Here is a 60,948-nt window from a genome sequence, read left to right as displayed (position 1 = left end):
AGCTAAATTGCCATAAATGTTTAATGCTTTTCAACCTGTCCCCAAATGAATATAGTTGGTTCAGAGTTTGTTTTGATATTTCAACCTAGCTGTCCTTATCGCGTCTGGTGTGGATGGAGAAAATCATCATACTGGCAATGCACGTGCGGTCTAGTCAGCATGTTAGGGCTTACATAAAGCTGTCCAAACAGCAGTCCCAACCCCTTACCACTGCTACACCTGGCTATCAGTGGAGCCGTGTCTGGCAGCGAAACAGTTCATGCAGCCTCATTTACTACCTTTAAAAAAACATAGCTCATATGGCTGACTTGCTTCAACAAATGTGGTTTCTACTGACAATTGAGATGTATAAACTATGGCATGAGAAGACGACAAGTGGATAAGAGGCAATCCATTTCGATTAAGACAATGAGCGAGCTAGGACAGACGTAGTCAATATAACTATTTGTCAGCCCTTTTGAAATGTACAGCGACAGAAGTCAGGTCATGGGTCGTTCTTACAGTGTTCTCCCTGTACACCAAGTCAGACTCATAGGATAAATAAAGGGGGCATATAAGCAGACAATGGAAAGCTCTTACAATATTTGATGATTACATTTCTCTAAAACAGGTTATAGGCTACATGTGCACCACCAAGTCAGAACAGTAGGCAAAATTAACAGGGGAAAATATACCAAATTATTAGGGTGAGGCACATGGGCTACCATTTTTTTCATGAGCATGGCCTTATTTATATTACAGCGTATTAGATGACTCTCATTCATATTCTATTCACCCAGTTCAATGTTACAGCAAAAGGTTTAGGCTACTACACGATACTCAAATTTTCCCTATACCCATCATGAGGTTGCTACAACCTAGCCTATAAATGAAAGTTTACAACATAGATGCACACAGGTCAAGAGACAAATTTGAGGTGACAGACAGTGACATTCAATACAGAGAGTTTCTATTGAACAAAATCAGGTATGTTTATCCCCGTTTTATTCTGTTTGCTTCCGTTTAAAAAATGTTTTTCAACAGAGTCGGCAGAATGAATATACCCCTGATCACACGTTAACAGAGTTCACTCTCATAACAGCCACGTTGTATTCCTTCTCTTCCCTTTGCTGGTGGACTTCAATGCACAACAAATCTGCTGCATATGAAGTTTGTGGAAAACACATTCCATGCCAAACCTCTACACACAGCCTACATCACTGTCATCATATTAGCTAAAGTAACGTCATAGTCAGCATAGCTAATAGAACTAGTAGACCCGCAACAGTCATGCAGTAACATTAGTGTACAGTCAGTTAGCAGTTACACCGGCGGGCTCCGGTGGCAATAAATTAGTAATACCAAAACTTGACTTGGAAGAGTTCCAGTGTTGTGTTGGAAAGTTATAGTCAGCTAGCTAACATAGCATCCCTCTGTTTCAGCAGGGCGTTTCAGTAGGCTAAACTAGCTAGCTAAGTAAGTTACAGTGAAAAAAAATGACAACCTCTCTCTCTATTTCTCTCTTGCTTCTCTGTCTTTTTGGAAAAAATAAATTTGTTCAAAACTGATCAACTATTGTCTTTCTCCCTCTTTTAGAGAGAAAGATACCACTCACCACATTTTATGCACTGCAGTGCTAGCAAGCTGTATCTTTGATTGGGTGGAGGATGTCCTGCGGAAGTTGTCATAATTACTGTATAAGTCTATGGAAGGGGGTGAGAACAATGAGCCTCCTAGGTTTTGTATTGAAGTCAGTGTACCCAGAGAAGGACGGAAGCTAGCTGTCCTCCGGCTACAGCATTGTGCTACCCTACAGAGTGCTGTTGAGCCTACTGTAGACCTTTGCCAAATAATATATTTTAATCAGTATAGTTTTACCTAAAAAGGATAACTTTTTTAATGTTTTACAATTTATATTTTTATGAAATTCACTGAGGAGTATGGTCCTCCCTTTCTTTCTCTGAGGAGCCTCCACTGATGGGCTACTAACAGCTTACTACACAACATACACTTAGTATTACTTTCTTAGATATAGTAGACATATCTCCCTGGCATTTTACATAATTTATGCAGCAGCATACAAGACATTTTTGGACTCACCTTGTTGTGCTGTGCTCACTTGAACAGGAAGGTGGTGTGGCGGTCCTTCATGGGCAAATTTTATTGTCAAACTTTGTAATCAAAGTCTGTCATTCTCTGGATTTATGGTTCTTTCAAGACAACTGGGAACTCTGAAAAAAACAAGGTTGAATCATGATGACGTCAGTGATCTTCAGGTCGTAGCTCTAGAAAGAGGCCCAAGTTCTCAATGTACAATTCAAATCAAATCAAATTTTATTTGTCACATACACATGGTTAGCAGATGTTAATCCGAGTGTAGCGAAATGCTTGTGCTTCTAGTTCCGACAATGCAGTAATAACCAACGAGTAATCTAACCTAACAATTTCACAACAACTACCTTATACACACAAGTGTAAAGGGATGAAGAATATGTACATAAAAATATATGAATGAGTGATGGTACAGAACGGCATAGGCAAGATGCAGTAGATGGTATAGAGTACAGTATATACATATGAGATGAGTAATGTAGGGTATGTAAACATATAAAAGTGGCATTGTTTAAAGTGGCTAGTGATACATCTATTACATAAAGATGGCAAGATGCAGTAGGTGGTATAGAGTACAGTATATACATATGAGATGAGTAATGTAGGGTATGTAAACATTATATTAAGTGGCATTGTTTAAAGTGGCTAGTGATACATTTTTTACATGCATTTTCCATTATTAAAGTGGTTGGAGTTGAGTCAGTATGTTGGCAGCAGCCACTCAATGTTAGTGGTGGTTGTTTAACAGTCTGGTGGCCTTGAGATAGAAGCTTTTTTTCAGTCTCTCGGTCCCTGCTTTGATGCACCTGTACTGACCTCGCCTTCTGGATGATAGTGGGGTGAACAGGCAGTGGCTCGGGTGGTTGAATGACCGTTCAAAACGTTTATTGCAATGCTTGCAGTTAGCCACTGATTCCTTTTAAACCACTCATTGTTAAATTTTGTGATTTACAACTTGTTGTGTAATGTTTATGTCCAATGGCAGATGAGCACCGATACATTTTCTCTATAATTTCTCTTCATTATTTCTCTTCATATGAAAAGGTTAAAAATGGATTTGCCAGTAGATTGTCGACTTGATTCATGATGATGACTGCTAGCTAAGCTTTTGAAAGTATGATGTTGACATGATCAGTCCAATCAAAGCCACTGTAGATATAACGTGATTTGATGTAATTTTATCTGTGGCCAATGACCTTGAGCCTTCTTGGATGGGCACTTCTATTGTAACTCAATGGCAGCACCCAAGCGGCTTGAATTTCCGAGCTCTACCCTTAGATTGGGTGGTGACATAGTGTCCCCATGATAGACAGAACACTGAGCCAATCACGGCGCAACTAGAGAACATTACCAACCCCTACATTCTGTATTTTCTGCTGGCTACCCCCACCACCACAGAAAGCACTGAGCTTGGCTGAAACACTTGCACATTGGAGCTGCCTTACTCAAGAAAGCAGAAAAGAGACCATGTTTGTATGCGGCTTTTTAACTCTGATTTTTATTCTATATTTGTTTTACATTGTTGACATCACTGATATGTGATGCATATTAAATGCCAAAATAACATGCAAAACAGGCAACCCCCCACCCACAATTGTTTTTGCAAAAAATTTGGGACTCAAAACAGGTGGGGCCTTGCCTCACCTGACCTGAATGACAGGTCGCCACTGGTTATAATACAGTTAGCATACCATTGCCGTTGATATGGCCTGTTAGTGAATTTGCCACATGAAATGTAAACAAACGAACAGGCAAACAGCCTGGGCTACAAGCGCATTCAGCACCAAAGACAGTGATTGGAATTCCCGGAAAAACAATAACCAGTCTATTGTAATAATTTGATGTTCCTGAACAGACTTCCTACAGTCACTGACACCTTTCATTCAATGGGCATCGGACATATTGGCCTAATGAGTCCAAACCTTTTACAGAAGCTGCATGGACAAAAATGTTCAATGTAAAGAAAATACGGGAATGTCTGTTGATTGTTATGCTGCTAGTGATATTTTAATAAAACATTGGTTATAGGCTACTGATTAGGCTACACACAAAAAAATGAAGGTTCCTCGTGGGTTTTTGAAAGGTGATGGTTCTATGTGAAACCATACTGACCCTTTCAGTTCTTTGCAGTTCAAAAAAAGGGTTCTTCCTCTTTTAGTGGTAATTAAACTGTAGGGGCAGCGGCTCATTCTTTATATTTTGGTGCTTGGTTTGTGCAACCTTAAGTGAGAGTGTCATTCCAGTTGATCTAATCTGTTGTATTATGCTATTACAGTATACATGTATATGACTATGGTCAATGATGGTGTCCTGTGAAAAAGTCATGTACGGCCTTGTGTCAAATTAAAATGTTTGACTAAGTCTTTAGTTCTCAAATCTCTCCTCGGGGCCCCCAGCTGTTCCAGAGCTAGCACAGCTGATTCAACTTGTTAATAAACACAATAATAAAACCTATGGTATTTTAACAATATAGTATGGCTATTAAACCAGAATCTTCAAAGAAACTTTTGAGATTGAGGAAGGTTCTTTAGAGAACCATTCTCCATAAAGGTTATATAAAATAATAAAAGGGTTCTATATAACCATTAAAAGCATTGTAACCATAGCAGAATCCTTTGTTGGTGCTATACATAATATTTTTTTCACGGTTCTTTATAGAACCATAGAAACGTTTTTTTTTATAGCACTGTACAGGTTCCATTTAGAACCATATGAGCATGGTTCTTTATAGAGCCTTCTAAAAAAGGTTCCATATACAGTGCATTCGGAAAGTATTCAGACCCCCAAAGATAAACACGGAAATATCACCTTTACATAAGTTTTCAGACCCTATACTCAGTACTTTGTTGAAGCACCTTTGGCACGATTACAGCCGCAAGTCTTCTTGAGTATGACACTGCAAGATTGGCACATCTGTATTTGGGGAGTTTCTCCCATTATTCTCTGCAGATCCTCTCAAACTCTGTCAGATTGGGCTGGGAGTGTCGCTGCAGAGCTATTTTCAAGTCTCTCCAGAGATGTTTGATTGGGTAGAAGTCCGGGTTTTGGCCGGGCCTCTCAAGGACATTCGGAAAGTATTCAGACACCTTCACTTTTTCCACATTTTGTTACGTGTATTAAATTAAAAATGTTGCTCATCAATCTATACACAATACCTCATACTGATAAAGTTAAGACAGGTTTTTAGAATTGTTTGCACGTTTATAAAATAATTAAATAAAGAGATTGAAAACGGGTTAGCATAACTCTAGCCGAAAAAAAAAAAAAAATCGAAATATTAGCTAGATGGCTAGTATTTATGAGGCCAGCAAACACCTTCCTCACACTCTAGGAACGTATTTCCTCCAACGGTATAATGATAAGGTGCCTCTCAGTCCCAAAACACAAGTTTTCTGGAGATTTGTGGAAGAAGTGCTGATGACGTCGCCCACTGTATGCGCTTTCGGTAACCTGACTGAGAAGAAATCCGGACACAATACATCCCTGACCACCACTTGAAGTGTTCAGCCAGATCTGAACTCAAGCAGACCACAATGCGACTTTTGTGCATCTAGACCCGTATTTCCAATGCGATCTTCGTATTCTGTTCGCAGAAGTCGAATGTGCAGAACAGCATCTCGGAATGCACAACTTGTCTGTCGTTGTCACTGGATGGGCTATTGCATCAGATGACCACACCGGGTTCCACTCCTATCAGCTAAAATTAAGAAGAAGCGGCTCCAGTGGGCACGCGATCACCAACCCTGGACAATTGAGGTGTGGAAAAATATTGCCTGGTCCGACGAATCCCGGTTCCGGTTGCGTCATGCTCATGGCAGAGTTAGGATTTGGCGTAAGCAGCATGAGTCCGTGGCCCCATCCTGCCTGGTGTCAACGGTACAGGCTTGTGACAGTGGTGTAATGGTGTGGGGAATGTTTTCCTGGCACACATAGTTCCTTGATACCAATTGAGCAATATTTGAACGCCACACCTTGTAGAATCCATGCCCTGAAGAGTTCAGGCTTTTCTGGAGGAAAATGGGCATCCAATCTGATACTAGATGGGTGTGCCTAATTAACTGGCAACTGAGTGTATGTCATAACTGTTTCCAATGCTTCAAATGAGACTCTTGTAGTTTGGCATTCAGTGACATTTTATTATGACATTTGGGACACATTTCAGGCATATTACATTATTTAGACACTGTTATATATAAAGTTTTACCATATTTTTGATATCCGTGATTTACTTCTTACCAAGACTGTTGAGCAATCTAGACAATTTTAAGAGCACGTGTACTAAAATTGAGGACATACTACTTGATATTAGTGCCAAAAAAAAATGTAATTTTGCTGTCTATGCACACATGATCCATTACATGAACTTGATAATCTATTAGATATGCATATGGTAGATATGGTCATTTTACCCCAGAGCATTGTTCATAAAACACACTGATGACAGTCCCAAATCGCTCATTCAGGTACATCTCCAACGTATCCAGAGGCATACGCCTTACATCGTAACCCCAGAAACATTTGTGACTGCTTTTGTCAATGGGCACAATCTCTTCTGTGCTGTTTGGGTCATTGCGTCCAATTGCAGCATACGTGGGGAAAACCTTGCTAAGATTAACCTTGTTAAGTAGACTCTTGTTGTACTTAGGGCAACAGTAGGCTGACCACATGTACTCCGGCACTGCCACTCGATGACCCTTGATCCAGTGCTTGTTGTCCAGGTAGGGAATAACCCCCGTCACAACGTAGGCCACACCGAGGCAGTAGGAGCCGAGAGTGTGGTTGACCTGGTTCTCCAGTGTCTCCCAGGGCCCGTTGTTGGAGCCAACCTTCTGAGGGACCACGTTGGTCAGGGTGAAGGTGGACAAGCGGTCCTCCTGGGTCCGGTGGTGAAGGCTGGGGTTGAGGTGCCCCCGAGTGTAGGAGGAGTTGGTATAGTCCAGCTGGACGGCCTGGCTGTTCACCACATTCGGGTCCAGCTCACCTAGTGGGAAGGGGGTCATGTTGCCATCCGCTGTGGCGTTGGCTAACTGGAAAGGGGAAATGTTGAGGGTCAACAAAGTGTTAAGGGTTAGAAAATGGGAGTTTTTTAAGAAGCTATCTTGTGTTGAATGTTGCAGTAAGTGGGGGCTTTCCCAACAAGACAAACCATGGCACAGTACATTTTGGCTTCAGTGAACTGAGAAACATAATTGTCTGCAGATGATGAGGCTCTGTGCCAACCACAAATGTGTCTGTTCTCGTTTTTTGAAATGAGCATTTCCTCTTTTTAAATCTAGTACAGAACACTCCAGTCATGCTTGTTATTTACAAATAGCATAACAATTTCTTATTTTCAAAATTCAGTGTCATGTATAAACCAGTAGATTGTAATGGCTGTTTAATCACCCGCTGAATCCCAATTTCGTTCAAGGGATATTACACTCTAAAATCAAATTTTGTCAGAAGTTTTTATAACTCCAAAATAGTCTAATGTAAATATGAGAAAATCTGGAAATTATCTGGTGTTTACCTGTTAAATTAATTTTATATTATAGAGTATAGCTGGATCTACAAAACAGATGGCTTGGGACGTGGATTCATCTTGTCAATAGAATACTTTGTAGTCTGAAAACCTATAACAAAGTTTGATTTTGGGGTGTAATGTCCCTTCAAAGGTGAAGTTCAGAATTTTACAATTTAAAGGGATACTTGGGATTTTGGCAATCAGGCCATTTATGTACTTTGCTAGAGTCAGATGAACTTGTGGATACCATTTTATGTGTCTGTGTCCATTATGAAGGAAGTTAGAGGTAGTTTTGCGAGCCAATATGAACTAGCGCAGTGACTGGAAGTCAGATATGGTAGCAGATGCCCATACACTTCCAGTCATTGCTCTAACGCTAGTTAGCATTGGCGTGCAAAACTATCTCTTAACTTTCTTCATACTGGACACAGAGACATACAAATGGTATTCACGAGTTTATCTGACTCTGGGGGAATAAATAAAGGGCCTCATTGACAAAATCCTGGAGTATCCCTTTAACTTTCAACAGCCACTACAAACATCAGCGAACTTTTGGCACTGCTAGCTAAAAATCAATAGGAGTGATAGGAGCAACCGTGTATTTTCCAAAATGCCATGGCCAAATCAAATGATATCTGCTCAATTATTTGGTTTTACATACTTAACAGTGATAGACTACTTTCAGGGTAAGGAAACATCTAACATTAAGTTTTAAAATACTTAACTTTCCCTTTAAGTCATTTGTTACCTGTGGCTCAAACATCCAGTTTGCTGGGGGCCTTTTCCCTTCCGGCGGGCTGAACATGTAGGCAGAGAACCTTGGTGAGCGTTGTGGGCGGCTGTACAGCGAGGCGAAGTGGTACTGGTTCCCATAGCGCTGACAGATGGGGGTCCCTGACAGACCCTTGGGGGGCCACGACCTGTAGAAGAAGTTCAGACATGGGGCGAAGTCCCCCACATCAGCCGCACAAGGGGACAACCAGCCTGCCAGAGCTAGAAGGGCCAAACCCACAGCATGAAGATATGCCATTCTGGGTAACATGCTGGAGCTGTTGCTGTAGTCTTCCAAAACTGTAAAAGATAGCAACACCCCAAAACAGGACTACAACTAGATGTATTCTTTCCAGTTCATGGTGCCCTGTTATTCAAAGTTGATGCGTTTCAATACAAAGGTCTTTCTTACAGCTTCAGAGAAACGTGATCAGAAACTGTCCGCAAAGCCACAGAAAAACAACTAGAGAGGAGACATACGTATCTGCTATAGGTTCTCATTGCGGCACCCCTGTCTCATGCTGTCACACACTCGTGATACTTGGGGATTGGGAGGTTAGGGGTGGATTCATGGTTGACTAAGCGTTTGACTATTAACACTTATGCAAGGAGAGCGAGGGGGTGTTACGAAAGCAGCTTCCTTATTAATGGCACATGAGTCTCACTGAAACAGGAAGGATGCCTGGCCGCCTGGCCTCTTATGCACTATGTCTCTTACTAGAGAACAAGAAGAGCTGAACCAGCAAAGAGTGAAAAAAATGTTTTGTATGCACTCACATCCCCAAAGTGAGTCTGCTAAATGGAATATATTATTCATATTTTGTCAATTTAGATTATGTTGATTTCATCTAGGATTCAATCAAAGGAGTATTGTCGACAGTGGGTCTTTAAAGGGAATTTCCCTGTTGTTCTTGGATCACATTCTTGGTAAACTCTACGTGTGCTGGCTCAAACGCAAATGACCTTTAGAAATCAAGTACAATGTCGACAATGCTTCTTTAACTGAATCACAGGCCTAAGTTAACACAGGTGTTAATCATTGGACAAAAGTTGAGGTCATTGCAGAACTGCGTTGTTGTCGAAGGTAAATCCACAGTAGCATGTTATCTCATGGTTAAACATTGGCTTGCACTTTTGAGTTGGTTTAAAGTCCAGTGCAGTCAAAAAACGGATTTTCTTGTGATTTATATACACTGGGTGTATAAACATTAAGAACACCTGCTCTTTCCATGACATAGACTGACCAGGTAAATCCAGGTGAAAGCTATGATCCCTTATTGACGTCACTTGTTAAATCCACTTCAGTCGGTGTAGATGAAGGGGAGAAGACAGGTTGAATAAGGATTTTCAAGCCTTGAGATAATTGAGACATTGATTGTGCATGTGTGCAAATCAGAGGGTGAATGGGCAAGACAAAATATTTAAGGTCCTTTGAACAGTGTATGGTAGTAGGTGCCAGGTGCACTGGTTTGAGTGTGTCAAGATCTGCAACGCTGCTGGGTTTTTCACGCTCAACAGTTTCCCGTCTGTATAAAGAATGGTCCACCACCCAAAGGCCATCCAGCCAATTTGACAAAACAGTCAACATGGGCCAGCATCCCTGTGGAATGATTTTGACACCTTGTAGAGTCCATGCCCCAATGAATTGAGGCTGTTCTGATGGCAAAAGGGGGTGCAACTCAATATTAGGAAGGTGTTCCTAATGTTTTGTTCACGCAGTATATATCTTCACATTATGAGGTTGAAATAATACTGTGAAATTATGAAAAATGTTAATAATGCCCTTTTATTGTAAGAGCTGATTAAAAAGGCCACCTGAAATTACAACCTATTTAGGTAGTATGGCGTTTTGGCCTGCCTGGTTACATCACAGGGCAGTAAACTAGTTAAAAGACCAATAAGAAAGAGAGTTCCAAACTTCTCTGACAATAACAGTTTTCATTTCCCCCTTCCCACTGGGCACAATTGGGTAACATTTTAGTGAGGGCAATTTGATTGATCTTGAGTGCTTTTTCAGTGACACGCAACACTAGTATTTTTTTTTTTTACAATTCTGATTTAATTAACCAAGATTACAGTGTTCACACACAATATTACATAATGAGACACTTAAGCATGCACGCACGTGAGTTAAAGGGCTTTCACACCAAATTGGCTTAGAGTGGTTTTTCCTATGTCTGGCACATTTTCCCCTTAGTTTAGTTAATTTGGACTGGTGTGAACACTGTGGGCACTCGGGAGCGTACTAAACAACGCACCACGGTTCGCTCAAAAAGACTGGTCTTGGTCCGATTCCATGGTGCGGTTCAATGCAGATGAGAACGCAGTCCAGACCAAACACAGGAAAGAACCAGAGGCGCGCAATATTATTAGTTGTTTGACGGCGAGCATTTGATGAAGTACACACTTACCATAACTTTATATCTCTGATACATTATGTGAGTAGTAGCATATTTATGAGCGCATCCGAGATGTGGGAGATGTGGGCTATTCTGGGTATACAGAATAGCTTACTGAATATAGGCTCTTCACGTTGCAGTTAGAGCGGCTATTGATCTGTTTCCTCCCGCATGTTATTCGAAGACCAAAACCAAACAAAAATAAAGTTTGGGACACACAAGTGATGCTTCATGATAATCATAGATGGATTAAATGTGAACATTTTTTTCCAGTAAACAAATTACTTGCATGGACATGTGGTTTTGTTTAGGCATTTTAGTTCGTGTGACATTGTGAAACCAAGCGGGCCAAATAAAAATAGAATACAACTCTGATTCTAACTATTGATGAGAACTACAGTGCATTCAGAAATGATTCAGTCCCCTTCCCCTTTTCCACATTTTCTTATGTTACAGCCTTATTCTAAAATTGATTAAATACATTTTTTCCCTCATCAATCTACACACAATACCCCATAATTTCAAGGCGAAAACAGTTTTTAGAAATTTTGGCAAATGTATTAAATATAGAAAACAGAAATTCCTTGTTTACATAGGTATTCAGACCCTTTGCTATGAGACTCGAAATTCAGCTCAGGTGCATCTTGTTTCCATTGATCATCCTTGAGATGTTTCTACAACTTGATTGGAGCCCATGTGGTAAGTTCAATTGATTGGACAGGATTTGGAAAGGCACACACCTGTCTATATAGGGTCTCACAGTTGACAGTGCATGTCAGAGCAAAAATCAAGCCATGGAGTCGAAGGAAATGTCCATAGAGCTCCGAGAAAGGATTGAGTAGAGGCACAGATCTGTGGAAGGGTACCAAAACATTTCTGCAGTAGTGAAGGTCCCAAAGAACACAGCGGCCTTCATCATTCTTAAATGGAAGAAGTTTGGAACCACCAAGACTCTTCCTAGAGCTGGCTGCCCGGCCAAACTGAGAAATCAGGGGAGAAGGGCCTTGGTCAGGGAGGTAACCAAGAACCAAATGATCACTCTGACAGAGCTCCAGAGTTCCTCTGTGGAGATGGGAGAACCTTCCAGAAGGACAACCATCTCTGCAGCAATCCACCGATCAGGCCTTTATGTTAGAGTGGCCAGACGGAAGCAACTCCTCAGTAAAAGGCATGTGACAGCCTGCTTGGACTCTACCAAAAGGCACCTAAAGGACAAGATTCAAAAAAAGATTCTCTGGTTTGATGAAACCAAGATTGAACTACTTGGCCTGAATGCCAAGCGTCACGTCTGGAGGAAACCTGGCACCATCCATACGGTGAAGCATAGTGGTGGCAGCTACATGTTGTGGGGATGTTTTTCAGCAGCTGGGACTGGGAGACTAGTCAGGATCGAGGGAAAGATGAACGGAGCAAAGTACAGAGAGATCTTTGATGAAAACCTGCTCCAGAGAGCTCAGGACCTCCGACTGGGGCGAAGGTTCACCTTCCAGCAGGAAAATGACCCTAAGCACACAGCCAAGACAATGCAGGAGTGGCTTCGAGACAAGTCTCTGAATGTCCTTGAGTGACCCAGCTACAGCCCGGACTTGAACCCGATCGAACATCTCTGGAGAGACCTGAAAATAGCTCTGCAGCAACACTGCCCATCCAACCTGACAGTGCTTGGGAGGATCTGCAGAGAAGAATGGGAGAAACTCCCCAAATACAGGTGTGCCAAGCTTATAGCGTCATACCCAAGAATACTCGAGGCTGTCATCACTGGCAAAGGTACTTCAACAAAGTACTGAGTAAACGGTCTGGATACTTATGTAAATGTGACATTTCAGTTGTTGTTTTTTACATCAATTTGCAAACATTTCTAAAAACCTACTTTTGCTTTGTCATTATTGGGTATTGTGTGTAGGTGAGGGGAAAAAACAAATGTAATACATTTTAGAATAAGGCTGTAATGTAACAAAACTGGGAAAAAGTCAAGGTGTCTGAATACTTTCGAATGCACTGTATGTGTGAAAACACCCTTTAGTGGGGCCTATTGATTGATCTTGAGTTTTTTTCAGTGACACACAAGTGTGTTAGTATTTTTCTGATCTCTGATCTGTGCATTTGTGTATCTGTGTATGTCCTTTGTGAAATGTTGTAGTCTTGGTTGATTCAATCAGATCAGAGTTGAGAAAAATACTAAACACTTGTTTTGTGTCACTGAAAAAGCACTCTAGATCAATCAATTGCCCTCACTAAAATTCTTAAAGGTTCAATGCAGCCCTTAACTCAATACCAAATCATTTCTGGGTAACACTTAAGTAACTTACTGTGATTGTTTTAATTTAAAATGGTAAAAAAGGAACAAAAATGGCTTCTTAGCAAAGAGGAATTTCTCTAGCAAGAATTTAGCTAGGACTGTCGAGAGTGCAAGCCAATCTTTAAAGGGATACTTTTATTGCGTTAGCGTTAGCACAATATAGACTTCCAGTCATTGCGCTAATGCTAGTTAGCATTGGCTCGTGAAACTATCTCTAACTTCCTTCATACTGGACATAGTGTCACACCCTGACCTTAGAGAGCCGTTTTAGTTCTCTATTTGGTTAGGTCAGGGTGTGATGTGGGGTGGGAATTTCTGTTTTATTTTCTGTGTTTCTTTATTTCTATGTTTTGGCCGGGTATGGTTCTCAATCAGGGAAAGCTGTCTATCGTTGTCTCTGATTGCAAATCCTACTTAGGTAGCCCTTTTTCCCTCCTTTCAGTGTGGGTACTTATCTTTGTTAGTGGCACTTAGCCCTGTAAGGTTCACGGTTGTTTCTTTGTTTGTTGTTTTGTTGGCGACATTTAAGAAATAAAAGGAAAATGTACGCTCACCACGCTGCACTTTGGTCCACTTCTTACGACGGCCGTGACACACACATAAAATGGAATCCGTTCATCTGTCTCTGGGGAAGTAGAGTTGCCAAAATCCCTAAGTATCCATGAGATGACATGCTATTGTGGATTTACCGTCGACAACAATGCATCTCTGCAATTTCAACATTTGTCCAATGATAAACTCCTGTGCTAACTAAGGCCGCGATTAAATTAAATAAGCATTTTTGACACTGTATGCCCACACAAACACAGACACACACCCAATGCACCAGCTTGTGTAAATAAAGATTCTTAGTACAAGGGTTATTCCTGATGTGTGTAAAATACAGTGGGGAGATTTGGGAGATTTGATAAACCTGCAAAATCGGCAGTGTTCCTACTTACAAAGCATGTAGAGGTCTGTAATTTTTATCATAGGTACACTTCAACTGTGAGAGATGGAATCGAAAACAAAAATCCAGAAAATCCATTGTATGATTTTTAAGTAATTAATTTGCATTTTATTGCATGACATAAGTATTTGATACATCAGAAAAGCATAACTTAATATTTGGTACAGAAACCTTTGTTTGCAATTACAGAGATCATACGTTTCCTGTAGTTCTTGACCAGGTTTGCACACACTGCAGCAGGGATTTTGGCCAACTCCTCCATACAGACCTTCTCCAGATCCTTCAGGTTTCGGGGCTGTCGCTGGGCAATATGGACTTTCAGCTCCCTACAAAGATTTTCTATTGGGTTCAGGTCTGTAGACTGGCTAGGCCACTCCAGGACCTTGAGATGCTTCTTACAGAGCCACTCCTTAGTTGCCCAGGCTGTGTGGTTCGGGTCGTTGTCATGCTGGAAGACCCAGCCACGACCCATCTTCAATGCTCTTACTGAGGGAATGAGGTTGTTGGCCAAGATCTTGCAATACATGGCCCCATCCATCCTCCCCTCAATACGGTGCAGTCGTCCTGTCCCCTTTGCAGAAAAGCATCCCCAAAGAATGATGTTTCCACCTCCATGCTTCACGGTTGGAATGATGTTTTCGGGGATTGTACTCATCCTTCTTCTTCCTCCAAACACGGTGAGTGGAGTTTAGACCAAAAAGCTCTATTTTTGTCTCATCAGACCACATGACCTTTTCCCATTCCTCCTCTGGATCATCCATATGGTAATTGGCAAACTTCAGACGGGCCTGGACATGCCCTGGCTTCAGCAGGGGGACCTTGCGTGTGCTGCATGATTTTTATCCATGACGGCGTAGTGTGTTACTAATGGTTTTCTTTGACACTGTGGTCCCAGCTCTCTTCAGGTCATTGACCACGTCCTGTAGTTCTGGGCTGAACGCTCACCTTCCTCATGATCATTGATGCCCCACGAGGTTAGATCTTGCATGAAACCCCAGACCGAGGGTGATTGACCGTCATCTTGAACTTCTTCCATTTTCTAATAATTGCGCCAACAGTTGTTGCCTTCTCACCAAGCTGCTTGCCTTTTGTCCTGTAGCCCATCCCAGCCTTGTGCAGGTCCACAATTTAACCCTGATGTCCTTACACAGCTCTCTCGTCTTGGCCATTGTCGAGAGGTTGGAGTCTGTTTGATTGAGTGTGTGGACAGGTGTCTTTTATACAGGTAACGAGTTCAAATAGGTGCAGTTAATACAGGTAATGAGTGGAGAACAGGATGGCTTCTTAAAGAAAAACTAACACCTTGGGGACCATGCTCGTGTATGCACATGATGGTGTTAAGTCACCCCTCTGTGAGACCCGGAATTCTTACTGGTTGGTAGGTGATCAAATACTTATGTCATGCAATAAAATGCAAATGAATTACTTAAAAATCATACAATGTGATTTTCTGGATTTTTGTTTTAGATTCCGTCTCTCACAGTTGAAGTGTACCTATGATAAAAATGACAGACCTCTACATGCTTTGTAAGTAGGAAAACCTGCAAAAATCGGCAGTGTATCAAATACTTGTTCTCCCCACTGTATGTCTCTTTATTATGTTTAGCAATTCTTTCTATTGCTTTGTTATAGAATGTTGTTTCCCTGAGAATGCCTGTTAGCAGTTTATCTCAGTCACAGCAGGCTATGTTTTTTATATACCTTGAGGTGGGAAACATTGTTCAGTGCATGGAAGGAAATTGAGGGGGTGGAGTCAGGAAGGGATGGAAATGTTGTTGCAGTGGGGAAGAGAGGCTGCCTAGTTGTCCCCCCCACTCTCTCTCTCGCTCGCTCTCTCCCACACACACACACAAATCTGCAGTCCCTTGTGAATAGACATTCTTTTCTCCCCTCACTTTAACCTCTCCCACATTATACCACATACCAAGACTGCCAGCTCCAGTAAGGATCAGAAGGGGCTCAAAGTACGCTGCTGCTCAGAGCTTGTGAAATAAGGTAGGCTACAATGTTCTCTTCCTTCTCTTATCTTGACAATAACTTAATATCTTTGCATACGATATTTGATATAGCCACTGGAACACTTAGATATTTTTAATTCCTATTTGTGGACTGTTGGATTGTCTCTTCTTTATACATTTACTGTATTATTTTAATGTGCTACAGGACCATTTGAATAGGTAGTGTTGTCTTTTAAATGCATAGTTCTCTGAGTTAAATGTTGAGGTTTACCCCTTTCACCCCATGGGACTTTGGTGAAAAGGATATGTGCTCGACCATATTGGTCACTTGGGGACCATGCTCTTGTATGCACATGCTGGTGTTAAGTCCCCCCTCTGCTACAGTGTATGCCCTAGAGAATAGTGAATGTGTGGTTGTATAGGAGATTAGCCACAATATGCATTTCATCAGGACTTTAAACTCAGTTCATCTCTTGACAAAAGTACATAGCCTACTAAGGCTGAAATGTGTAATCCACAGTTCCAGTATTTTGCTTAGTTGCGTAAGACGAGAACATCACTAAGTGCAACATTCTCTGCCAGTTACCTTTTTTCCCCCTTCTATTTCTTTTCTTTTTACAAGAAAGAGTCATGTTTTTCCCCCAATCTGAGCATTGTAGCTTTACCATCAGCAGTATAAGGATTACTTATGGACCATGACTGTGTCATGAAATGAAATAATAATTTCTGCACTTAAAAGCCTGCTATATTAAATGAAGTGCCCTTTAATATAGACCACATGTAAAATTCAATAAATCAGATTTTTTAACATGAATAAAGATTTGCTAAAGTGCCAAAGTTCAACATTTTGGCATGTCCCTCTGTGCCCCCCCCCCCCCCATGACTTTATACTTATTTTGTTGCTTTGACATAGTGATTATTTTTAAGGTAAAAAAACAAAAACCTGTCCCTCATTTGAAGGTCAACACTGTTATGTGAACTTTACTTTTTCGATAATATGGTGAAACTATTCCTTTTTCCCCAAAACAAATTTCAAAACAAACATTGCACATCCACTATGAAAATCATAGAGTAAAAGCAGGTCAGCTGGTTCTATTCTTTTGTCCATTTTCTGGTGTTTTGTGGTGGAAACTGAGCGGGTCGAGCACAACACGTCAACTTTGTTACCCAAAGATAGACAAGCTAGATATGTTGTAAGATAATTATTTGGGTGAAGCTTGCATTCAATTGCCCCTCCTTGTTGCATACAACAATCCTCCATTCCTCCTGGCTGATTATGGCTGATTTAAAAGTACATCGTCAACCCTGTTACTTTCTTTGGAACTTAACAGAAACTTACTATAGTTTTTATTTTTTAAGATGTGAAAAGTTTTTTTCATTAAGTTGAACATGTGCTCTTTCTGACAGAATGTTAAAATTAGGTTAAATAAAAAGTATACTTTTTTTCACAAAGTTGTACTACCCAAAAGGGTCTAATTTCATGCAATGAACCTAATACATTCTGACATCATTCCCCTCATTCTTCCCAGAGTAGAACAATGAGTGGCCTGAACGGAGTGACCGGTTTCGTCCTTGCGGTTTCGGTGGCCTTCCTCGGTGGCCCTCCAGGGGCTCTTGGGGGCAACATCCTCATCTTCCCCGTGGATGGCAGCCACTGGGTCAACATGAACCTCCTGATCGAGGGACTTCACGCCCGGGGTCACCAAGTCACTGTGGTGCGCTCGGCCAGTAGTTGGTACATCAAGGAGTCGTCGCCCCACTACCGCTCTATCTCTATCACTGTGCCTGGGGGCATGGACATTGAAAAACAAGACTTCTTTGCATCCTTCCTCGTCAAAATGCTGCAGATCCAAAGGGAAGGCGCATCGCCTTTGGCTTTTGTGTCCTTCTACTCGTACATGCTGTCGGCGTTGTCAGGAATGCACCAGCAGGCCAGTCAGTTTGTGGTGGAGATGTTTGAGAACAAGGCTTTGATGCAGAGCCTGAGGGATAGCCAGTACGACGTGGTACTCTTGGACCCGGGGCTGCCCGTCGGGGTCCTGGTCGCCCATAAGCTTGGGCTACCCACTGTCTTCAATGTTCGCTGGATCACCAGCGGAGAGGGGCATTCCGTGGTGGCCCCCTCGCCCATGTCCTATGTCCCCACCGCTGGTTATGCCACTTCGGACAAAATGACCTTCAGCCAGAGAGTTGGGAATGTGTTCATCTACCTCCTCAACATGATCATTGATATGTGCGTGATCAGCCCACACTACGATAGGCTGGTGAAGAATTACTTTGAGCCGGGTACAAACTTCTACCACCTTCTGCAGGGGACGGACCTCTGGCTCATGCGGGTGGACTTTGTGTTCGAGTTCCCCCGGCCCACCATGCCCAACATTGTCTACATTGGAGGCTTCCAATGTAAACCCTCTAAACCTCTACCGACAGAGCTGGAGGAGTTTGTCCAGAGCTCGGGAGAACACGGGGTTATCTTGATGTCACTGGGAACTCTTGTCAAAGGCTTGCCCGTGGAGATAACCTCGGAGATCGCCACCGCTTTTGCCCAACTTCCCCAGAAGGTCATCTGGAGGCACATGGGCAAGCAACCCATCGGCCTGGGCAACAACACCCTGCTGGTCAATTGGTTGCCCCAGAACGACCTCCTGGGCCACCCCAAGGTCAAGGCCTTTGTGGCCCACGGTGGCACCAATGGCATTTACGAAGCCATGTACCACGGGGTGCCGGTGTTGGGGCTTCCGCTGCTCTTCGACCAGTTCGAGAACGTCTTACGCCTGGAGGTGCGTGGAGCGGCCAAGGTGCTTGAAGTCACCAAGATCTCCAGCCAGAGCTTCTTGGAGGCTGTACAGGAAGTCCTCCACAATCCGTCCTACAGGACCAGTATGGAGCGGCTCTCAAGCCTGCACCGGGACAAGCCCATGCATCCTCTGGACACCGCCCTCTTCTGGATTGAATTCGTCATGAGACACAAAGGGGCCGCCCACCTGCGAACAGAGTCTTACAGGATGCCCTGGTACTCCTATCATTCACTGGATGTGATTGGATTCCTACTGGCTGTTTTGTTTGTGCTGGTAGCCATTACTGTGGGTTCAATCTACTTCCTTTGCCTCAGACTATGCAGGAAGCGTAAACCCAAACAGGAGTAACGATTGGCTCTTGAATACAACAGGAAGTGACTTCACTTCTTACCATATGACTGTGAACAAATAAGTTCCCCTTTTTCCTCTCAAACATGTCTGTTGGTACGCAACAAGATAACAACAGGATATCTTCATAAAGTACCAGTGTTTTCTTTTTTATTACACTGTATAGGTTTACATGTATAAAGAGAGCTCACTTGGATTTTTAGCATATATTTTGCATTACCATTGTGCTTTAGCCTTATAACTTTTAAACTCCTATGGTGACTGGGATGACTATGAGCACTAGAGTTTGATTCTTTATGATGAAATAAAATGGTTATAAATAACGTTATCTGTCACCTTTATTGTGGTCTACCATTTGCTGGGAGATTTTAAGTCACTGGTGTCTTAGACCTAGGACAGAACCAATCCTAACCTGAGATATACACATATGATATCAATGCATGATTTATGAAAAGTTTTCAAGTTCAAGAATCCAGCCTATTTGGAATAGCAGTAAAAAAACATGCACATGGATGCAATGCAAAGGCTAGACTAATGGCTGTGTCAAAATAGTTGAAAATATTGGTGGGATATTTACATTAGGGTGAAATTGGAGACTGTATAAAAGTTAGTGGGAGTTTTTTTTAAATAGTCACATGATCCATCCTGCCAAGAGTTAAGCTCTCTCTCTCTCTATGGTGTCAATGTGTCCACAATCCTCCCCAAAAGGGTTGTCTAACTTCCAGTAATCTGGCTCTCTTCCTCCCCCAGGTTTGCTCAAACAGTATGTACCTATAGGAGTTGATGATACAATTCAGTTATTTGGTAACACTTTATAGTGACTCTCATAAATAAGCTTTAACCGTAGGATGTATTGTAAACATGGCGCCCCAAGAATTCATATGCCGGGTCAAAATGACCCGATAATGTAATATCTGTGTTTTATTTATATGGGTCTAAAATATTATCCATTTTGTAGAACATAATTATTTTGAGTGATGATTCGCACCTTTCAATAATTATTTTATTGTTTGACATTTTGTTGTCACACTTCAACAGTTTGATATACATTAAAATGATAACATATTATGAAAATTCATAACTATTTAAAATATTAGCATATTTTTCTTCAACCTTTTCACACGTTTCACATTCAACCTTTTAGTGTGAAGAACTAAAGAAAACCACCTTTGATTTATTATATTTCCAAAAATGTATTTGAAAATCCAAAGTTCATCATCAATATAAACGACAACATTAACAATTGTGAATTTAGAAAACATGAACACTAAAAGGAACAAAGTGTGCGTGTGTGTGTGATGCTTACTTATGCTGTGTTGTTGTAGCATTTGCTGTCATTAAATGTGAAGGACTGTATGTTATCAAATCAATTCTCTATTTGTAATTGAATTATGCGATTAAACTAATCATGTAACTTTAATTAACTAGGAAGTTGGAGCACCACGGGAAAATGTTTAAAGAGTCTCTATTTCCCAAATTCACTTTTCAGATATTTTCATATCTTATCGATTTACAGTCACTTATTAATGTATTATTACCTCATCTGTCATATTCTGAATGTCACAAACCCATGGATCTCTGCACGAACCCTAGCATAGATCATGAATCAGCGATATACAAATTGGCTTAATTATTTATTTACTAACTTAATCAATCTCAGAATTACATAACCACACACACACAATAGGTCATACATTGGTTACTATATTATACAAATAAAAAGTCCCTAGTGGACGAAACCGATATGATGGCTTGGTAGAAAAGGGAAAGGGGTGGGGACAGCTCAAGTGCGGGAAACTCAGAGCTGGTAACTACACTCATAGAAATTGCTAATACTTTGAACATGAACAACCACTCATTCGAAAAGAAATTGCAATTGACATGTTTACGAGTGTATGACTTTGCTGTCCCTCTCTGCGATCGCCGGTCCGTCTGCTGGATAGTCAGTCGACAGAAAGCCTCTGGTTTGTCCACCAGAGATCAAAGTCTGTTGTAGGTTGTTATAATGGATACTTCAGAGTACCATTCGGAAATGTTCTTAGGACGGATGCGTTTACCAGACTAAAGTATTTAAACAGCTGCAGCCTGAATAATTGGTCTTTAGTTTGTAGAATTCTTCACTATTTCAGAATGGGGATGACCTCCGTTCTCTGATCTTGTCCTTTGGTAGAGTTGCCAAGCATTTCAACATGTAGCGACAGCTACAGGTTTTCTGATCTAATGTCATTTTTGTTGAGAGTCCTTTATAAGCACTCGCCTTGGAGGGCGGTTCCATGACATTTGGGAGCTGACTTCCGGTGCCGACAGAGATGGCCGCCTCGCTTCGCGTTCCTAGGAAACTATGCAGTTTTGTTTTTGTGTGTTATTTCTTACATTAGTACCCCAGGTCATCTTAGGTTTCATTACATACAGTCGAGAAGAACTACTGAATATAAGATCAGCGTCAACTCACCATCAGTACGACCAAGAATATGACTTTCGCGAAGCGGATCATGTGTTCTGCCTTTCACCCAGGACAACGGAATGGATCCCAGCCGGCGGCCCAAAAAAACGACTTCGTAAAAGAGGGAAACGAGGCGGTCTTCTGGTCAGACTCCAGAGACGGGCACATCGTGCACCACTCCCTAGCATTCTTTTCGCCAATGTCCAGTCTCTTGACAACAAGGTTGATGAAATCCGAGCAAGGGTAGCATTCCAGAGGGACATCAGAGACTGTAACGTTCTTTGCTTCACGGAAACATGGCTGGAGAGACGCTATCGGAGTCGGTGCAGCCAGCTGGTTTCTCCAAGCATCGCGCCGACAGAAACAAACATCTTTCTGGTAAGAAGAGGGGCGGGGGCGTATGCCTTATGGCTAACGAGACGTGGTGTGATCACAAAAAGATACAGGAACTCAAATCCTTCTGTTCACCTGTTACGCCTTGGTCTTAGTATTTTGTGTTTTCGTTAATTAGTTGGTCAGGCCAGGGTGTGACATGGGTTTATGTTGTTGTATTTCGTAGTGGGGTTTTTTAGTTATTGGGATTGCGGCTGAGTTGGGGTGTTGCATAGGTTTGGCTGCCTGAGGCGGTTCTCAATCAGAGTCAGGTGATTCTCGTTGTCTCTGATTGGGAACCGTATTTAGGTAGCCTGGGTTTCACTTTGTATTTCGTGGGTGATTGTTCCTGTCTCTGTGTAGTTTCACCAGATAGGCTGTAATTTGGTTTCACGTTCCGTTTTGTTGTTTTGTATTTATTAGTTATTTCATGTATAGTTCCGTTTTTTCTTCATTAAAAACATGAGTAACCAACACGCTGCATTTCGGTCCGACTCTCTTTCAACTAACGAAGAACGCCGTTACAGAATCACCCACCACACACGGACCGAGCAGCGTGTTAACAGGCAGGAGCCACAGGAGAGGCAACAGAAGCAGCTTCAGTGGGAGAGGCTGCACCACTTGAAGAATTGGACATGGGAGGAAGAACTGGACGGAAAAGGACCCTGGGCTCAGCCTGGTGAATATCGCCGGCCCAAGGAGGAACTAGAGGCGGCTAAAGCGGAGAGGAGGAGGAGGCAGCACGGCGACGTGGATGGAAGCCCGGGAATCAGCCCCAAAAATTTCTTGGGGGGGGCTTTCAGGGAGTATGGCTACGCCAGGTAGGAGACCTGTGCAAACTCCCTGTGCTTACCGGGGGGCTAGAGAGACCGGGCAGGCACCGTGTTATGCAGTGGTGCGCACGGTGTCCCCAGTGCGGGTGCATAGCCCGGTGCGGTATATTTCAGCTCCGCGTATCGGCCGGGCTAGATTGAGCGTCGAGCCAAATGCCATGAAGCCGGCTCTACGCATCTGGTCCCCAGTGCGTCTCCTTGGGCCGGCTTACATGGCACCAGCCTTGCGCTCGGTGCCTCCGGTTCGCCTACATAGCCCAGTGCGGGCTATTCCACCTCGCCGCACTGGCAGGGCGACCGAGAGTATTCAACTGGGTAAGGTTGGGCAGGCTCGGTGCTCAAGAGCTCCTGTGCGCCTGCATGTTCCGGTCTATCCAGTACCACCTCCACACCCCAGCCCTCCGGTAGCAGCTCCCCGCACCAGGCTTCCTGTGCATGTCCTCGGCCCAATACCACCAGTGCCAGCACCACGCATCAAGCCTACAGTGCGCCTCACCTCTCCTGCGCTGTCGGAGCTTTTCTCCTCTCCTGCGCTGTCGGAGTCTCCCGCCTGTTCAGCGCTCCTAGAGCCTTCCTCCTCTACAGCGCTGTCGGAGCCTCCTGCCTGTTCGGAGCAGCCTGAGCTGCCAGTCTGCATGGAGCAGCCAGAGCTGCCAGTCTGCATGGAGCAGCCAGAGCTGTCAGTCTGCATGGAGCAGCCAGAGCTGCCAGTCTGCATGGAGCAGCCAGAGCTGCCAGTCTGCATGGAGCTGCCAGTCTGCATGGAGCTGCCAGTCTGCAAGGAGCTGCCAGTCTGCATGGAGCTGCCAGTCTGCAAGGAGCTGCCAGTCTGCAAGGAGCTGCCAGTCTGCAAGGAGCTGCCAGAGCTGTTAGTCTGCATGGAGCAGCCAGAGCTGTCAGTCTGTAAGAAGCCGCCAGAGCTGTCAATCATGGAGCATGATGGAGCAGCCAGCCAGCATGAAGCAGCCAAAGCCGTCAGTCTGCCAGGATCCGCAGCAGTCAGCCAGACTCTTCCAGATCTGCCAGTCAGCCAGACTCTTCCAGATCTGCCAGTCAGCCAGACTCTTCCAGATCTGCCAGTCTGCCAGACTCTTCCAGATCTGCCAGTCAGCCAGACTCTTCCAGATCTGCCAGTCAGCCAGGATCTTCCAGATCTGCCAGTCAGCCAGACTCTTCCAGATCTGCCAGTCAACCAGACTCTTCCAGATCTGCTCGTCAACCAGACTCTTCCAGATCCGCTAGTCAACCAGACTCTTCCAGATCCGCTAGTCAACCAGACCCTTCCAGATCCGCCAGTCAGCCAGGATCTGCCGGATTCAACTGCCTGGCTGGGCTTCATATCAGTACTGGGCTTCCTCTCAGTACTGGGCTTCCTCTCAGTGCTGGGCTTTCTCTCAGTACTGGGCTGCCCCTCAGTCCCTGCCCCTCAGTCCCGAGCTGCCCCTCAGTCCCGAGCTGCCCCTCAGTCCCGAGCTGTCCCCCCTCAGTCCCGAGCTGCCCCTCAGTCCCGAGCTGCCCCTCAGTCCCGAGCTGCCCCTCAGTCCCGAGCTGCCCCAGTCCCGAGCCCCGTCCCGAGCTGCCCCTCAGTCCCGAGCCCCCTCAGCCCCGAGCTGCCCCTCAGTCCCGAGCTGCCCCTCAGTCCCGTCCCAGTCCCGAGCTGCCCCTCAGTCACGAGCTGCTCCTCAGTTCAGTGGGGTTCTGGGTGAGGACTATTCGGCCATGGTCGGCAGCGAGGGTGGATCATCCCAGGACGCGAAGGGGAGGAACTATGACATTTATGGAGTGGGGTCCACGTCCCGAGCCGGAACCGCCACCATGGACAGACGCCCACCCGGTCCCTCCATATGGTTTTGAGGTGCGTCCGGGAGTCCGCAACTTAGGGGGGGGGGGTTCTGTCACGCCTTGGTCTTAGTCTTTTGTGTTTTCGTTAATTAGTTGGTCAGGCCAGGGTGTGACATGGGTTTATGTTGTCGTATTTTGTAGTGGGGTTTTTTAGTTATTGGGATTGCGGCTGAGTTGGGGTGTTGCATAGGTTTGGCTGCCTGAGGTGGTTCTCAATCAGAGTCAGGTGATTCTCGTTGTCTCTGATTGGGAATCGTATTTAGGTAGCCTGGGTTTCACTTTGTATTTCGTGGGTGATTGTTCCTGTCTCTGTGTAGTCTCACCAGATAGGCTGTAATTTGGTTTCACGTTCCGTTTTGTTGTTTTGTATTGATTAGTTATTTAATGTATAGTTCCGTTTTTTCTTCATTAAAAACATGAGTAACCAACACGCTGCATTTCGGTCCGACTCTCTTTCAACTAACGAAGAACGCCATTACATCACCTGATTTAGAATTCCTCACAATCAAATGTCGACCGCATTATCTACCAAGAGAATTCTCTTCGATTATAATCACAGCCGTATATATTCCCCCCCAAGCAGACACATCGATGGCTCTGAACGAACTTTATTTGACTCTTTGCAAACTGGAATCCATACATCGTGAGGCTGCATTCATTGTAGCTGGGGATTTTAACAAGGCTAATCTGAAAACAAGACTCCCTAAATTGTATCAACATGTCGATTGCGCAACCAGGGCTGGCAAAACCTTGGATCATTGTTATTCTAACTTCCGCAACGCATATAAGGCCCTGCCCCGCCCTCCTTTCGGAAAAGCTGACCACGACTCAATTTTGTTGATCCCTGCCTACAGACAGAAACTAAAACAAGAAGCTCCCACGCTGAGGTCTGTCCAACGCTGGTCCGACCAATCTGATTCCACACTCCAAGACTGCTTCCATCACGTGGACTGGGATATGTTTCGTATTGCGTCAGACAACAACATTGACGAATACGCTGATTCGGTGTGCGAGTTCATTAGAACGTGCGTTGAAGATGTCGTTCCCATAGAAACGATTAAAACATTCCCAAACCAGAAACGTGGATTGATGGCAGCATTTGCGTGAAACTGAAAGCGCGAACCACTGCTTTTAATCAGGGCAAGGTGACTGGAAACATGACCGAATACGAACAGTGCAGCTATTCCCTCCGCAAGGCAATCAAACAAGCTAAGCGTCAGTATAGAGACAAAGTAGAATCTCAATTCAACGGCTCAGACACAAGAGGTATGTGGCAGGGTCTACAGTCAATCATGGATTACAAAAAGAAAACCAGCCCCGCCACGGACCAGGATGTCTTGCTCCCAGGCAGACTAAATAACTTTTTTGCCTGCTTTGAGGACAATACAGTGCCACTGACACGGCCTGCAACGAAAACATGCGGACTCTCCTTCACTGCAGACGAGGTGAGTAAAACATTTAAACGTGTTAACCCTCGCAAGGCTGCAGGCCCAGACGGCATCCACAGCCGTGCCCTCAGAGCATGCGCAGACCAGCTGGCTGGTGTGTTTACAGACATATTCAATCAATCCCTATCTCAGTCTGCTGTTCCCACATGCTTCAAGAGGGCCACCATTGTTCCTGTTCCCAAGAAAGCTAAGGTAACTGAGCTAAACGACTACCGCCCCGTAGCACTCACTTCCGTCATCATGAAGTGCTTTGAGAGACTAGTCAAGGACCATATCACCTCCACCCTACCTTACACCCTAGACCCACTCCAATTGCTTACCGCCCAAATAGGTCCACAGACGATGCAATCTCAACCACACTGCACACTGCCCTAACCCATCTGGACAAGAGGAATACCTATGTGAGAATGCTGTTCATCGACTACAGCTCGGCATTTAACACCATAGTACCCTCCAAGCTCGTCATCAAGCTCGAGACCCTGGGTCTCGACCCCGCCCTGTGCAACTGGGTACTGGACTTCATGACGGGCCGCCCCCAGGTGGTGAGGGTAGGCAACAACATCTCCACCCCGCTGATCCTCAATACTGGGGCCCCACAAGGGTGCGTTCTGAGCCCTCTCCTGTACTCCCTGTTCACCCACGACTGCGTGGCCACGCACGCCTCCAACTCAATCATCAAGTTTGCGGACGACACAACAGTGGTAGGCTTGATTACCAACAACGACGAGACGGCCTACAGGGAGGAGGTGAGGGCCCTTGGAGTGTGGTATCAGGAAAATAACCTCACACTCAACGTCAACAAAACTAAGGAGATGATTGTGGACTTCAGGAAACAGCAGAGGGAACACCCCCCTATCCACATCGATGGAACAGTAGTGGAGAGGGTAGTAAGTTTTAAGTTCCTGGGCATACACATCACAGACAAACTGAATTGGTCCTCCCACACAGACAGCATCGTGAAGAAGGCGCAGCAGCGCCTCTTCAACCTCAGGGGGCTGAAGAAATTCGGCTTGTCACCAAAAGCACTCACAAACTTCTACAGATGCACAATCGAGAGCATCGAGAGCACCGCCTGGTACGGCAACTGCTCCGCCCCCAACCGTAAGGCTCTCCAGAGGGTAGTGAGGTCTGCACAACGCATCACCGGGGGCAAACTACCTGCCCTCCAGGACACCTGCACCACCCGATGTTACAGGAAGGCCATAAAGATCATCAAGGACAACAACCACCTGAGCCACTGCCTGTTCACCCCGCTATCATCCAGAAGGCGAAGTCAGTACAGGGGCATTAAAGCTGGGACCGAGAGACTGAAAAACAGCTTCTATCTCAAGGCCATCAGACTGTTAAACAGCAACCACTAACATTAAGTGGCTGCTGCCTACATAAAGACTTGAAATCATTGGCCACTTTAAAAAAAATGGATGCCCCGGTGATGCATTGTGCAGACCGCACCACCCTCTGGAGAGCCTTGGGGTTGTGGGCGGTGCAGTTTCCGTACCAGGTTGTAATACAGTCCGACAGGATGCTCTCAATTGTGCATCTGTAAAAGTTTGTGAGGGTTTTAGGTGACAAGCCACATTTCTTCAGGCTCCTGAGGTTGAAGAGGCTGTTTGTGTGGGTTGTCACGCTGGTATAAAGGATTTGGAGATAGGCGCAGGAATACACAACAGGGGTATACAAAACTCAAACACGTATACAAAACACTGGGCTGTACCCAAACAAAAGAGTGAGGGTAAACCTTGTTGAACGACACGGGACGATACCACTTTATTTTAAGAATGTTAAATGTCAGAATAATGGTAGAGAGAATCTTTTATTTCAGCTTTTATTTCTTTCATCACATTCCCAGTGGGTCAGAAGTTAACATACACTCAATTAGTATTTGGTAGCATTGCCTTTAAATTGTTTAACTTGGGTCAAATGTTAAGGGTAGCCTTCCACAAGCTTCCCACAAGTTGGGTGAATTTTGGCCCATTCCTCCTGACAGAGCTGGTGTAACTGAGTCAGGTTTGTAGGCCTCCTTCCTCGCACATGCTTTTTCAGTATATAATTGAGGTCAGGGCATTGTGATGGCCACTCCAATACTTTACTTTGTCGTTAAGCCATTTGGCCACAACTTTGGAAGTATGCTTGGGGTCATTGTCCATTTGGAAGACCCAAGCTTTAACTTCCTGACTGATGTCTGTTAGATGTTGCTTCAACGTATCTACATAAATGTCCTTTCCTCATGATGCCATCTATTTTGTGAAGTGCACCAGTCCCTCCTGCAGCAAAAAATATGTATTAAATATATTTAATACATATTTTATGAAGTACTTTGATTTTATTGTTGTAGCAATAGAAAGGTGAGTTTGACGAGTGCAACGCAGTGAATTCCATAGGAAATACATACGGGTCATATTTTGCCCACATATGAAAACTTGGGGTAGTGATACAGCAAAAAATGCTGCCACCCCCGTGCTTCACGGTTGGGATGGTGTTCTTCGGCTTGCAAGCATCCCCCTTTTTCCTCTGAACATAATAATGGTCATTATGGCCAAACAGTTCTATTTTTGTTTTATCAGACTAGAGGACATTTCTACAAAAAGTACGATCTTTGTCCCCATGTGAAGTTATCTGTCTTTTTTATGGCATTTTTGGAGCAGTGGCTTCTTTCTTGCTGAGTGGCCTTTCAAGTTATGTCGATATAAGACTTGTTTTACTGTGGATATATATACTTCTGTTTCCTCCAGCATCTTCACAAGGTATTTTGCTGTTGTTCTGGGATTGATTTGCCGTTTTCGCACAAAGTTACGTTCATCTCTAGGAGACAGAACACGTCTCTTTCCTGAGCGGTACGACGGCTGTGTGGTCCCATGGTGTTTATACTTTATACTATTGTTTGTACAGATGAACGTGGTAACTTCAGGCATTTGGAAATTGCTCCCAAGGATGAACCAGACTTGTGGAGGTCTACAATTTTGTTTCTGAGGTCTTGGCTGATTTCTTTTGATTTTCCCATGATGTCACACAAAGAGGCACTGAGTTTGAAGGTCGGCCTTGAAATACATCCACAGGTACACCTCCAATTGAGTCAAATTATGTCAATTAGCCTATCAGAAGCTTCTAAAGCCATGATATAATTTTCAGGAATTTTCCAAGCTGTTTAAAGGCATAGTCAACTTAGTGTATATAAACTTCTGACCCACTGGAATTGTGATACAGTGAATTTTAAGTGAAATAATCTGTCTGTAAACAATTGTTGGAAAAATTACTTGTGTCATGCACGAAGTAGATGTCCTAACCGACTTGCCAAAATTATAGTTTGTTAACAAGAAATGTGTGGAGTGGTTGAAAAAAGGGTTTTAATGACTCAATGATGTAAACTTCCGACTTCAACTGTATAAAACATACTAATCAGGGGAAATGGGAACCAGTGTGTAATCAGACAAGACAGCCCGGGGTTGATGATAATGAATCCTGTTCAGTGAAGCCTAGAAAGCCGGTGACGTAGACCTCTGGAACTGGTGAACAGAATGAGCAGCAGTACCGGGGGATCCGTGACAGTACCCAGGGACCAGGCACCACTGGCCTGAGGAGAGACATATGAAAGGTCTTCTTAATGCGGAAATCAACAGGGAGTTGTAAACGGTATGTTATCTCATTAACACGCCTCAGGGCTTTTAACGGTCCCACAATCCATGGGCTAGGCTTCCGGCAGGGCAGTCGGAGGGGAGGTTCCGGGTGGAGAGCCAGACCCGGTTGCCTGGGGAGAAAACAGGCGCCTCACTGCGGTGGCAGTAGGCCTGTTCCTTGTGCCGATGCACGGCGTGCCGAAACCACTCACCCGCCGCAGGAGCCTCGGTCTGGCTCGGATGCTAAGGTCCCAGCGCTAGCTGATACCCCAACACACACTGGAAAGGAGTGAGGTTAGTGGACGAGTGGCAGAGGGAATTCTGTGTGTACTACGCCCAAGATAGAAAATCCGCCCACTCCCCCAGCCGATCCTGACAGTAACACCGCAGGAACCTGCCCACCTCCTCGTTGACCCTCTCCACCTGCCCATTAGCTTGAGACTGATACCCAGAGGTGAGACTGACCGTGACCCCCAGGCGGTCCATGAACGCCTTCCATACCTGTGAGGTAAACTGAGGGCCACAATCTGACACAATATCCTCAGGGATACTGTAGTGCCAGAAGACGTGCGTAAAAAGAGCCTCCGCGGTTTGCATGGCTGACGGAAGCCCAGGCAGAGGAAGGAGGCGACAAGCTTTGGAAAACCGGTCCACAATGACGAGAATGGTGGTGTTCCCCTGGGAGGGGGGAAGGTCAGGGGCAAAGTCCACCGAGAGGTGAGTCCAGGGTCATTGTGGAACCGGCAGGGGAAGGAGCTATCCATAAGGGAGGTGTCTGGGTATCTTAGACTGAGCACAGATGGAACCCGGACGTCCCTAGCACAGATGGAACCCGGATATCCCTAGCCAAGGTGGGCCACCAGTACTTCTCCGTTAGGCAGGCGATTGTACGGCCTATCCCAGGATGACTCGACAGAGGCACCGTGTGCGCTCCTGAAAGGAGGTGGTCCCGCACACCTGTGGGCACATAGGCACGGTTCTCCGGGCAATGTGCAGGTGCAAGTTCTGTACACAGGGCCTGCCGTATGTCGGCGTCCACATCCCATACCACTGGCGCAATGATGCAGAACGGAGGGATGATGGGGGTCTCCTCTCCCTGACTCTCCTCTGCGAGACAGGGTGTCCGCCTTCACATTATTCAAGCCTGGCCTGTTTTGGGTCTGCCTCTGGAATCAGATCAAATGCCCTGGGTGGTGGTGCGAACAAAGGATCAGCTTCGGGCAGAGCTTGCATCTCTTCCTCTTCTGGCCCTGGCTGCTCTGAGTGGTGGTGGCATGGCTCTCTTTCATCACCCCACATCTTTTCACTGACTCAGTTCTTCTAAGGGCTAAGGGCAAACTAAGAGCAACCATGCATGGCATCAGACAGGAGACGCGTCCAACCATGACTTATACTGGTAAGATAGTCTAGCTAGCTACATTTTCAGATATTACACGCTTCTAATTTTGACAGAAAGTGGTTTAATTTCAAGTGTACTGTTAGCTAGCTAACCTTAGTTAGCTGGGTCACTAGCTAACGTTATGTGCATGATCTTATTCTTCGTATCTCAGACACATTTGCCTGACTAGTTATAGCCATAGAACCTGGTTGGTTAGCTACCTACAGATTCATGCAGGGTAGTAACATCATGAGTTGTGATTATGGTCCATTGTTTAGCTAGCTAGCTATGTGTCTTAACAAAAGACTGCACTCTACTTTTGACAAAGTATTTTTATTTCAAGTTAAAGCGTAGCTAGCTGGCTGACTCGCTAACCAGCTAGCTGGCTGACTCGCTAACTATCATTACGTCATGCATTGGGATTCATTGTTTACCTAGCTAGCTATCTAGCTACATTTCAAAATACTCTCATCTTAGTGTGCCAGAGCGCAGAATAACTGATGCGTTTTTGAACGCTCAACACCCGTTGAATATGTCTGGTGTCAGTAAACGTTGGCAACAAAGTGTCATTCAATTGTTGCCAGCAGCACAGTTAGTCACCAATCCTCTGGATAACATGAAAAAAGCCTAACCAGCTCTGCTAGGGGGAGTAAAATGGTCAGAGTGGGGTGTTCTCTCATTATGTGTCAGGAAGTAGCTAGCCAATGTTTTATTTTTATTTTTTTTTAGCTGGGAAAGTCAGTTAAAAACAAATTCTTGTCTACAATGACGGCCTTGAAACAGTGGGTTAATTGCCTTGTTCAGGGGCAGAATGAAAGCTCAAGGATTTGATTTAGCAACCTTTCGGTTACTTGCCCAACGCTCTAACCACTAGGCTTCCTGCCGCCCCAGTTAGCTTGTGTGCTTGACTGTCGTTTTGAGGTCAGGGCTTTCGGAAACAACCCTACTTATTGGCCAGTGTCCAGTGTGCGCTCTGAATGCAAAACGCTCCTAATTTACAAAAGGACAATCTGACAGCACAGTTGCAGTCACCAACGCTCTGGATAACATACTGTAACAGCCTAACCAGCTTTGCTAGAGTGAGTAATGTTCAGTGAGCTGTTCTCTCTCTCTCTCTTAGATGTCTGGAAGTAGCTGGCAAGTTAGCACAGAACGCATGGATCAACCCTTAAAGAGATGGGTGGGGCTAAGGCTTAAGAGGGTGTGAACGATGCTGAATGAGTGTAGACTAAGAAGTATGTTGTCAATTTCACTTTTGCTTTTGATGTCTTATTTTTGTTTACAATTCTAGTTCCACTCTTCATACCCCTGATACCTCCTTTGTCCCACCTCCCACACATGCGGTGACCTCACCCATTACAACTAGCATGTCCAGAGATACAACCTCTCTCATCATCACCCAGTGCCTGGGCTTACCTCCGCTGTACCCGCACCCCACCATACCCCTGTCTGCGCATTATGCCCTGAATATATTCTACCATGCCCAGAAACCTGCTCCTCTTATTCTCTGTCCCCAATGCTCTAGGCGACCAGTTTTGATAGCCTTTAGCCGCACCCTCATACTACTCCTTCTCTGTTCCGCGGGTGATGTGGAGGTAAACCCAGGCCCTGCATGTCCCCAGGCACCCTCATTTGTTGACTTCTGTGATCGAAAAAGCCTTGGTTTCATGCATGTCAACATCAGAAGCCTCCTCCCTAAGTTTGTTTTACTCACCGCTTTAGCACACTCTGCTAACCCTGATGTCCTTGCCGTGTCTGAGTCCTGGCTCAGGAAGGCCACCAAAAATTCTAAGATTTCCATACCCAACTATAACATCTTCCGTCAAGATAGAACTGCCAAAGGGGAGGAGTTGCAGTCTACTGCAGAGATAGCCTGCAAAGTAATGTCATACTTTCCAGGTCCATACCCAAACAGTTCGAACTACTAATTTTGAAAATTACTCTCTCCAGAAATAAGTCTCTCACTGTTGCCGCCTGCTACCGACCCCCTCAGCTCCCAGCTGTGCCCTGGACACCATTTGTGAATTGATCGCCCCCATCTAGCTTCAGAGTTTGTTCTTTTAGGTGACCTAAACTGGGATATGCTTAACACCCCGGCAGTCCTACAATCTAAGCTAGATGCCCTCAATCTCACACAAATCATCAAGGAACCCACCAGGTACAACCCTAACTCTGTAAACAAGGGCACCCTCATAGACGTCATCCTGACCAACTGGCCCTCCAGATACACCTCCGCTGTCTTCAACCAGGATCTCAGCGATCACTGCCTCATTGCCTGTATCCGCTACGGAGCCGCAGTCAAACGACCACCCCTCATCACTGTCAAACGCTCCCTAAAACACTTCTGTGAGCAGGCCTTCCTAATCGACCTGGCCCGGGTATCCTGGAAGGACATTGACCTCATCCCGTCAGTTGAGGATGCCTGGTCATTCTTTAAAAGTAACTTCCTCACCATTTTAGATAAGCATGCTCCGTTCAAAAATGCAGAACCAAGAACAGATACAGCCCTTGGTTCACTCCAGACCTGACTGCCCTCGACCAGCACAAAAACATCCTGTGGCGGACTGCAATAGCATCGAATAGTCCCCGCGATATGCAACTGTTCAGGGAAGTCAGGAACCAATACACGCAGTCAGTCAGGAAAGCTAAGGCCAGCTTCTTCAGGCAGAAGTTTGCATCCTGTAGCTCCAACTCCAAAAAGTTCTGGGACACTGTGAAGTCCATGGAGAACAAGAGCACATCCTCCCAGCTGCCCACTGCATTGAGGCTAGATAACACGGTCACCACCGATAAATCCATGATTATCGAAAACTTCAACAAGCATTTCTCAACGGCTGGCCATGCCTTCCGCCTGGCTACTCCAACATCGGCCAACAGCTCCGCCCCCACCGCAGCTTCTCGCCCAAGCCCTTCCAGGTTCTCCTTTACCCAAATCCAGATAGCAGATGTTCTGAAAGAGCTGCAAAACCTGGACCCGTACAAATCAGCTGGGCTTGACAATCTGGACCCTCTATTTCTGAAACTATCCGCCGCCATTGTCGCAACCCCTATTACCAGCCTGTTCAACCTCTCTCTCATATCGTCTGAGATCCCCAAGGATTGGAAAGCTGCCGCAGTCATCCCCCTCTTCAAAGGGGGAGACACCCTGGACCCAAACTGTTACAGACCTATATCCATCCTGCCCTGCCTATCTAAGGTCTTCGAAAGCCAAGTCAACAAACAGGTCACTGACCATCTCGAATCCCACCGTACCTTCTCCGCTGTGCAATCTGGTTTCCGAGCCGGTCACGGGTGCACCTCAGCCACACTCAAGGTGCTAAACGATATCATAACCGCCATCGATAAAAGACAGTACTGTGCAGCCGTCTTCATCCACCTTGCCAAGGCTTTCGACTCTGTCAATCACCATATCCTTATCGGCAGACTCAGTAGCCTCGGTTTTTCGGATGACTGCCTTGCCTGGTTCACCAATTACTTTGCAGACAGAGTTCAGTGTGTCAAATCGGAGGGCATGCTGTCCGGTCCTCTGGCAGTCTCTATGGGGGTGCCACAGGGTTCAATTCTCGGGCCGACTCTTTTCTCTGTATATATCAATGATGTTGCTCTTGCTGCGGGCGATTCGATGATCCACCTCTACGCAGACGACACCATTCTATATACTTCCGGCCCGTCCTTGGACACTGTGCTATCTAACCTCCAAACGAGCTTCAATGCCATACAACACTCCTTCCGTGGCCTCCATCTGCTCTTAAACGCTAGTAAAACCAAATGCATGCTTTTCAACCGATCGTTGCCTGCACCCGCATGCCCGACGAGCATCACCACCCTGGATGGTTCCGACCTTGAATATGTGGACACCTATAAGTACCTAGGTGTCTGGCTAGACTGTAAACTCTCCTTCCAGACTCATATCAAACATCTCCAATCGAAAATCAAATCAAGAGTCGGCTTTCTATTCCGCAACAAAGCCTCCTTCACTCACGCCTCCAAACTTACCCTAGTAAAACTGACTATCCTACCGATCCTCGACTTCGGCGACGTCATCTACAAAATTGCCTCCAACACTCTACTCAGCAAACTGGATGCAGTTTATCACAGTGCCATCCGTTTTGTCACTAAAGCACCTTATACCACCCACCACTGCGACTTGTATGCTCTAGTCGGCTGGCCCTCGCTACATATTCGTCGCCAGACCCACTGGCTCCAGGTCATCTACAAATCCATGCTAGGTAAAGCTTTGCCTTATCTCAGTTCACTGGTCACGATGGCAACACCCATCCGTAGCACACGCTCCAGCAGGTGTATCTCACTGATCATCCCTAAAGCCAACACCTCATTTGGCCGCCTTTCATTCCAGTACTCTGCTGCCTGTGACTGGAACGAATTGCAAAAATCCCTGAAGATGGAGACTTTTATCTCCCTCACCAACTTCAAACATGTGCTATCTGAGCAGCTAACCGATCGCTGCAGCTGTACATAGTCTATTGGTAAGTAACCCACCCATTTTCACCTACCTCATCGCCACACTGTTTTTATTTATTTACTTTTCTGCTCTTTTGCACACCAGTATCTCTACCTGTACATGACCATCTGATCATTTATCACTCCAGTGCTAATCTGCAAAATTGTAATTATTCGCCTACCTCCTCATGCCTTTTGCACATTATGTATACAGACTCGCCTTTTTTGTACTGTGTTATTGACTTGTTAATTGTTTACTCCATGTGTAACTCTGTGTTGTCTGTTCACACTGCTAAGCTTTATCTTGGCCAGGTCGCAGTTGCAAATGAGAACTTATTCTCAACTAGCCTACCTGGTTAAATAAAGGTGAAAAAAATAAATAAATAAATAAAAAAAAAAATATATTTTGCTCTCAATTGTTTGTTTTTTGATTTCAACATCCATTATTTCACCCGCCCTCGAAAATATCATGTTTACATTCTCAACTTTATTTTTCATGTTCACGATTTATTTTATTTTGAATTCAATACATATGGTGTGAAATTGACCCCATAAAGAATGGCTCTTCAATAGTAGTACCAAAACATTGAAAGACAGTTTTCTCAAAAGTGAGTTTACAAGTTGATCAACTTCAAAGCAGAAATACTTTCCCATTGTTTCCTCAAATGCAGTGTACATGTATGATATACCATTTTGTAGCTCTTTCCCATTGTTTCCTCAAATGCAGTGTACATGTATGATATACCATTTTGTAGCTCTGAGTCTCTACTTTTCTCCAATGTAAAAAACAGAAATTCAAATGTTGCTGCATAAGACCGACTGCAGGTGGTGAGTCACATATTTGTATAACATTTATAAACATGTATAAGCAATCATTTATAAAGACTTTTCATGAACGTTATTAAAAAGTGTTAGTTATTTTAATTTGTACCAATTTTAAGTTATAACATTATATTAATTTATGAAGAATCTATAAATATTCGATCAACAGTCGTTGTATAAGCTTTTTTTAAACCCTTTATAAAATAAGCCTTATTGCAAAGTGCTATCCACTTGTAAAACACATTGTTACAGTGCATGTCACTACCGCCCAGACTAAAACCTCATATCATGCCAATGACAAGTGCTTTCTTATCAAATTCATTCAATACATAATTGGTCTCATATACCGGTTAGCGGGAAACACCTCATTTTCAAAATGGCAAATCTCGAGTTCAAGTTTGAGGACCAAATAACTAAATATATTCAGGAACAATAATTGGCAACGTCACAAATTCATGACATTGAGAAAGTACAAAAGTTTGCGCAAAAGGGCAAGTTGTATTATTATTTTTTTTAACTTTAACTTTAACTTTTTAACTTTTGATTCTCTCATCTAAAACTAGCTAGCTCGCATAAGTGATTCCATTCCAAGCACAGAGGAGTTATTCTATTTGATAGAGCAATGTTAGATTCCCTACAAGCCCTTTATTCAAATAGTAATATACAGTGCCTTGCAAAAGTATTCACCCCCTTGGCATTTTTCCTATTTTATTGCATTACAACCTTTAATTTAAATTAGATTCTTTTATTTGGATTTCATGTAATGGACATACACAAAACAGTCCAAATTGGTGAAGAGAAATGAAAAAAATTACTTGTTTCAAAAAATTCTACAAAATAAAAAACAGAAAAGTGGTGAGGGCATATGTATTAACCCCTTTGCTATGAAGCCCCTAAATAAGATCTGGTGTAACCAATTAGCTTCAGAAGTCACATAATTAGTTAAATAAAGTCCACTTGTGCAAAATCTAAGTGTCACATGATCTGTCACATGATCTCAGTATTATATACACCTGTTCTGAAAGGCCCCAGAGTCTGCAACACCACTAAGCAAGGGGCACCACCAAGCAAGTGGCATTATGAAGACCAATGAGCTCTCCAAACAGGTCAGGGACAACGTTGTGGAGAAGTACAGATCAGGGTTGGGTTATAAAAACATATCTAAAACTTTTAACATCCCACGGAGCACCATTAAATCCATTATTAAGAAATTGAAAGAATATGGCACCACAAAAAACCTGCCAAAAGAGGGCCGCCCACTAAAACTCACGGACCAGGCAAAGAGGGCATTAATCAGAGAGGCAAGAAAGAGATCAAAGATAACCCTGAAGGAGCTGCAAAGCTCCACAGCGGAGATTGGAGTATCTGACCATAGGACCACTTTAAACCGTACACTCCCCAGAGCTGGGCTTTACGGAAGAATGGCCAGAAAAAATAAGCAAACACGTTTGGTGTTCGCCAAATGTGGGAGACTCCCCAAACATATGGAAGACGGCACTCTGGTCAGATGAGACTAAATTTGAGATTTTGGGCCATCAAGGAAAACGCTATGTCTGGCACAAACCCAACACCTCTCATCACCCTGAGAATACCATGCCCACAGTGAAGCATGGTGGTGGCAGCATCATGCTGTAGGGATGTTTTTCATCGGCAGGGACTGGGAAACAGAATTGAAGGAATGATGGATGGCACTAAATACAGGGAAATACTTGAGGGTAACCTGTTCCAGTCTTCCAGAGATTTGAAACTGGGATGTAGGTTCACCTTCCAACAGGACAATGACCCCAAGCATACTGCTAAAGCAACAGTTGAGTGGTTTAAGGGGAAACATTGGAATGGCCTAGTCAAAGCCCAGACCTCAATCCAATTGAGAATCTGTGGTGTGACTTAAAGATTGCTGTACACCAGCAGAACCCATCCAACTTGAAAGTAGCTGGAGCAGTTATGCCTTGAAGAATGGGCAAAAATCCCAGTGGCTAGATGTGCCAAGCTTATACAGACATACCCCAAGAGACTTGCAGCTGTAAATGCTGCTACAGGTGGCTCTACAAAGTATTGACTATGAGGGGGTGAATAGTTATGCACACTCAAGTTCAGTTTTTTGTCTTATTTCTTGTTTGTTTCACAATAAAAATATTTTGCATCTTCAAAGTGGTAGGCATGTTGTGTAAATCAAATGATACAACCCCCCCCCCAAAAAAAATCAATTTTAAGGCAACGAAATAGGAAAAATGTCAAGGGGGGTCAATACTTTTGCAAGCCAATGTATTATATTCTTGACCTTCAAATATTTCTGTATTTAATTTGTAATATATTTGGAAAAACTTCTAAAAACATCTTTTCCCTTTGTCATAATGGGATATTGTGTGTCGATGGGTGAAAAAAAGTATGTGGACACCTGCTTGTCGAGCATCTCAATACAAAATCATGGGCATGAACCTTTTCATGTGTTAGTTCCAAATATCACTAACCGTTGCCCCTCCATGAGTTTTTTTCATGCGTGTTATGTCAGAATGCTCTCACTGTTCCAAAAATGTATTGTTACGCAACAGGACAGTTACCCACGCTGCCCTCAAACCAAGGCACACTGCCTGCTAATTATCTATAGGCTATATTTCAACAAGTCAATTTCAAATTATTTTATAACAAGTTTAATTTTCTAACAACAGTTTGAGTTGAGGTGTGTTCCACCTCCTTGTTAATTTACATAAGAAGTAGCCCATTTCACTGTTGCGAACAATTTATAGTTGATGCTTTACTAACAAACATCTCTCTTCAACAAGAGCCCAAGCACTTCCCTAGTGTTTCCCCAGATCAAGGATGAAGACATTGTGCATCTCTGGTCAGAACAGGCCTTGCACAAATGTTTTCTGACAGCACATTTCCTGGCTGGCGCCCGCATTGCCTTCTATGTTGTTTTCCTTACAAATTGGACTTTGGACATGTGTGCGTTTCTATCAAATTAAGTGGCTTATTTTCTGTATATCGTGTTGTCGTTTCTGCAGTAGCACACCGCATGTATGTATGGATCTTAATGTATTTACTGTTTTATTCACTTTTTCAAGTACTGGTGACAAATCATGCATTCCAATTCTTGCATAGATAGCAATGGACACCAATTCTTGCATAGATAGCAATGTAAAATACAATGTTGTACTGATTATGATGAGCTAATGCTAAGCTATTTGCTGGCTACGTGTGGCGCAATTTTTGTTGACATTATGCAATGCATTCTGGTTGTCAAGAAAGCTTCTGTCAGGTCAAAGATGTTATAACACAGGATAGTTCACTCGACTGACTTATGGTGCTTTGACTTTGTTTATTTGCATCTTATAGTGAATGCAATTCTGGGATTAGGTTTTCGTCAAGTCAAACATAAGCAAACATGGCTGCCATCATAAAGAATTTATCTGCTGTTAGCTTAGCTGACACTCATTTCATGGCAGCAAGCTTTACACCACCCCAGCCGACGGTTGGCATTGCACATAGTGAGCTTGGCTTGTGTGTGGCTGCTCCGCCTGGAAACCCACTTCATGAAGCTCCAGACGAACAGTTCTTGTGCTGAAGTTGTTTCCAGAGGCAGTTTGGAACTCGGTAGTGAGTGTTGCAACCAAGGACAGATGATTTTTACAAGCTATGCGCTTCGGCTCTCGGCGATTCCGTGGCCTACCACTTTTCGCTGAGTTGTTTCCACTTAAAAATAACAGGACCTACAGTTGACCGAGGCAGCTCGAGCAGGGCAGAAATTTGACAAACTGACTGATTGGAAAGGTGCTATCCTATGACTGTGCCAAGTTGAAAGTCCCTGAGCTCTTCAGTAATGCGATTCTACTGCCAATGTTTGTCTATCGAGATTGTATTGCGGTGTGTTCAATTCTATACACCTGTCAGCAACAAGTGTGGCCGAAATAGCCGAGTTCACTAATTTGAAGTGGCGTCCACTTACTTTTGTGTATATATAGTGTATATTTTGAATTCAGGCTGTAACACAACACAATGTGGAATAAGTCGAGGGGTAGGAACACTTTCTGAAGGCAATGTATTTTTTTAATTTACAACTTTACATGTCTGAGATGTTCTCACCTTTCTAATATCTCTGGAGTGACCTGAAAATAGCTGTGCAGCAACACTCCCCATCCAACCTGACAGAGTTTGAGAGGATCTGTAGAGAAGAATGGGAGAAACCCCCAACTACAGGTGTGCCAAGCTTATAGCGTCATAACCAAGAAGACTCGAGGCTGTAGTCGCTGCCAAAGGTGCTTCAACAAAGTACTGAGTAAACAGTCTGAATACTTATGTAAATGTCATATTTCAGTTCTAAGGCTGTAACGTAACAAAATGTGGAAAAAGTCAAGGGGTCTGAATACTTTCCGAAGGCACTGTATATACATCTGAGACAACAATCATATTTGAAAAAATACTATTTTTGTTCATAGCCAAAACCACTGAACTCAAGGCCTATTTTTTTCATTGTTTCTTTTATCTCAGACAAGCATTGCTGACTGAAAATGTCTGGTGCATCAAATGTCTACAGATTTGACCTTAGTGATGTTTCACTATGTCCTATAGTAGTTGTAAGCACTGCATTGTATTCTATGTATGATATATATACAGTTGATGTCAGAAGTTTACATACACTTAGGTTGGAGTCATTAAAACTTGTTTTTCAACCACTCCACAAATTTCTTGTTAACAAACTATTGTTTTGGCAAGTCAGTTAGGACATCTACTTTGTGCATGACACAAGTAATTTTTCCAACAATTGTTCACAGACAGATTATTTCAGATATAATTCACTGTATCACAATTCCAGTGGGTCAGAAGGTTACATACACTAAGTTGACCGTGCCTTTAAACAGCTTGGCAATGGCTTTAGAAGCGTCTGATAGGCTAATTGACATAATTTGAGTCAATTGGAGGTGTACCTGTGGATGTATTTCAAGGCCTACCTTCAAACTCAGTGCCTCTTTGCATGACATCATGGGAAAATCAAAAGAAATCAGCCAAGTCTGGTTCATCCTTGGGAGCAAATTCCAAACGGCTGAAGGTAATACGTTCATCTGTACAAACAATAGTATAAACACCATGGGACCAAGCAGACGTCATACTGCTCAGGAAGGAGACGCGTTCTGTCTCCTAGAGATGAACGTACTTTGGAGCAAAAAGTGCAAATCAATCCCAGAACAACAGCAAAGGACCTTGTGAAGATGCTGGAGGAAACTGGTACAAATGTATCTATATCCACAGTCAAATGAGTCCTATATCGACATAACCTGAAAGGCCGCTCAGCAAGTAAGAAGCCACTGCTCCAAAACTGCCATAAAAAAGCCAGACTACGGTTTGCAACTGTCAGGACCCGGTATCGAACCTGGGTCTCCGGAGTGAGAAACAGTCACTTAAACAACTGAGCCACGAATAGACAGCAGAACCCAGAAGATGAGGCAGACACAGCAGTACTTAAGACGGTGTATTTAATAAAGAAAAAATCCTAAAATAAAAAATGGCAAATCCAAAAGGTGGTAGGTAAAACACAAAAAAAAACCTAAAAAGAAACTCACTAAAACTAAACAAAAACAAAAAACAGAATACTACAAGAACTTCACCCGGAATCGACAAGAGCACACAGAACACTAGGGCAGGGTGCCAACATACAAACACAGAGCACAGAACTGAGGGAAACAAAGGGTTTAAATACAATCAGGGGAAACGAGACACAGGTGCAAACAATAATGGGGATCAAGGGAAAAACACAGGGACAAAAAGCACAATGGGGACATCTACTGAAAAAAACACGGAACAACCCTGGCCAAATCCTGACAGAATCCCCCCCCTAGGAACGGCTCCTGACGTTCCTACCAGCTCTCTCAGGGTGGAGGACCCTGAACTGACGAATGAGGTCAGGGTCCAGGATGTCTTTGGCAGGAACCCAGGAGCGCTCCTCAGGACCGTAGCCTTCCCAGTCCACCAGATACTGCCAGGACCGCTGCACCCGGCGGGAATCCAGTATCCGGTGGACGGTATAAGCCGGCTGGCCTCCAATGACACGAGGCGGAGGGGGAGGTCTGTCTGCCGGGACAAGGGGAGAAAAAACAACAGGTTTTAACAAAGACACATGAAATGTGGGATTAATCTTAAGGGATCTGGGTAAGTGTAGGCGATAAGAAACTGGGTTAACTCTCCTGGCAACCTTGAAGGGACCGATGTATTTTTGGGACAGCTTGCGAGACTCCACCCGTAGAGGTAAGTCTCTTGTGGAGAGCCAGACTCTCTGGCCGGGGCGCAGGGTAGGCCCGGGACGGCGACGTCTGTTGGCTTGTTGTTGATACCTCTGTGAGGAACGCATCAGATTAAGACGGGTCTTCCTCCACATAAGCCGACAGCGTCTGACGAATCTCAAGGCTGAAGGCACTCTGACTTCTGCCTCCTGGTCCGGGAACAATGGAGGAGCATAGCCAAACTGACACTCGTGCGGGGACATACCAGTGGAGGAGGAGCGCAAGGTGTTGTGCGCGTATTCGGCCCAAACAATAAAGGATGACCATGTGGACGGGTTGTCACGAGTCATACATCGGAGGGTGGTTTCCAGCTCTTGATTCATCCTCTCTGTTTGGCCGTTGGACTCCGGATGGTACCCTGAAGATAGACTGGCAGAAGCCCCCATGAGTTGGCAGAAGGCCTTCCAAAACCTTGAGGCGAACTGGGGACCTCTGTCAGAAACCACATCTTGAGGAATGCCGAAGACTCGGAACACATGATTAATTACCAACTCAGCCGTTTCCTTGGCAGAAGGTAACTTAGTCAGAGGGACGAACCTGGCCGCCTTTGAAAACCTGTCGATTATGACTAGGATAGTAGTATTGCCATGGGATGGAGGAAGTCCAGTAATAAAGTCCAATGATATATGGGACCAGGGTCTGTGGGGAACAGGTAAAGGGTGAAGGAGTCCTTGAGGGCGGAGGTGAGAAGATTTGCCCTGGCAGCACACGGGGCAGGCATTGACGAAAGTGGCAACGTCTTCTCTTATGGTAGGCCACCAGAACTTACGCTGGATGAACTCCAAGGTGCGACCTACGCCCGGATGACAGGTGAGGCGAGAGGAGTGCCCCCACAGAAGGACCTGAGTCCTCACTGCCTTGGGGACAAACAACCGATTGGCAGGACCTCCTTTAGGGTCCGGTTCGCTAGCTTGAGCACGTCTCACGGTATCCTCAACTTGCCACGAGATCGGAGCCACAATCTTAGCAGCAGGAAGGACAGGCATGTCCGTGTCATCTCGAATGGCAGGAGCGTAGACTCGGGACAGGGCATCCGGTTTGAGATTCTTCGACCCGGGCCGATAGGTGAGGATAAACTGGAATCGATTGAAGAAAAGAGACCATCTAGCTTGTCTAGAGTTCAATCGCTTCGCCTGCTGGATATACTCCAGATTCTTGTGGTCCGTAAGCACTTGAAACGGGTGAGAAGCCCCCTCGAGCCAGTGTCTCCATTCCTTCAATGCCATCTTAACCGCTAGGAGTTCACGATCCCCCACATCGTAGTTCCTCTCAGTCGGGGTAAGCCGGTGTGAGAAGAAAGCGCACGGATGAAGCTTCTTGTCTTCACCCTCTGAGACAGGACAGCTCCAACACCAACCTCTGATGCGTCTACCTCCACCACAAATGGTTCATCCGTAGTCGGTAGTATCAGGATGGGAGCAGAGAGGATGCGCTGCTTGAGTCCTTGGAAGGCCGTCTCAGCTTCTCTTCCCCAAGAAAACCTTGCATTGCCACCTTTGGTTAAAGCTGAGAGAGGAGCTGCCACCAAACTGAAGTTCTTGATGAACTTGCGGTAAAAGTTTGTGAAGCCCAGGAAACGCTGAACATCCTTAACGGATTTGGGGGTGGGCCAATCCGCTACCGCCCCTACCTTCCTAGGGTCCATTTGGATTCGACCGGGTTCCACTACAAATCCCAGGAATTGTACTCGGGATGAATGGAATTCACATTTTTCCGGCTTAACGTACAGATGGCTGTCCAGGAGGCGTTTGAGTACTTGTCTGACATGCTTAGTGTGTTCTTGAAGGGAGCTCGAAAAGATGAGGATGTCATCCAAGTAAACGAACACAAATATGTTAAGCATATCCCTAAGCACATCGTTTATGAGCGCTTGGAACACCGCTGGGGCGTTGGTCAGGCCGAAGGGCATCACCAAGTATTCATAGTGACCAGTAGGCGTGTTGAAAGCGGTCTTCCACTCGTCACCAGGTCTGATCCGCACAAGATGGTATGCGTTCCGCAGGTCAAGCTTAGTGAAAACAACTGCTTCCTGGAGCAGCTCGAAGGCTGTGGCCATAAGGGGTAGCGGGTAACGGTTACGGACGGTTATGTCATTGAGTCCCCGGTAGTCGATGCAAGGACGTAACCCACCGTCTTTCTTGGCCACAAAGAAAAACCCTGCTCCCGCCGGGGAGGTGGATGGACGCATGAGGCCTGCTTCCAGAGAGTCCTTGATATAGGTATCCATAGCAGCTCGTTCGGGTGGAGATAGGGAAAAGATCCGACCCCTGGGGGGCAAGTGCCCGGAAACAGGTCGATGGGGCAATCGTAAGATCTATGGGGTGGTAGCATGGTGGCCCTCTGTTTGCTAAACACCAGTTTGAGGTCATGGTAACACTCGGGAACTCGGGTCAGATCGATGGATTCTAAAGACTCGGGAGTAGAACTCGGGGAATTCTGGAAAATACAAGTAGCTTGGCACGTAGGACCCCACTGCTTGATAGTGCCCACAGACCAGTCGATGTGAGGGTTATGGCTGTGAAGCCAGGGGTATCCAAGGACGAGAGGGAACTCGGAACAGGAGATCAAATGAAAGTTCATCAATTCCTGGTGTTGTGAAACTGAAAGTCTCAAGGAGGTAGTGACATGAGTGACAAGTCCAGATCCCAAAGGGCTTCCATCCAATGTAGTAACCCTCATGGGGTCACTTAGAGGTTCAGAGGGAACGCCATTCTTCTTCGCCCAGACACCATCCATGAAGTTACCTGCGGCTCCAGAGTCTACCAAGGCTTGAAGGTGAAGCTTGTGGTTGTCCCAGGAGAGGGTGACTGGAATGAGCAGACGGGAGTTGGACGGATGGGAGGAGGTTATGTTTCCCGTTACAGTTCCCCCCGGTCTGTACGGGACAGAGCGTTTCCCTGGAGCCCGGGACACATGGAACGGAAATGGCCCGGTTTGCCGCAATATAGACAGCGTCGCTCCCTCATCCGGCGGTCTCTCTCAGCCTGGGAGATGCGTCCAATCTGCATGGGTTCCGGTGGAGCCAGTGATGATAAAGGTGGGGACTCGGAGCTGGGACTGATAGGGGCTAGAGGTCTACGGTTGAGTTCTCTCTCTCTCAGACGCTGGTCAATGCGTGAGGCCAACTTGATCAGGGACTCGAGATTGTCCGGTGGTTCCCGAGTGGCCAGTTCATCTTGGATAGTGTCGGAAAGGCCTTTCAGAAAGCACACCGTGAGCGCCTCGTTGTTCCAGCCACTCGCTGCTGCCACCGTGCGGAACTGGATGGCATAGTCCGTCACGCTGCGCCAACCTTGATGGAGAGTCAGGAGCTGTTTGGCTGAGTCAGAACCACTGCTTGGGCCTTGAAACACTCGTTTGAATTCCTCAGCAAAGGCAGAGTAGCTGGCACAGCAGGAACTATGGGCATCCCACACAGCAGTAGCCCAGGCCAGGGCTTTTTCCGACAGCAGGGTGATGATATATGCGATCTTAGACCGGTCGGTGGGAAATGACGAGGGTTGCAGCTCAAAGGAGAGAGAACATTGAGTGAGAAACCCTTTACAAGCACTTGGATCACCTGAGAAACGTTGGGGAGGTGGAAGACGAGGTTCAGCCAGGGGGTTAACTGCCATGGGTACGTGAACTTGAGGTACTGGGACGGGAACTGTTGCCTGGGTAAGTCGATCAGATACTTGCTTAATGGAAGTCAGCATCTCCGACAGAAGATGAGAATGTCTAGCCATTAAGGCCTCTTGCTGAACCAGGGCGGCTTCGTGGCGTTGGACAGTCTCCTGGTGGTGGGACAGCGTGGCAAAAAGGTCCTGGGAACTGGCTGCCTCTGGGTTCATTTTTGGCTCTGTGTTTCTGTCAGGACCCGGTATCGAACCTGGGTCTCCGGAGTGAGAAACAGTCACTTAACCAACTGAGCCACGAATAGACAGCAGAACCCAGAAGATGAGGCAGACACAGCAGTACTTAAGACGGTGTATTTAATAAAGAAAAAATCCTAAAATAAAAAATGGCAAATCCAAAAGGTGGTAGGTAAAACACAAAAAAAAAACCTAAAAAGAAACTCACTAAAACTAAACAAAAACAAAAAACAGAATACTACAAGAACTTCACCCGGAATCGACAAGAGCACACAGAACACTAGGGCAGGGTGCCAACATACAAACACAGAGCACAGAACTGAGGGAAACAAAGGGTTTAAATACAATCAGGGGAAACGAGACACAGGTGCAAACAATAATGGGGATCAAGGGAAAAACACAGGGACAAAAAGCACAATGGGGACATCTACTGAAAAAAACACGGAACAACCCTGGCCAAATCCTGACAGCAACTGCACATGGGGACGAAGATCATACTTTTTGTAGAAATATCCTCTGTTCTGATGAAACAAAAATAGAACTGTTTGGCCATAATGACCATCGTTATGTTTGGAGGAAAAAAGGGGAGTCTTGCAAGCCGAAGAACACCATCCCAACCGTGAAGCACGGGGCTGGCAGCATCATGTTGTCGGGGTGCTTTGCTGCAGAAGGGACTGGTGCACTTCACAAAATAGATGGCATCATGAGGGAAGGAAAATTATGTGGTTATATTGAAGCAATATCTCAAGACATCAGTCAGGAAGTTAAAGCTTGGTTGCAAATGGGTTTTCCAAATGGACAATGACCCCATGCATACCTCCAAAGTTGTGGCGAAATGGCTTAAGGACAACAAAGTCAAGGTATTGGAGTGGCCATCACAACGCCCTGACCTCAATCTCATAGCAAATGTGTGGGCAGAACAGTAAAAATGTGTGCGAGCAAGGAGGCCTACAAACCTGACTCAGTTACACCAGCTCTGTCAGGAGAAATGGGCCAAAATTCACCCAACTCATTGTGGGAAGCTTGTGGAAGGCTACCCAAAACGTTTGACCCAAGTTAAACAAATGAAAGGCAATGCTACCAAATACTAATTGAGTGTATGTAATCTTCTTACCCACTGGGAATGTGATGAAAGAAATAAAAGCTGAAATAAATGATTCTCTCTCTACTATTATTCTGACATTTCACATTCTTAAAATAAAATGATGATCCTAACTGACCTAAAACAGGGCATTTTTACTAGGATTAAATGTCAGGAATTGTAAAAAAAACTGAGTTTAAATGTATTTGGCTAAGGTGTACGTAAACCTCCAGGCTTCAATTGTGTATTAATTGCAGATACAGGAGAAGTATCAGGAACAGTCATGTTAACAGTAGCCTATACTTCAGCATGTAGGTCTATCTTGAGGTGCTTGCAGGCCCACAAGAAAACACATCACTTACCGCGTGTTTGCGGGTCTTTGGTGCTGTCTTCATGTTGTGTTGAAGGGATAGATGCTCAGTACATATGGATAAATATTCAACAAATATAGAGAGATCGGAGAATAAAGATCCACAAGCTGGAGGGGAAACACAGAAGATCCTTGTAGACAGTTAAAGGTACCTCAGACTAATGTTACAGTGAATGGTCCAGCTTGGAGGTGTGAGACATTTATAATGGTGTTTATTAACCCCCCCCATGGCTCTCCTTTAAACCGGACGGGGAGACTTGTTTATGGACTGGTATTTGGTTTCTCTGTTATTTTTCTCTGTAAGCTAGTATGTTTTACACAGACATCCTCATTTACACTCCATGTTATACATGTAGGATATCATAGTTTGGGTTTAATATATTTAGTACGTCAGTTATACTTTTGTAAGATATGGAGATTTCATCCATGGTGGGCATAACCAAAGGTATCTCCATTCAAATATACTTTTATCTTATTTGACATGTTTCCTTTTCTTGCATTTTCATCATTATAATACAATAATACATTACAATTCAGAAAAATATATGTTAATACAGTAGACCCCAAACTTACTCCAACAATGACAAACTATTTGTATTTGTAGTTGAAACTTGGTAGAATGAAATATGTACAGATAACTGCCAAAATAATGGAAAGTCTGAGGGATACAAAGTATATTGACAGCAGGGGCTTTCACACAGGTGTGGTTCCTGAGTTAATTACGCAATTAACATCCCATCAATATTTTGGCCATTTTGGCTACCAATGGCTATGCCCCAATAAGATGACAATGCCCCCAACCACAAGGCACGAGTGAACACTGAATGGTTTGATGAGCATGAAAAAGAAAAAATTGTAATATAAAAATAAATCAAGAAAATCAATAATAATATGCCATGTTCGTCTCAGTCACCAGATCCCAACCCAATTGAAGACATATGGGAGATTCTGGAGCGGAGCCTGGTACAGTGTTTTCCATCATCGTCAACAAAACACCGATTTATGGAATTTCCTGTGGAAGAAGTGTCACAGCCCTCCAATAGAGTTCCAGACACTTGTAGACTATATGCCATTGTGCATTGAAGCTGTTCTGTCTCGTGGTGGATGGCCCAATGCCCCAAGACACTTTATGTTGGTGTTTCCTTTATTTTGGCAGTTACCTGTATGTGTATACTGTACCAAACTGCATACACGGTTGACTGGAGTCGTCTTTACAGCTTTGAGACAGTAGGTGGCGCCTTATGCCATCTCGACATAGCCTCACCGTACAGCTGTGAAATGTCAAACGGCCGATTGTCAGCAGTGCATCTAACCACAACAGTGGGTGAAACTGTGAGTTTAGATAAGAGAGAGAATGCTCTTTCTCTAAGGTTTAATCACCAAAAGGAATTTGTCCTGTTCCAAGCAGTCCGTATTTCCCCACTGAACTAATAAGTACGTGAAAGTTAACAAGGCTATCGTTATTTAAACAACCACTTCATCGTTCTCTCTCTCGACAATGCAACTGGATTGGCCCATGGTGAGCCACTGTATTCATTCAGAAAAACGGTGAGAACTAGCTTCTTGATTATTCAAATAATAAGTTACCCCTCTCTGTAACTCAAGTTACTTGATATACGCGCCTCTTCACAACCACACCAGCACAGGAAACATCATACAATGGTAGTCTTAGCATTGAAAGTAAAGGTACATTTGCTATTGCACTAAATTATAGTGTAATAAAAGGCTAGTTTGTGCAGGTACCACAGCACTAGAAGTCCCGATCCAGGACTGGACTACTGCCTAAAGATCTTGGGCAGGACTACTGGACTACTGCCTAAACAACTCGCTGTATGACATGAATGAGTTGGATCACTTCATTGATTCCCAGTGTTAGGCAGTGCTCCAACAGAGATATTTAGCAGCACACAATGAACACTCCAACAGACCAATAGCAGGTTTGGTTGGCTGAGCACAGTATGTTATATTATTCACTGACTATATGACAGTCACCCAGGGGGGTTCAGTAGGAAATTGGGCTGGCTGAAGCTGAACTCTGACCTAATTACCGGACCTGGGTCAAATACTTTCATTTGATTAATCTTTGGGTTTGTTCTTTTGGGACTATTCCATTGGTCCCATTGTAAACTCGATCAAGTGCATCTCAAGTATTTGACTCATATGTATGACCCAGGTCTGGTGATACTACAATGTATCTGCCACGCATTCACTCTCATGCATAAGGTAAACAGTGTTCTGAAAGATTGATTCAGTGTTAATGGCTGCTATATACCTTCTCTGAATCATTCCCTAGAACCTCCCAGCAGGAGACCAAGGGAAGACAATGTATAGGTATAGCGCGAGAGCTATAGTGACACTGGGATTAGGGGAGGGACAAAAAAGGGTCCGGAAAACACGATGTCCCTGTAGTTGCGGTTGATATCCGCCCCCCTCTTCACTTTTATACTAAGAGACTGTTGTGGATATTATTTCTGTCCATTTGTTTTGTGGTTTTGTTTTATTTCAGTGTACATGACAGCTAAATGTGGGGGGGGGGGGCTTTTGAAGAGCAACCCCAGTGGCTTAAATGACATATAGTATAAAGTAAATATGTTAATAGAATATGTTAAACGTAAATATAAATATGACTACAGACCATCTACAGTAAATTAATTGTAGGTACTTATTGCCCTTATACTGTATTACAATATAAATATATTGACATAGGGTTGTTTCAGAATAGATACAATTATAATAATTTTTTGTGAAAGAAATAAGTAAATGTATTTTGCAACATTACAAATATACAAATAGAAACAATCTTAATATACATACAATAATCATATTTTAAAAATAAACACATTATAAGAAAATACTTAAGAGGACATTTTAGATAGGGGTTGTTTCAGGAAGGGACCTAAGACACATTCAAACAGCACATATTCAACATTTCCAACTTAGTCGCAGATCTTGCTCTTCCAGACCACTAGGAAAACCAAGACGGGGATGAGACTGACTGGAATGAGGGTAAGGGTAAGCACAACACCGGAAGGGGCGTCAGGAAATAACTGCTCCTCCTCCGGACATGCCTGGAAGAAGCTGGAATGGATCTGGATGAAGAAGTCTTGCACCACTTGGTTCGGGAAGTAACATCCTAAGTAGGTGGTCCAGCTCTCGATACATTTGGTCAGCTCATTGTATGGTCTGCCGTGGAGAGATCAAGCCAGGTTTTACAGTAAATGCAAAGTAACTCTGTTAGCTAATACATTTTACAGTAATTATAGTTTGTTTTTACTCAATGAAGACTATTGGAGACTTGAGTTATTCCTAACTATTTTTAGGACAAGATTAAATTGGTTATGTATTATCAGATATTTCTACTATCATGGTAATTGTTGTAATATTTGAGAGTTGAAGAATGATAGAGTGTGCATGCACACCTGCCTGTGTGCCTGCCTGTGTGCGAGCATGTGTGTGTTGCAGAGTGTGTACAGCCTCTACACACCCTCTATCGCATGCTCTCCACTGTCAACTAATGATCACTTGCCGACAGCGTGTTACAGAATATGTTTCCTCTGCCCATGCTTTAGAGGCACTTTGCTTCAACTATTCTATTTCACGTAACTCCATGTGCTGTTACTGTTTACGTTGAAAGTGGAAGCGGTCTAACGAGAGAGGTCCAAGTATAGAGATACAACTATTTGTTCTATGAGTCCAAGTATGAAACTAATTCAGCACCAATGGAACCGAAGAGAGCGATGTAAGTAGTAAAGTCTGTGCAGGTTGTTTTAACCAGTTATAACTAATGTAAGGAGATTGAACCAATAATATAACAGTTTGATGTGACTCAACCAATAATGGTGATGTAGATTACATCTAAAACAGGAAGTCAAGCAATGAATTTGCGATGGAACTATATATGTAATGTAAAAATGAACCAGATCTGATCACATTTGGTGTTAAGATGCATTTTAGTTATTTGGTTCTGTATTCTGGATGTAGATCACATTTTAATATTAAGTGTAAATAGGGTCAAAGAGTAGTAAGCATATAATGTTTGAAAGCAACATTTAGTCAGAAAGAAACATTTAGGTATACCTGATGACTTGGTCCCATTCACACCAGAGTTCCTTGTTAATGTCGTTCATTTCAGAGTGAAACTGATTCCAGCACATGATGTAGCTGACGTGTTCTAGGAGGCTCTCATTGCAGTGGCGAAAAACATGGAAATACTCCTGATCCTGAAAACTTTCTAGGGGTAAATACAACAAGAGAGAATATATATCTTACACCATCATGACACATTTGACCCCATTTATATAATCCACCCATCCAATTTATTGCCTACGCATAGATGAAATCAGGTATCTATACAGTATTGTTGCAATGTTGGGCTGACACTATCTGGCCAAGGATAGAAGTGTGTCACATTATTGCACCTAGTACCTTGTCAAATAATCTATTTAAAAATATATATAAATATATATATATAAATATATGTGAATATATATTTGAACTGTTGATTCGGGGGAAAAAATCCAACCACAAGGTACAATATAATACAAATTGATTAGGAAGATACATCATGCATTAGAATTAGGTACTATTATTTTGCCAAAGTTAAGTAAAATGCATTAAAGATCATTTGAGCACTTACCGTTATCTTCAAATGTTACATTGGATGAGACATTGCTTTGTAATTGAATTTCACCTGGAAATTAAGAGGTGTTTAACATTATTGTGTTAAAAGAACGTGGTAGTGCATTGTCACGTGTGGTCAAATATGCCTTCAAATATGTCTTCTTACTCCCACTAACATACAGAGTTTGGCTTAGTTACACCTTTGATTACACCACCATGACAAGGCAGCTACGCAACAAGAAGAAGCAGCAACAAGGAACCACCAATACCATTGTATCAGAAGTCTTGTCTTATCACTCACACACCGCCCAGACAGCAGACACTTAATAGCAAAAGGATAAAAACATTATAATACATCAATGATGTATTGTAAGACTTGTCATAAGCATGCTTGACCCCTTTATAATGTCTTCTGATCTTCTTATAATGATTTTGACTAAATAACAGCTCCCCATGCAGTATATTAGCCAAATAGAAATACATAACACATTATAAGGTTCTTGAACATGCCTGTTAACTTTCAGTAAAGTGTTACCATAGGATACATACCTAAGACGAGGACAGGGAAAAGCAGTAGGAAGATCATGGTGGAGAGAGGACACTGGAGAGCCCCGGAGCCAAATTAAACTCAAGGACCAGTGAGTAGCAGCCAAGAGTGTCAATACGCTGTTCTCCTCCGAAGTGAACAGGAGTGGGTTAAAGAGCGAGACCTAAGCCCACCCATGTTTTTCCAGCCATTGTTCACAGAAAAGTGCTGACGAAACATCCTACTGTTCTGTTGATGTTGATTTCATGGCTCGATGGACACCGACTTTGGGGTGGCATTTCCCCTAGGTAAAGATCCATGATAAGCTTCCCCTTCCTCAATCCCAACCTTAACCATTAGCAGGGGAAATGCAAAGCTGACCCAAGACCAGCGTCTAGGGGCAACTTCAACCTACACCAAGAAGTTTGCCCAAAAAGTTTGCCCACCCCTGCTCTAAAGGCACGTAGCAATCTCTGTCTTTAACCCTTCCCACATCCACTCCCCTCTGACTCATTACTGGCAACTTCATTAAATAGTACCCTCAAAACCGCAGTCTCAACGTCAACAGTGAAGAGGCAACTCCGGGATGCTGGCCTTCTCGGAAAAATTCCTCTGTCCAGTGTCTGTGTTCTTTTGCCCATCTTAATCTTTTATTTTTATTTCCAATCTGAGATATTGCTTTTTCTTTGCAACTCTGCCTAGAAGGCCAACATCCCGGAGTCGCCTCTTCACTGTTGACGTTGAGACTGTGGTTTTGTGGGTACTATTTAATTAAACTGCAAGTTGAGGACTTGTGAGGCGTCTGTTTCTCAAACTAGACATTCTAATGTACTTGTCCTCTTTGTCAGTTGTGCACCGGGGCCTGCCACTCCTCTTTCTATTCTGGTTAGAGCCAGTTTGCGCTGTTCTGTGAAGGGAGTAGTACACAGCATTGTACGAGATCTTCTGTTTCTTGGCAATTTCGCACATGGAATAGCCTTCATTTCTCAGAACAAGAATAGACTGATGAGTTTCAGAAAAGTTATTTGTTTCTAGCCATTTTGAGCCTGTAATCGAACCCACAAATGCTGATGCTCTAGATACTCAATTAGTCTAAAGAAGGCATGTTTTATTGCTTCTTTAATCAGAACAACAGTTTCCAGCTGTGCTAACATAATTTCAAAAGGGTTTTCTCATGATCAATTAGCCTTTTAAAATTATAAACTTGGATTAGCTAACACAACGTGCCATTGGAACACAGGAGGGATGGTTGCTGATAATGGGCCTATGTAGATATTCAATAAAAGAATCTGCCGTTTCCAGCTACAATAGTCATTTACAACATTAACAATGTCACTGTATTTCTGATCAATTTGAGGTTATTTTAATGGAGAAAAATTTGCTTTTCTTTCAGAAACAAGGGCATTGCTAAGTGACTCCAAACTTTTGAATGGTAGTGTATATAATTTAATGTCTCGTGGGCCGGATTGATGGCCCGGGGGGCCGGATACTGCCCACGGCCCATACTTTGCTCCCCTTGCTTTAGAGAGACAGGCCTCTCTTGAATCAGATCATCCACAGGGAATTAACGATTTGTATACACTTGTGGGAACAAATATAGCAATTTTGCAAGCTGTTACTCTACGGTGCTCTATACTGGGTCAAAAAAAATATCGGGGTCACAGTACAAAGTAAGGAAAATAAAAAATTGCAGTTTTAGGGATATCATTTCAAAAGGCAAAAATGTGTGTGTGTCTGTGTGTGTGTGTCAGCCTTGCGAGTGCGGGGGTGAGTGTGTGTGTGTGTGTCCACATGTGCGTGTGTGGGTGTGCGTGTCTGCATTATTCTGCTAGTGCACCAGTATGTGTGTGTCCTCGTGTTCCTGTGAGTATATAAGTGAGTGTGTGTGACGAGAGTCAGGGGTCCATTTGGGCGTAGGGTCCATTTGGGCGTAGGAGCCACTCGGGCTAGTTTCCTGCCGTCTGATTGCCAGAGCTCTTGAGAGATTTCCCCTACGCTCAACGGCTCAGAAGACGACTCGCCCAATGGAAACAGGAAGTTGGATGGACATGAAAGATAGCCGTGCTTGTTAAAACAAACACAAATAAAACATACAAGAACCACACAACTGGGGCAAACATGCATGCAATGCTGGGGCGTACACTCACTCACATGCAAATAGTTGCACGTATAGTATGCTTGCACACGCACACACACACACCCACACACACAAAATCAGGAGTAAGAATTTGCTTAACAAGTCACATAATAAGTTGTATTGACTCACTCTGTGTGCAATAATAGTGTTTACATTTTTTTCAGTACTACCTCATCTTTGTACCCCACACATACAGTACAATTACCTGTAAGGTCCCCCTCAGGCAAGCTGTACATTTCAAACACAGATTTAACCACAAAGACCGGGGAGGTTTTCCAATGCCTCGCAAAGTGGGGCACCTATTGGTAGATGGGTTAAAAAAGGAGACATTGAAATATCCCTTTGATCATGATGAAGTTATTAGTTACACTTTAGATTGTGCATCAATACACCCAGTCATTACAATGATAAAGGCGTCCTTCCTAACTCAGTTGCCGGAAAAGAAAGGCGCCATTCAAGGAATTTCACAACGAGGCCAATGGACTTTAAAACAGCTAAAGAGTTTAATGGCTGTGATAGGAGATAACTGAGGATGGATCAACAACATTGTAGTTACTCCACAATACTAACCTAATTTACAGAGTGAAAAGAAGGAAGTCTGTACAGAATAAAAATATTCCAAAACATGCATTCTGTTTGCAACAAGGCACTAGAGTAATACTGCAAAAGATTTGGGCAAGCAATTTACTTTTTGTCCTCAATACAAAGTGTATGTTTGGGCCAAATCCAATCCAATACATTACTGACTATTTTCTCTATATTTTCATGCTATGGCTATACTGGTAATCATGGACAGAAACTTTGGTTTTAGAAGTGTGGGGGACATTTATATATACAGTATATATATATATATATATATTATCCAGTCAAATTAACACTCCAAACAGCCTACCCGGCCACTCGGAGGTGTCCGCATGGTCCTAAAGCACACCGCTGCCTCGTTTTGTATCACATTCCAATGATAAAACTGGGGGGAGACAAAAATGCATGTCCCCGTCCCTGTCCCCAGTGAAAGTTGCTCCCCTGCTGGTAATCGTTAAGGACTGGGGAGTTTTTCAGGATAAACAATTAAAGGAATGGAGCTAAGCACAGGCAAAATCCTAGAAGAAAACCTGGTCAGTCTGCTTTCCACCAGACACTGGGAGATTAATTCACCTTTCAGCAGGACAATAACATAAAACATAAGGGAAAATCTACACTGGAGTTGCTTAGCAAGACAGTGAATGTTCCTGAGTGGCCGAGTTACAGTTTTGACTACAATCTATGGCAAGCCTTGAAAATGATTGTCTAATAATGATTAGCAACCAATTCGACAGAGGTTGAAGAATTTTGAAATGAATATGGACAAATATTGTACAATCCAGGTGTGAAAAACTCTTAGAGACGTACCCAGAAAGACTCAGGGCTGTAATCACTGCCAAAGATGATTCTACCATGTATTTACTCAGTGGTGTGAATAGTTATGTAAATTAGATATTTTTGTATTTCATTTTCAATAAATTTGTAAACATTAAAAAAAACATGTTTTCACTTTGTCATTATGGGGTACTGTGTGTAGAATAAGTCAAGGGGTTTGAATACTTTCTGAAGGCATAATAATTCACAGTAACTTACTTTCCACACTATAACAAGTAACTGCCTAAGGCAGTAAAGAAATTGAGTAGTGGCTACTCAGACATCTCCAATGGGCAGTTGAACTCAAATCATAAAAGTGGTACTAACTAATATCAATAAGATTTCTTATCACTTAATATTTTTGAGTACTGTTAACAAATATTAAGTTATTTGTTATTTACTTATTATATTAAGTAAATATAACTTTGTGGTGTGCTAAAAGGGATTGAGTTTTTACAGTTTATGATAATTATATATTTTAAAGTAAATATAACTATTATTAAATAAGTTGTTCTTTCTTACTTCCTACTTAAAGTAGTAGTCAGACACATTGATATTTGAGTAAAAAACACTGTTACGGTTTTCTTCCGTCGAAGGAGAGTCGGACCAAAATGCAGTGTGGTATCTTTGATACATGTTTAAATGACGAAGAAAAAACTAACAATACAAAAACAACAAACGGAACGTGAAAACCTATACAGCCTCTCTGGTGACAACAAACACAGAGACAGGAACAATCACCCACGAAACACTCAAAGAATATGGCTGCCTAAATATGGTTCCCAATCAGAGACAACGATATTCACCTGCCTCTGATAGACTTTTCTAGACAACCCTACTAAGCCACAATCCCAATACTTACTAAAACCCCAAGACAAAACACACCACAAAAATAAACCCATGTCACACCCTGGCCTAACCAAAATAATAAAGAAAACACAGAATACTAAGACCAGGGCGTGACAAACACTTTATTTATATGTATTGTGCTGATAATTATTACATTTGTGCATGTTATAAATTACTAATAGTGCCACCTGGCTCTGTTTTTAGAGGATTGTGTGTAATTCAACATTTTCAGATTTGTATTTTACTTTTTTCACAATGTTGTATGCTAGTTTGAAGAGAGAAAAGTATGTTTATAAAATAGTACTAAGCAGTTTGATGTGCTATGAGGTGCAATTAATCATGATGAACAGATGTATTGATGTATTGGATGAAACATGGAATTTGCCATTACTGCTATTAGCCAATAGAAACACAATAAATAACAGATTCACTACATGGACAACAGATAGACCCACAAAGAATCTAAAGGAAGTTTGTTCTGAAGTGTCTGTCCTATAGCTGAGCGATATTAGACATGAAACTTTTTTTAATTTTTTATTCTAACTGTATTTATTCCCTTATTTTAGGCACTAAACTATCTCCATATATACATCCATTAAATGTTTAACTGGTACCGGGGACATAAGACGAGTCTTGTGAGGCTTGTTGGCATCCTAGAGCAAAACAGAGAACTGTCACGACTTCCGCCGAAGTTGGCTCTCCTGCCCATTCGGGTGGCGCTTGGCGGTCGTCGTCACCGTCCTATTAGCCACTACTGATCCCTTTTTCGTATATCTGTTGGTTTTGTCTAATTGGTTTCACCTGTGTGTTGTTTAGTTAATTAGTATCTGTATTTATGTAGGTTGTCCCGCCCTTGTGTTTTGTGCGGGATTGTTATTTTTGTCATTTCGTTTTGTCTGTCGGTGTTTGCTGTTTGTTTTTCTCCCGGTTATTCTTTTCCCTGTTTTGGAGTTTTTCACCCTGTCTTGTTTTGGGGTTGCCTGTTGTTTGTACACCGGAGAATAAACTTTATTATTCGCATTTCTGCTCTCTGCGCCTGATTCCACCCACCTTGACCAGACGTGACAAGAACATTGTGTTCGTGAGTCTCATCTTTTAGTAGGGTGGTCATGATAGTTTGTAGGCCAAACCGTTCGGACACATACGTTTATGTGAGAAGATGTCTCATGGTCTGACAAACACTACTCTATCTCTGCCACCTTTCACCGCAGATGAGGAAGGGCGAATGTTGGCGCATGAGGTGGATTGAGACGCAGCCCTTGCAAAAAAACAGATATCTCTAGCTTAAACAGACCAATTATTATGTTAACTAGATTTCTGCGAGGCGCAGAAATTGTAGGCCAAGGGACCTTAACTTGCAGGATGTCAGGAGAGTTCAGTGTGGGCACAGTCTACACCTTTGTCTGCATTCGCAGGAAACACAACAGCACTCTGGCACTCAGGAGCAGGTTGTGGCAGTCAACGTTGAAAGACATTGTTTAGGAACCCCTCTCGAAAAGGAGGGCCTGGAATGTTAAGGGTGCATAGCAAGTGGCGTCATTGTGTCTACTTCCTGCATAGGAGAACTCATAAGGGTGTGACGACTGATGTGGTATGTTGCTGTACATTGAGGTAGTTAACGTCGAACATAGTGTATTGCAGTGGAATAAATTCTAGGTTTGAGTGCGACCAATGGGTAAGTTTGACCATCTCCCCATCAAGAGTTTAAGAATGCAGGTACAATACTCCTGAGACCCTAAATAAATAGTAAATACATAGCAGTAAATTTTCCAAAACAGAGCACTTTCAGTACAAACCAAAAAGTGTGATGATGATGCAAAACGCATCAAAAATTTGGATTTTGAATGAAAGTGCTCTATCTTGAAACCTTACTGCTGACATGCACCATGCACCATGTTTTGGGACTATAACAACATTGCACTGATTAACGAAATACTCAACAATGTTTTTGAAAAAAATATCCCTTTATGTCATTCAGAGACATTGACATTTGGAGTAAACAATACATGTAGGTAAGATTGGCATCCAAAACAGCTTGTAGACCAAATGAAGGTCGTTCGTTGGTTCCCATCAACTAGACAACCACAGAGTACAGAAAAAAACAAGGGAGGTAGAGAAAACAAATCAGTGGGGCCAGAGCCTAACGAGAAACCACATCTCACACCTCGGTGAACTTGAAAAACATTTCCCATTTGCAAAAAAAAAAAAAAAAAAAGAGACAGAAACACAACACTTTGGTGTCTAACCCTATCAGCAAATGGCAAGCTGCAGTAGTGAAACATTAGCTTGCTGTTCTATGCCTCCGCAGTAAAGTAGCGGGCATGGTAATTATGTATTTCAGTGCAGTGGTGAATATTATGCGCAGCTCCCGTGGGAAATTTGGAGGTACACAAATCATCTTCTATCCATTTTATAGGGCAAAAACATCAGATAACATTTTCTGCTGTTGACATTTGAATAAGCTGTCAAAAGAAACTTTAATTCATCTTGAAACAAAACAAGCTTTGAAACCCTGTTGTTGATTTGTGGTTAAAACAGGGTTAAAATGTGACAAAAACAGTACAAACTGATTAACTAAGTGCTGCATGTTTTTTTCAACAGGGAATTGACCATTGGGGACAGATCAAAGTTATAAAATGAAAGTTCGGATAAAGGTAATTAAGGTAAAGCGTAAATCAGGACAGTTTATTTGTGGGTTTAATACCTTACTAAAAAAATGGCTGCAAACCAGGGAAATATTTAGTCAATCTGGCCCGATGTTGACTCAACCAATTTCTGCCCATAGAGTTGCTTACTGTATATTCTATCACTTGCATAGTTCAGTGCAAGATTTGCCCTTAGGGTGCTCCCTTAGGGGAACACTGTTCATAGGGGTCAGGCAGATTAATGAAAGTTTGTGAACTGTCATGATCCCAACTACCAGGTAACACCCATGCCCTAAACCTCCCATGCACTTTAAACCCTCAGCCACAGTGCACCAAGTTAAACCAGTATGACCTAAACATGACCTTGAACACCATACAACAAACAATACAAACATATGTTGTTGTGAGCCACTTACTTATACATGCATTATAACACATATTTCTGTAGGCACTTATAAGGAACCATTAGCTTTAATGAATGTTTACAGAATTTTTCATCATGCTTATCTTTGACATTTCTGCTGGATTTAAAAATGATAAACATGATAGAGTTTCTGAATTGAGTTCACAATAGTACTATTTTGTGAAATTATGTCTAAAATAGATAGTAAAATCATAAAGATTAATCTCCGTATTACATTATGTGACTATATGAAACGTTTACATAGGTTGCTACTGTAGGAAATAACCTTTGCCAAGCAACGTTTGACCCCCCCAAAAACAAATTTGAACGACAAACATCCTTTCTGTTGACACTGTGGTGCATGTCTTCAGTGTCATGAAAAGTTTGAGGGGCATAGGGTCAACAACATCTTCTTTGATAGGCTACAGACAAGCATATGGTAAAGGTGTGTGTCCTAGAGATTGACA

At 43.5% G+C, this 60,948-nt stretch overlaps 4 protein-coding genes across 5 annotated transcripts in view; 2 read left to right on the top strand and 2 right to left on the bottom strand.

Annotated features, from left to right (window-relative positions):
- Positions 1–6,206: 6,206 nt before the first annotated feature.
- On the bottom strand, positions 6,207–9,003 carry LOC135504811 (endonuclease domain-containing 1 protein-like). Its single transcript, XM_064923683.1, has 2 exons — positions 8,343–9,003; positions 6,207–7,118 (listed from the first exon to the last, which is right to left on the bottom strand). The coding sequence occupies exons 1-2, from the start codon at positions 8,634–8,636 to the stop codon at positions 6,492–6,494; spliced, it is 921 nt and encodes a 306-aa protein (XP_064779755.1). The 5' UTR covers positions 8,637–9,003; the 3' UTR covers positions 6,207–6,491.
- Positions 9,004–15,813: 6,810 nt separating this feature from the next.
- On the top strand, positions 15,814–19,439 carry LOC135504810 (UDP-glucuronosyltransferase 2A2-like). Of its 2 annotated transcripts, none has more exons than XM_064923682.1 (2): positions 15,814–16,007; positions 17,505–19,439. In XM_064923682.1, exon 2 carries the CDS (start codon positions 17,509–17,511, stop codon positions 19,114–19,116), a length of 1,608 nt encoding a protein of 535 aa, XP_064779754.1. In that variant the 5' UTR covers positions 15,814–16,007; positions 17,505–17,508; the 3' UTR covers positions 19,117–19,439. The 2 variants fall into 2 exon arrangements, with proteins under 2 accessions (XP_064779754.1, XP_064779753.1); XM_064923681.1 differs by having other exon boundaries at positions 17,500–19,439.
- A 31,268-nt stretch (positions 19,440–50,707) lies between these two features.
- Positions 50,708–53,457, bottom strand: LOC135504808 (receptor activity-modifying protein 1-like). The gene is made up of 4 exons (XM_064923680.1): positions 53,076–53,457; positions 52,543–52,596; positions 51,984–52,137; positions 50,708–51,089 (listed from the first exon to the last, which is right to left on the bottom strand). The coding sequence occupies exons 1-4, from the start codon at positions 53,110–53,112 to the stop codon at positions 50,843–50,845; spliced, it is 492 nt and encodes a 163-aa protein (XP_064779752.1). The 5' UTR covers positions 53,113–53,457; the 3' UTR covers positions 50,708–50,842.
- A 7,423-nt stretch (positions 53,458–60,880) lies between these two features.
- ccr10 (chemokine (C-C motif) receptor 10) overlaps positions 60,881–60,948 on the top strand; it is a 3,616-nt gene continuing 3,548 nt past the window's right edge. Inside the window, exon 1 of the mRNA XM_064921867.1 lies at positions 60,881–60,948. This exon is cut by the window's right edge and continues 66 nt beyond it. Within this exon, the coding sequence (XP_064777939.1) occupies positions 60,918–60,948 (31 nt within the window). The 5' untranslated portion in view covers positions 60,881–60,917.

This window comes from Oncorhynchus masou, chromosome 18, assembly GCF_036934945.1.
Source record: "Oncorhynchus masou masou isolate Uvic2021 chromosome 18, UVic_Omas_1.1, whole genome shotgun sequence".
Classification (NCBI taxonomy): Eukaryota; Metazoa; Chordata; class Actinopteri; order Salmoniformes; family Salmonidae; genus Oncorhynchus; species Oncorhynchus masou.
Note: the sequence above shows the minus strand (reverse complement) of the source record. Positions and strands in the feature narration are given on the sequence as shown.

Bases quoted from the DNA above. Each gene is read 5' to 3' on its own strand.
- LOC135504808 (XM_064923680.1), bottom strand. From the start codon at position 53,112: ATGATCTTCCTACTGCTTTTCCCTGTCCTCGTCTTAG. The intron at 52,138-52,542 runs GTAAGTGCTCAA...ATTTACCCCTAG, and splicing joins TGTAACATTTGAAGATAACG to AAAGTTTTCAGGATCAGGAG. The intron at 51,090-51,983 runs GTATACCTAAAT...TCTCCACGGCAG, and splicing joins GAATGGGACCAAGTCATCAG to ACCATACAATGAGCTGACCA.
- LOC135504811 (XM_064923683.1), bottom strand. From the start codon at position 8,636: ATGTTACCCAGAATGGCATATCTTCATGCTGTGGGTTTGGCCCTTCTA. The intron at 7,119-8,342 runs GTAACAAATGAC...TCCCCTTTCCAG, and splicing joins ACTGGATGTTTGAGCCACAG to TTAGCCAACGCCACAGCGGA.
- LOC135504810 (XM_064923682.1), top strand. From the start codon at position 17,509: ATGAGTGGCCTGAACGGAGTGACCGGTTTCGTCCTTGCGGTTTCGGTG.